Source organism: Lactuca serriola, chromosome 3 (assembly GCF_051521515.1).
Source record: "Lactuca serriola cultivar US96UC23 chromosome 3, Lser_US96UC23_V15, whole genome shotgun sequence".
In the NCBI taxonomy this organism is placed as follows: domain Eukaryota; kingdom Viridiplantae; phylum Streptophyta; class Magnoliopsida; order Asterales; family Asteraceae; genus Lactuca; species Lactuca serriola.
In genome coordinates this window covers 306,705,126-306,777,214 of record NC_136410.1, presented here as the reverse complement: position 1 = coordinate 306,777,214, position 72,089 = coordinate 306,705,126, and the positions used below count along the sequence as shown (strand labels likewise).

The window sequence follows — 72,089 nt, the reverse complement described above, 5'->3', positions numbered from 1 at the left end:
AACCACACATAACCATACACATAACATATCACAATACAGAAAAACCATGCATAACGAGTCTACGGTGTGACTGGTCCGCCCACACCGGGCCTTCAGTCACCTGCTCCACTCTCTGAGTCTAGCCATGTACATCGAGTCTACAATGTGATTGGTCCGCCTGCACTGGGCCTTCAATCCACCTGGTCCACTCTCTGAGTCTACAGTATGACTGGTCCGCCCGCACCGCGCCTTCAGTCGGCCTGGTCCACTCTCCGAGCTTTGGCACGTCTGGACCGCCCTCATGGGGCCTTCAGCCTATCCGGGCCACTCGTTGGGCCTTCGGTCTATCCGGTCCGCCCTGGGTATGTTGGCCTACAGCACAAAGCAGGACCCGCCTCAACCCAACCCCAATCAAACAATCATGTGCACATAAAACAATTAATCTTATAACAATCCTCAGCCAAGCAAACGAGTCTATCATATCATACAACATAACAACATCCTAACCAGAATTTCAACCTAACCGATCACTAACATAACATTACCCTATATACCAGGATACTGACCTTAACCAGGTCACTACCATAATACCATCCTAATTACCAGGATGCAGATCTAGCATATCAATAACATATCAAACAAGTACCCAGATTCCCATCCGATAAAGGGCTGACCTTGGTTCCGTAGACCCTGTTGATATAGTGAGCATAAATCACCTGAAATTGACGAACCGAACCACAAAAACTGAATCCCGAAGCACTGCCTCCAACTCCAACACCAATAATCATCAATGATCCACTGACATAAATATCAAAATTACCATAATACCCCTGAAGGTCAAAGTCAAAGTCCTTAGTCAAAGTCAACCTTGCGATTGACTCTACTCGCCGAGTCACCCCATAACTTGTCGAGTTCAACATTCTTCGAGTCCTAACCTGTCCAACTCACTGAATCACCACTCAACTTACTGCTCTGAGTCTTAACCAAAAGAGGTTGGAGGTTTTGCATCGTGACTCGCCGAGTCAACGACAATCTTCATCAGACTCGCCGAGTTGTTCTTCAACTCATTGAGTCCATGCTCATCATCATATGACTCGCTAAGTCACCCATGCGACTCGCCGAGTCACTGCGCGACTCAAAGCCTGAACCCTAGCCCAACTCGTCGAGTCATCTCCCAGACTCGCCGAGTACATACGTGCATTCCCAATTTCGAGAGATACAAAGCTACTCCTTTGCTCCAAACAATATATTTGGGTCTCTAGAGTCCATTAGCAACATAAAGTTGCTACCTTTACATGCTTTATGTCCCATACTTCCAAAAACCAAGCTAGAAAGGAACTTAACTCATGAGGAATGGCTTTTGCATAACAACTAAAAGGGCTTTCTACATATTTGATACAAATAGAACTCAGATCTGGAGTTTCAACTCCATATCTAACTCATGCACCAAGATCTCATCACAATATCTCTAAACAAACCCTAAAACTCCATGAAAGATGGATCTAGAAAGGACAAGGCCAAGGATAACGATTCATTACCTCTAAAGCGACCTCCCACTGAAGAATAATCCGAATCTCCACAAATCTCCTTGATCCAAGCTTCTTGATCTTCAAAATCTCTTCACGAATCACTTATATAAGCTCCAATTTCCTTCCCAAGGATTCTCACATGAATTTAGGGTTTCTGGATCCCAAAGGGTGCTAAGGGGGCTGGGGGGAGGACATTAAATCCTTTAAATAGGGTGCAAACCCTAAGATTAGGGTTTTCCTCTTCCAGCACTGACTCGTTGAGTCCAGCCGCCGGCTCGGCGAGTCAGGCCACTTAACCACGTGCCCGACACTCGCTTCGACTCGACGAGTCAAGAGACCTACTCGTCGATTCCCTTCCTTAATTTTCACATAACACCCTTCAACTTCTTGCTTGTGAACTTGGGACGTTACATGATCAAACGATAGCATAAAGCATCACAAATTATTAAGCACATAAAAGCATCTTAGATATCTTCCCTAATTAAGCTGGTGCTTATGTCTATTCAGGCGTACTTCCTAAAATATATTAGACACACTCCTCATGATCATCGGTTAGAATTCTAAGTTTAAGTCTAGAAATAAATCCTTATTCCTAGTTCGTTTAAACTAATGCTCTGATGCCAACTGTGACATCCCCATTTTCACGGCCAGAAAAGACCGCTTTTGTTTATGGTTTATAAAAATCAGAGTACCTCTTTTAATAAAAAAAATGTTGAAGAATTTGTTCCCAGTAAAACATGATAAATACGTTATCAAAGCATTTCTGAGAAAAGTATTTTTATTCATTTTAAAACATTTGGGATGTCATCGTCAATACAGAAACTAAAGCATAAACATAACTTACATTCATTATCACTAGTGATTTATATCTCCTTAATCTCTCAGTGTAATATGACTTCATATCAACACCTGTGATATAAATAAACTGAGTGGCTCAGGTTGGGAAACCTGGTGAGTACATAGGGTTTTCAACCCATAATAATATAATTAATATGTTTAATCATCAAACAATTAACCCAATTACCCATCCTCATTATCTTCTTTACTCTTAAGGATCTACCCTAAAAAATCACCTATTCCTTGTTCATTTATTCCTAAGGATTATCCTAAGGAATTGGCACGAAGTCCATCGTCACTGGGTTTAGGCACTAAGTCTGCATAGTCGCCAAGGTTTATACAACACGCACTAAGTCCGCATAGTCGCCAGGGTTTAGGTACTAAGTCTGCATAGTCACCAGGGTTGAGGCATCAAGTGTGCATGATCACCAAGGTTTATGCACTAAGTCTGCATAGTCGCCAAGGTTTAGAGTACACCGGGTGAACACGTCGTTCACCTCACCTATAGGTTGCGATCCTGCTAAGGTTCCACTGGACTATCTAGAATAATTTGTGGTTGTCATCCATACTCTGTTAGATGACGGGTCCATCATTTGGGTAAAAGGCTTCTGTCATTGTTCACCTCTCACCCTTATCTCATGGTCTATATCACCTCTCATCTCATCATCCGACTCATATGTCATCTACCCATGTTTTACCCAACATATTTTGTAGATATAAAATGCATATACAGTTTATTTCATTTGAAGCATGTATAAAATCGTTCATCCAGCTAGACAACAAGTATACAGATAATAGGCACACATATCACGTAATTTATATAAAACACTTCGTATCTATGTGTAAGATGAAAGTAACTATGCACTCACCTGATAAGGTGGTTACATGGTTCTCGGACAACACTTCGTTTACTTTAAAACAATTTCCTTCGACAAAACTTAGTACCATTACCACTAGAGTTTAGTCTAACGTTTTATCGAGACTAATTAACAGTCTAGCTATTATTACTATTATATAAGCGTTAAACAATACGCTTCGCTCACTATGTACAGACAGGGGCCGAACATGAAACACCGGAGGGCATGATCATTTTGGCATATAGCACTTCTGAATCCAGCAACCCAAGCTGCCCTCCAAACCAGATTCCTCGTACCGCGAGTGGTTAAAAAGATATTACAACAACACTTATATAACCCATAATAATAGCCCAAATAATTACCATAAGGTCCTAATAACGTCACTATAATTAATTAAAAGCTATATTAAAAATAGCATAGGCGTAGCTCACTTACAGCGGATTTTCTCGAAAACCGGGTTTCGCTTAGAGAAGTGTTTCTGAACCGAAAGACCATTTTTCTCTGGAATCCAGGAGCCTCGTGGCTTCCTTCGGGTGCTAGGGGTTTACCTAGGCTTAGGGGGGTTAGGGGGCTTAGAGAGAGAAAGTAGAGAGAGAAAGAGAGGGTGAAAGGTGTAAGAAATATGAAGGATTCACCCTTTATTTATAGGGGTTTTATCGTAGAGTAGTGTCTAAGCTTCGTCCGTATCTTCCGCGTACGAGCTCCGTTTTCTACGTTCTTTATATCCAACCGTTGGTATTTATAAGTACTACAACTTTTGTATCGAATTCACTGTGTTTGAAGAGTAGAGACTAAGTTTCGTCCATATCTTTCTCATACGAGCTCTATTCTCGACATTCTTTATATCCACGCGTTGGTATGTAAGAGTACTACAACTTTCATTTAGACCTCGTTGGCCAATTCTTATTCTATCTCATATTTACAAATCTGCATCAGATTCGCCGCGTTTGAAGAGTAAAGACTAAGCTTCGTCCATATCTTTCGCATACGAGCTCCGTTTTTTACTGTATTTTTATCATTAAACTCCTATTAACAATATATTCATTTCTCATTTAGATTATTTTGGCTAAAAATTGAGCGATTCATAATGTCCGTAACGTGTTCGGAAAGCGGTTTTGGGAATATCCTCTTCCCGGACCTTGAGTTGATGGTACCCAGATCGTAGATCTATCTTAGAAAAGTAACTGGCTCCTTGGAGCCGGTCAAATAGATCATCGATTCGTGGGAGTGGATAGTGATTTTTGACAGTGAGCTTGTTTAGCTCACTGTAATCGATGCACATCCTAAAAGATCCGTCCTTCTTTTTAACAAAGAGAACCAGAGCTCCCCATGGCGAGTAGCTGGGTCGGATGAATCCTTTGCCCAGGAGTTCGCTGAGTTGGCTGGACAATTCCTGCATCTCAGCAGGAGCTAGTCGGTAAGGCGATTTAGCGAGGGGAGTTGCTCATGGAACAAGATCAATTCGGAATTCAACTTGTCTCTCTGGGGGTACTCCAGGAAGATCTTCAGGAAATACGTCTGGGAATTCACGTGCTACCGGAATGTCTCGAACGTTAACCTCTTCCTTGGTTTTATCCACTATATGCGCCAGGAACGTCAAATCGTTCTTTCGCAGATGCTTCTGTGCCTGGACGCACGAGATGAGGCGAAGGTTCGTGCTAGGTTTGTCTCCGTAAATAACTAGGGTTTCGTGATCGGGAAGGTGAAGGCAAACGGCCTTCTCGTGACACATAATTTCAGCATGGTGGGGGCTTAACCAGTCAATGCTATCTGCGAGAGGGTGTAGATATGCTAACATTATTCCTAAGACACTACAACTATTGTATATATTGAACGGATGATCTCTTCTTGGTGATAAAGGGGTATGTTTTTAGGTTCCCTAGTCATCACGATTTCCTCGGGACATGTGATAGTTGTACCTTGGAGGAAATGTAGTTGATCAGGCTACATCCACTCCTTGATACGACTAAGAACAGTCCTGGCTTAACCGAGGTACTAGCATTATCTTGTTTGGTTCGGTATTATGTTCTTTTTCCTAATACAAGTAAGGGTGTTTTTATTGTTATGTTTTACTTGTTTTGTCAGAGTTTTGTTAGTCCCTCTTTTTGGTTTATAGTTGCATATCAATGTGTGGTTATATATGCTAGTTCACTATAAACAAAGCTCTGATACCAACCTGTCACACCCCCGAACCGAACGGCGGAAACGTCCAAGGGCTCTTGTGACTTAAATTGAATACCATCACAATGATTATACATGAATCATAACATCATTCATCACCATGCATTGAAATAATACAACTGATATTGTTTACATCTATTACATTGTTTTAGTCATTACAATTTCATAACATAAACCGTTCGATAGGTAATCTAAGCAAAACACCATGACATAACTTGGTACCTATTCTTCGGCTTACTTGTTACCTGAGAATACAAGTTATTTTGTAAAAACGTCAACATATGAAATGCTGGTGAGTTCATAAGTAATGTTATGGAAAAATGATTTTTGTGAAGTTTGAAAAACCCAAAAAATCCGATATTTTCTGAAAAGAGTATTTGTTTATAAAAAGTGTGAAGATCCGTAAATATGCTTGTCGATTTTGAAAACATGTATAATTGTTGAACTTTGTATACATCCCATAGGTGAAAATGTTGAACTTTCCGGGAAAACCCGATGTTTTCCCAATACGTAAATTACATGACTTGTTTATTGTTACACCGATACGACGATTGTTATTGATTACCTAGGTGACATTGGATTAGTTAAGGTTTGTGAGTTGTTACAATCACGCATTAATAAAAATGACTAGTTTATAACTACAGGTTATGAACGATCCTTAAGGCGTCGTCCGTATTACTCACCTAATCCAACCACCCTGACTTCTCTTGATTAACGCCACGGATCTGATTACTCGAATTCTCATAAGCCGGTCAACCAAGGAGAAAGGAGGGTACGAAGCCCTCTCTTGCTTCCATGAGTTATTCCGGGTTATCGGGAATGCGAAAGACACTTGGTCCAGCTCGCATTTGACTTCTCGACCTCACTAGCAGTACTAATGGACCACTAGGGCCCAATAGCACAATAGAGCTATTGAAAGTCCTTTTACATGGAATTGGGTCATAGGAGGCCCATTAACACGTAAGCGCGTTCCCTTCGGGCCCAGAGATCATGTTATTGGGCTAGCAAGGCCCAACAAGCACGATTTGAAACCTTCAAGCCCAAAGTTTGTATGTTGACTCATCATAGTTATCGCGTGTTTAACGAATTACTTGGGTTATTGATTTTTGTTTTATTATTGATTCGAGACCGAATCAATTCGTTTTGTAACGATATTTGTTGTTGAGAGTGTATTTGTTTTTCCGTTTCTTCGGTAGTCGTGGATCATGTATTTTGTCTTAGTGAATTAGTTTGTTTAAAAGTAAGATTTTTACCTTTTCACAACCTTTCTTTTATAAAAATAGCACTTTTAGTCCTTTATATAAAAGAATTTCATTTTAGTCCTTAAAACATTATTTTGACATTTTTGTATCATAAACTTGTTGAAAAGACATTTTTAACCCAAATTTATTTTGTAAACAGCTTTAGCCCTTCCAAAATGATGTTTTCTCGGTTATAACCTCCAGTTTCGCAACTTTTACAGTTTTGGCCCAAAATAGAAATTTTTTACATTTTTGATCCTTTTTGAATTTGAAAAGCATTTTTGACCTTTGAAATAGTTTTAATACACTTCAAATCCCCTGTTTTACAGAAAATTGCATTTTCAGCCCCTCAAACTTATAAATCTCGCATTTTGAGGCTTATTGGGCCGAAAAGCCCAAATCTAGCCCTTTAGGTTCAAAATTTACACTTTAAGTCCCTTAAAAATGTTGTTGTTCAGAAAAACTATTATAGAAACTGTTTGGAACCTTTTGACCCTCCAGAAACTATAAATTTGTCGGTTTGTACCCTAAGCTTTGTATTTTTGACATTTTAAGCCCTAAAATATGTTTTATGTTAGGATATGTTCATCCTAACCTCATAAAGTATTTTTGTTGACTTGATTAGTGTATAATAACTTAAGATATGTTTATTTCCTTTCTCATGCCTTAGATCTCGGTTTTACACACTTTTTGATAACATATTCATCACAAAACACATGATATCACACACATACATGCATCAAATCAAACATAGCATACATGTACACATAGATCTACACATTTACTTGTATTCTCCCCCATAAAAATCATAAAAACCAAAAAGAAGGGGGTATGAAACTCACCTTAGGTGTGGTTTCGGTTTTGGAAGGAAAAGATGAAGAAGAATTCGATCCTAGCAACCTTTCTTGGAGGATCTCGAACTTGGATGCTTCTAAGGTGCAAGATCATGAGTTTGAATGAATTAAGAGATGATTCTTGAATGAAAGGAAATAGCTAGATTATGGATCTAACATCAACTTACCTTGAATGATGTGTTTATGGGTTAAATCTCCTTGAAAGCTTCCTTAATCTCGAAAATATGGAGAGGAGTGGAGAGAGTTTTCTTGAGAGAATTGTGAGTGAAGTGTGTGTGTGTGTGTGTGTTTGTTTGGATTCGGCCGAGAGGGAGAGAGGGAGAAGAAGAGAGAGTGAGCTTGCATGGAAAGATGAGAAGTGCATGGATGTTTGAAGTGTAATGCCTAGTTATCCCCCATACAAAAATGATGTGGCATGCAAGAAGTCAACTCTTCCCTTTCTCTTGGGCTTGGGCCGAGATTTGGAGAGAAAAAGGAAGGAATTAGGCCCTTAAATGCCTAAGTCCAAATCATAGCTAATTTAGATAACTGTTGGCCCAAAATAAATCAAGTAATGATTTTTATGTCCCATTAGGGCTAATTAGGTTAGTTATGGCCCAATGAGATTCATTTATATATTTTGTTTCATTCTAGGCCCAATATGGCCCAAAATATTAAAATAAATGAAAGTGGGTCCAATTAGAGCCCATTCAAGAGTTCTAAGCCCATGATATTCCAGCTGGAAGCTTATTGGTCCATTGGGACCAATAAGGAAGTCCTAGTCCAAAATGGACTTAAACAAGGACTTCTAGGGTTTCCAATTATTTGTTGACTATTTGTAGTGCTTGTATGAAGTGTTTGATTGATATTTTGTTGTCATAGAGTAAGCATCGTGCATGCTTTCATGTTTTTGATTCGTAGTTGACATAAGTGTTGTAGTTACAAGGCACCAAAAATTTCTAGTTGTGACAAAGTCTAGAAAATATTTTATCGTAAATTCACTTTTTACGATTCCCGGTGTCGTGTCGGGTTTGTCGTAAAACTTCAACGGGTCATATCTTCTTCGTTATAATTCAGATTTCGGCGTTCTTTATATGTACGGAACCTTTGAGACATATTATACAACATGGCTAAGATTATTTATTCTAAATAATCTTTTGTCGTAAAGTCATTTTTGACACTTATTGCCTCTAAATTAACTAGCTCGGATCTACGGGCGTTACACACACCCTTGATAAAGACCCCTAGGGCATGGATTTTGGATACACTTGAACCCTAGGAGTCTTGGATCCGATTTTCCCTCTCCCATCTCCCTCTCTTGCTTCATCCAATTGCTTTGGTGTTTGTAAGCCATTAGAGGCACATCATTTGGGATGCTAAGGTTCTCAAAGCTTCAAGATCTATAATCAATAATCAAGGTATTCATCTAACTTGTTTATTTGATATTCAATTAGTTTTTTTGTATGCTAGATTAGGGTTTACAAGCTTTGGATAAATTTTCATGTACAATAGAGAAACCTAGATCCAAAGCTTTAGGGTTTTGCATGTGCACATAGGATGTTCTTTTGCTCAAAACCCATCAGTGGTGTCAGATCCTTGCTTGGTTTCTATTGTATTTGATGCATGGTGTATTTTTTTCATTTCTTAAGATCGAATTTTATGCTATCTGCTTGATAGACTCGTCGAGCCCTATGAGGTACTCGACGAGTAGGATGAACTCGGCGAGTCCTGTAAGGGACTTGGCGAGTCGGGCTGTCAGACAGACGGATTTTCGGGATTTGGGCTTATTTTGACTTGGGATAATTACCAAAATTGTTTTTGATTAATAAAATCCGAATTCTATTGATATGTGATTATCTTAGTCAAAATAAAAAATATTTATCATTTTAATTAGATAATTATTGCCTTATATGATAAATCTTAATTATTTGAATTATTTGATCAATTATATTGCATGTGATTAGACTAAGTCAAAATTAGATAGCCACAAAATAATTGTTTAATTGTTTTATTTGAATTTTGATCTAGATAGTTTTGAAATGTTTCAAAACTTGCCCTCAAGTTTTGTTATTTGAATTTTTTGATTAAAAGTTTAATTTTGAAATAATTAAATTCCAAAACTTATAATAGTCTAGTTCAACTCTTATAACTCTTTTTGAAGTAATAAAGATGAAATATTTGAGTATTATGTGAATGTATTTATGTGCTTATTATTTAATTATAAATGTATAATTAATAAAGAATAAAAATAAGCGTAAAAATTAAAGTGTAAGATAAGCCCAATATCTTTATATAAAGTTGTAGTGGTCGAAACAAGGATTCCGGGGATATAAAGAACGCCGAAATCCGAGTTATAACGAAGAAGTTATGACCTGTTGAAGATTCGCGACGGAACAGGCACGATACCGGGAAGCGTGAATAGTGAATTTACGATAGAGCAAGATTTAGCCTTAGAGATCTAACCGAAAGTCGTAGAATACATTAAACCGAGAGCGTCCATAAAAAGAACGCCCAAATCTGACTTCGTATAAGGAAGTTATGATTTTTCGAAGTTTCGGATTAGCAGTGTACAGCCCGAAATTCGAATGTTAGATCGAGTTGTTTTTAACCGACACGACCTGAACGAGAATCGAAGATCTCGTTACGAGTAGCGTAAGAAGAAAAAGATGGGCGAAAACGGACGTCGGATGAAGAAGTTACGAGAATTTAACGGACCAATCATGTCCCGGCTTGTTAATAATATAAGTTTTAAAATAGAGTCAAAATTAGCCGATGGAGTCTAAACAAAAGTTGTAGAGTATGTTCCCACCTTTGCTTGGATATAAAGAACATCAAAAACAGAGCCCGTACGTGAAAGTTATGAATTTTTAAAGTTGAAGCATGAAATTGCGAAGTCTGTTGCTAAATTGATGACGTGGCATGATCTGGACCGTCGCTTGCTGATCACGGCTTGCTCCGGATTCGCGCCACGTTGTCCTCGCATCTACGCCCCGTGTCCGAGGGCAGGTACGCCCAGCGTACTTTGGTTCTTATCTGTCCGATGGAGTGTGAGCAAGCTGGTGCGAGGCTGGCATGCTTATCCGAGCTACGCCCAACATAGTGCTGCTGGACGCCCAGCGTAGACCGAAGGCTGAGGCCTATAAAAGGGGACCAAAGGCAGCCTCATTTTTCACACATTTTTCACTTCTCTCTACAATCTTTCTCTCTCTAAGTGCCCTAAGCCTCCTAAAACCCTTGGTATATCCCCTTAGCTCCCTAAGGAAGCCCCGAGGCTCCCGGAGTCCCGAGAAAAACTGTCTTTCGGTTTCGAAACGCTGCTCCAAATAAAGCCCGGTTTTCTTTAAAATCCGCTGTAAGTGAGCTACGTTTACGTAATTTTTAATATAGCTTTCAAATAATTATAGTAATGTTATTAGGTCCTTAAAATAATTATTTGGGCTATTATTATGAGTTATATTGAGTGTTATTTAAACGCTTATATAATAATAATAATAATAGCTAGACTATTAATTAGTCGTGGTTGACGTTAGACTAAACCCTAGTGGTATTGGTATTAGGTTTTATCGAAGGAAAATTCTTTTGAGAGTATCGAAGCGCTGTCCGAGTGCTGAGTCACCACCTTTCAAGTGAGTGCATAGTTATTTTCAGGTTATACATAGATATGAAGTATTTTATATAAATTACATGTTATGTGTGCATATTATCTGAATATTTTCTATCTACGTTGGATGAACGTTTTTATACATGTTTTCAATGATTTAAACTGTATATGTATTTTATATCTAAGAAAATGTTGGGGTAAAACATGGGTAGATGTAACAGGTGATAAAATGATGAGAGGCCTCGATGTTGTTGTTGTTGATCCAGTCATCTAGTGGAGTATAGACGACGATCACAGACTATTCTATACAGTCCAGTGGACCGCTGGCAGGCTCGCAACCTGTAGGTGTTATGAACGAGGTGTTCACCGGTGTACTCCATCCCCCCACAAAGTTGCCTTTAGGACATTTATTACTGAGGAATCCCCTTAGCAGTAGTGTCTATCCTGATGATGATCCTTAGGCTAGGTCTCTTATGATAGGTGTTTAGGGACGTAAAGTGAGGATAACGGGAATGGGTAATCGGGTTATTATTGATTGATGAAATTAATAAACTTATTTATTGTGGGTTGAAAACCCTATGTTATCACCAGGCTCCCAAGCCTGACCCACTCAGTTTCTTGTATTACAGGTAGTGGCGCATGAGCATAGATGTGATGTTTGGATGAGGGATTACGGATATAGGCTTGTAGATATGAAATAATGTAGTTAGGCTTATATTGTATTTTTTATGCTTTTGATCTGTATCGAACATGACATCCCAAGTCTTTTAATAAAATACATTTCTTTAGAAATGCTTTTGATAAATCTTTATCATATTTTGTTTTGGGATAAATTCCCCAACACTTTTCTTTAAAATGTTACTCTGATTTTTTAAACAAAATCGGTCTTTTCTGGACGTGATTTTGGGGATGTCACATGTACCCTTGCCTAGACGTTAGTGGAGCATGTGTGGTTAACCGACACATTAATTTGGGTCTAAGAAAAGGTGGCAAAAGGTGACTCGTTGTTTGTCATAGATCAATGGAGCATGTGTGGTTAACCGGCACATTGATTAGGTGATTGTAACATTGAGGGCACCATGTACATTTTCATGGTTATTCACATCATGTTTGTGATCATTGGTATCCCAGAAGCAAACTTGAGGGGATATCGAGATTTAAACATGCCATTGAAAAGTTCAATGAATCTCAAAGAATCTAGGTGTATCAATACATTTAAAACTTAATTGCTTTTGTTTTTCATGGTGGACATTAGTGAATCGTCATTCACTTACCTTCGAATTATTTGTTGTTTAGATTACAACATCCCTCTTCTAAATTGCAAATAATGTTGTTGGGTCCTAGCCCTGATTTCTCACTTGGGTGTTTAATAGGGGATTCTTATCTAATCAAGCTTTGCCTCTTTTCTTTTTTAGATGTCTAACTGTTGGATTAGATGTATAAGCCCATAACTATTATTGATATATATCCGACCCGACTTGGCATGGTCCATTTGGGTTGCATGACATCGGAACAATTGGATAGACAAAATAAGAAAAATGATACTAGTGATTTATATTAATATATTATAAGTTATAATATATTAATATGAAATCATATTATTTAATTAGTATTGATCAAGAATTATTTTAGAATTAATTTAGTGATCAAAAGGGAACTAATTAAATATGGACTCTTATATATATATATATATATATATATATATATATGGTGGACCAAGTTGTGGTGGACCAAGCTCATTTAGGTTGGGCTAAGCTTTTATGGATAGTGTTGGATTAGTGTCTAAGTCCATAACTATTTTGGTATGTACTTGACCCGATGCTGCATGGTCCTTTTGGGTTGCCTTCACCAAAGCAACTTGATAGGATGAATTATGAAGAGAAAGGATTAAATATGATTTATTAATATATTATGGGAATAATATATTTAAGGAGAAATCATATTGTTTAATTAATATTAGTCAATAATTAATTGGTAATTAGTTTTGTGACTAAAAGAGATTAATTAAACTTAAGGGACTGAAATTGTAATTATAAGATAATTGCAATTTGGGCCATGGATTGTCTTAAATCAAGGGGTGGACGAATTCTAATGGTAAACCCATAAGGAAATAGTCCAAGGGTTTGATTAAAGGAGTCTATGGGTTGCTTAGGGCTTAAGTAACCAAATTAGTGTTTCCTTGTTAGATAACCCTAATTGCCTCACTATATATAGATCCCTTAAGGACCAAAAACGTGGCTAAGCTTCTTGCTAGGGTTTTCACACGGTTTCGGCAGCCTCCATCCTCTTTCCTCTTCATCCTCTTGCTTATGGTGTTTGTGAACCATTAGAGGAGTGACACTTGTGACTCTAAGCCTTCCAAAGTCAATTCAAGGAGGATTAGGATTGTTATTGTTGTATAACAATCAAGGTATGTTCTTAAACCTAATTATATGTTAATATTGATTTCCATATGCTAGAATTAGGGTTTATAGTCTTGGATTCAAAGCATGTACAATAGAGAAACCTAGATCCAAGCATTAGGGTTTGTATGAGCACATAGGATGTCTTATGACCAAAACCCATCAGTGGTATTAGAGCCTAGACTGGTTTCTATTGTATTGATGCTTAACATGTTTGAAAATTTCAATTTTTTGGATTCTGGAGGCTGGACTCGCCGAGTCCAAGCCTGACTCGACGAGTCAACTCGTCAGATGGAGGGTATTTCGCGATTTCTTGCTGTTTTTGCTTATGGATTGTTACCTTATCATGTTAGATCAATATTAATCCGATTATATGATATATTTGACTATATTTTTGATCTAATTGAAGATATTTATCAATTAATAAGATAATTGTTTCCTTATAAGATAATTGATTAATTATTTTGACTAAATTGATAAATTGTTTTGCAAGAAATCATTAAATAAATCAAATATGGATAATTATGTGATTAAATGTTAATTTGAATGATTTGTTATTTGATCCTTGTTGTTATGAAAAGTTTCATATTTTTCCCTTTAGGTTTTATAGTTTAAATTTGAACCCAAAAGTTTTATTGTTTTGAAATTTAAATAGTTAAAACCCTAATGTTTTGAAAAAGGTTTCAAAAACTTGCCCTCAAGTTTTGGAATTTAAAATTTTGGATTAATAGTTTAATTTGATGTATATTTAAATTCTAAACCCAAATGTTTTGAAATGTTTCAAAACTTTCCCTCAAGTTTTGGAATTTAAAAGTTGATTAAAAGTTTAATTAGGAATGTTAAATTCTAAAACCCTAGTATTGTTTTGAAAAGATTCAAATCACACCCTTATGGTTTTATTAATTAATTAAGGTGTATAATTAAAAGAAGTTTAATAAATCCATAAAAGTTTAGGTTTACAATTTAATTGAATTAAAGGTATAATTGTTAAATTTAACCACATAGTATTTTAAAAGTGTTAAAATACACCCTATACTATATATAACATTAAAAGTCTAGCATTATATATATGTATGAGTAAAAGTCAGTCTTACCGTTAGTAGGCCTCATTCACGAAGCTAGTCTATAAGGGGTGTTTAAGGAAATTGCCTATAAAATGGCGATTGAATGGGTATCCACTCTTACCCACCGCACTCTTGACTAGTGGAGGGTCGTTAGCCGAATGGGTAGGATAGGACGAAACCTTCCATTATAAGTATAATAAAGTATAAAAGTAACTAAATGTTTTACAAATTCCCAATCTTAGTTACTTAGGCAAAAGTGAATTGATGCAATTCCATGAAATTACACTTTGTGCCCTTGCGAAGACGTTAGTGGAGCGTGTGTGGTTAACCGGCACACTAAATGGTTCTAAGCAAATGTAGTAAAGGGTGACTCAATGCTTGTCATAGATCGGTGGAGCGTGTGTAGTTTACCGGCACATCGAATAGGTGTCTGTAACATGTGGGGGCACCATGTAGTTTGCATGGTCATTCACACCCGCTTTGTGATCCTCGGCATCCCAGTCACAAACAAGAGGGGCATATCGAGATTTAAACATGCCATTGAAAGTTCAATGAATCTCAAAGGATCTAGGAGTCTTCATAGATTTAAAACTTAAATTTTTTTTTCGTTTTTCGTGGTGGAAATTAGTGAATCGTCATTCACTTACCTTCAAATGTTCTGCAATTAGGGTTACGACATCCCTCTCCCGAGTTGTAGAATATTGTGTTGGGTCCTAGCCTTAGTATCTCATTTGGGTGATTTACTAAGGACTTAATCAATCAACTAACTTGAATTCATTTTCTCCCATTTTGTAGATGTCAAAGTTCAACAACTATGGTCTTCCCAAATCCCGTGGAACAAGCCATCCACATGAAGATGATATTCCACGATTCGATCGAGGAACAAGAGATCATGCTTCACTTCCTCCTCCTCCTCAAATTATTCTCCCTAACCCACAAGTTCAAAGGCTTGAAAAGTTCAAAATCACTCAAGCCCTTTTGGCAAGTAAACATAAAGAAGGAAAGACGGTGTGTGCACACATCCTAGGGATGAAGTCACACATTGATAGGTTAAGAATGTTGGGATCCGTTGTCTGTGAGGAGATGGCTGTTGATTGGATTCTTCAGTCACTTCCTAACTCGTATAGTAAGTTCGCAAGAGAGTACTATATGATAAACTGCGACGTGACCCTTATAGATCTCACCTATATGCTTATTGCTGCTGAATCAGCAATGGTTTGGCGCAATAGAAAAGCAAAGTTGATTGGTGAATCTGCCTTCAAGACCTCTATGGAAATAGACAATGGCAACGAAAGACATGCTATGATCGAAAAGTTTGATCATAAGAGAAAGACAATGTCTGAAGTAGTTCCATGTCCTGTTCCAATATAGTCAATTTGCTTTTATTGCCAATAGAAAGGGCATTGGAGACGAAGCTGCCCCATTTACCTAAGAGATCTAAGAGATGGGAGAGTCAAAACGTATGGATTTGCTTTAGGTAAAATCCATTGACTAACTCTTTTAAGCTTCATTCTAGATTCTTAATACATAATGTGATAAGATTACAATTGATGTCTTGTAAGATCGAAGAAAAGAAAGGAAGCTTAAGGGAAGAAGTGAGCAGAATCTAACCGTGAAGGAATGGATTTCGATCGCAATTCTCGAAGATTAGATTCTTGAGCTACTACTTAGAGTTAGAATTAGATTGCTAAGAAAGATGTATTAGCATAGTTTTTCAATGAATTGCATTGTAAGGACAAAATTTTTCCGCAATAAAATAAATTTTGATTTTATATTATTTATTTATCCTTGCAATGGCGTATATGAAAAATTGATGTTTGAATGTTTCTATTATTAGCAATAATGGATTTGGTTCTTATTATGTTATTTATGGAAAGTCGAGAGTCTACCAAATAGGGAGAGTTTCTCATCGCCCAAGTTTCAATTGGACAGAAACTTGGAATCATGCAACTTGGTTGCACAATGAATGAGAAATTTCATATTTGGAAATTAGACTAATTCATTGACAAAGTGTCAAGTGAAGGACTAGGAGATCAAGTACACAAAGTTGCATATTGATCAAGTCCACCATAAGAGTAACCAAGATATTCGTAAATATGATTATACTTATAAGATTAAGTGTAATTCGGAATTGATTAAAAAGGGTTTAAATCAATAGCAAAACGAATAAGAAGAATCAAGTAGGCAGAAAGATAAAAGTTTCTCCATTCTAAGAAGAAGGGAGAGTACCTTTTATGCTTTATGATAGGTCTTAATGATTAAGAACCATATCTCAATTGATCCTCTAAGTGAGTCTTAGTACAATTGTATGTCTAAGAAGAGGAATCGAGAATTGAAGAAATGGTTAAATCAATAAGTCAATCATACTTCGTTCCAAAACAAGTCTTAAAGTTAAGATTGTGACATTGAGTGAAAAAGTATTAAGAAGGTTTATAACATTCATTAAATGTGGTAAGTTGTGATGTCTTGGATAAGACAAAGACCAACTAGGACCAATTTATGAAGTGTTTTGATAAAAGCTACACTAACTCTTGAATATTTGTTTGTCAAGAAATGGTTATTGACAAAAGAATCTTATATGTCAAGGAGTCAGTGGGAGTCTTAATGGTCTTGAACGGTTTCAAGAACAAATCAAATAAACCTTAACAATCATCACTAGCACACGAGTTGAGGTTTACAACCTATCGTGTTGACATTATTTTGATTCCGTGCCAATCCAATCGAGTTAATTATGCATGAGAGTTCTATGACTTCTCATTTTGAACACATAAAAGGCAAAGCACCTTAATCAATGAAAGGTACATTGATAGGAAAGGGTGAGCTGCTTAACTACTCGGAAGACATGGTGGGCAGCTGTACTAACATAAAGGCAAGAAATCAAGATTAAGGAAGTTCGGTCCATATGAGTTTGAATTTGTCGTAAACTTTGGTTTTAACAAATTCACATGGATAGGAAAACATACACCGCTCAAATCTAAGTGTCATAAGATTTCCTCCTTCATGAAAATGATTGTGAGGAAATGCTTTCACTAAGAAAGATTTTAAGAAGATAGTGATTGTAAAATTGCATTCTCGAATTCAATTATGGTTACGGTATCCCTTTCCTTAATTTGAATTGTGAGGTTTGGCAATTAGTCTTAAGTGTTTAGAAACACATATGAACTATCGAAGGCAAAGGTGTATAAGTTCAAAAAGCCTTGATAAAAGATTATCAAAGCACTAAGTATTAGAAACATGGACTTGAGAAATTCAATAGGTATTGTTTTTCTGAAAGTTAAGATGTTTATGAATACATGTCAAAGCTAGTGGGAGCATAAGTGTTATGTTTTATAATAATCATCATGATAGTGGGAGCATAAATGTTATGATTGTATGATTATTAAGGAAAGTATTGCAAGTTGGCAATATTAATTATAGAAAACAAGAGTCATATTTTGCAAAGTTATAAGAGTTGAAAGGTTGTTTTGCTATAATTAAGGGAGAGAATATTATGCTTCATTTCAAATCTAAAGGCTTAGGTTGTGGAATGTTAATAGATTTAGTCAAAGGTATATAGTGTGTTCTTAAAATTTCGATTATGATTACGGCATTCCTCTTCACAATTCGAATTTTGAGAACATAGCAAATAAAACATTATGCGTCGTGTCCCATACGCTTCGGGTATAGGATCAATTGCAAATGTTTTAATGTTTGACCATTCTAAAATTTTCCAAATGTCTAGCGCATTTAGAGGGAAAAGGGACTAGAATTGGTTTTGACTAAAATAATTAAACAACTATCAAAGGACAATCCAAAGTTCGACGAGGATTGGTCGCTTGTGAGTAGTTGGAAGTATAGTATTGGAAGATACGGAAATGTTCTCATATTGGATGGACCATATCGACATCATTACGAACAGATAAGATTCTATTAAGAATGAGTTGTCATATGGAAAATATGGAAGCGTGTCCATATTGGGAATTGAATATTAAAAAAAATCTATGACTAGATTAGAAACTTTTATGCAAAAGGATGTTCAAAGGAATGTACTTTGAGAGAGAGACATCATATCTAAGGAATTGTCTTGTAACAATCTCCGATAGAGGACTTTGTAATATCATTGGCAATAGTCTTTGTGACTTTGGTGCAGTGACATTACGAAAGGTTCGTTGCGTAAAGTGTTAGAATCTAGCATATTCTATAAGTAGCAAGAATTTGATATTCTTACACTTATGAAAAAGGATTTGGAGTTGTAAAATGAGAATGATTGGAAATGTGTTCAATTTGTCTATTTCACAAAAGTAAGAACCATAGGTAAACATTGTGTGCATGCTAGGTGCATGGGACAAGTGTAATAATTCAAGTAAGAAGTTGATTACCCGAAACGACAAATAATGAGTAATCAATATGGTGATAAATAAAAGGCGTTTTATTTATACTCAAAGGTTTGAGGCCATATGGGATTAGTATTATTCTTGTGTTTCACATTTGCATGTTTTGACTTCCAGAATAATTGAGTTTATTAAGAATAATCGAATTATTCGAACGGGCCACAATCATTCATATGTTGGAAGTAGATATGAATGAAGACTATCGTGAATTGGTGTGTGGATTGTCTAGAAGAGTATTAGACATAAGCAAATGTTTGCTGCAACGTTCATGAGTGCTTATGAATATGATTTGAGCATTGGATTAAACCCACGCTCACTTGGATCACTTCATGAATTGTATTACGAGTGATTGGTGAGACGATAACATCTTATATTCTTGAAACCGAGATGTGTGAGTTGTATCTTGCAAATCGGTTGCACATTGATAATATGTAAACGCACCAGTAACTTGGTGTTATAAAACATATTGTTGTGTGTAATTCGGTGGGTGAGTGCAAGCAAGCATTGTATCAAAGTTTATCCGTTCCTTTTATTCAAAGTAGAATAAAAGCGATATCTTTGGGCCCCTCGATGGTTTAATGATGACAAACGTAAATGCTCGGCCGAGCTAGGGCTAATTTGATTTGTTCAATTAGTCAGTCGTCATAAATCGGAAATCGAGATATAGTACAAAGAGAATGATTTGAAATCATATCTCATATGATATCTAGAATGGAGGAATATATGATCCCTTATCCAAGGACACGCGTATCTGATATGATCAAAGTTGACAGCGGCTTTGGAAAGCTACGATTGCAGATCGGGATCCAAAGTCATACGCAGAATAGTTGTTAGACTTATCCAAGTGGGAGACTGTTGGATTAGTGTCTAAGTCCATAACTATTTTGGTATGTACTTGACCCGATGGTGCATGGTCCTTTTGGGTTGCCTTCACCAAAGCAACTTGATAGGATGAATTTTGGAGAGAAAGGATTAAATATGATTTATTAATATATTATGGGAATAATATATTAAAGGAGAAATCATATTGTTTAATTAATATTAGTCAATAATTAATTGGTAATTAGTTTTGTGACTAAAAGAGATTAATTAAACTTAAGGGACTGAAATTGTAATTATAAGATAATTGCAATTTGGGCCATGGATTGTCTTAAATCAAGGGGTGGACGAATTCTAATGGTAAACCCATAAGGAAATAGTCCAAGGGTTTGATTAAAGGAGTCTATGGGTTGCTTAGGGCTTAAGTAAACAAATTAGGGTTTCCTTGTTAGATAACCCTAATTACCTCACTATATATAGATCCCTTAAGGACCAAAAACGTAGCTAAGCTTCTTGCTAGGGTTTTCACACGGTTTTGGCAGCCTCCATCCTATTTCCTCTTCATCCTCTTGCTTATGGTGTTTGTGAACCATTAGAGGAGTGACACTTGTGACTCTAAGCCTTCCAAAGTCAATTCAAGGAGGATTAGGATTGTTATTGCTGTATAACAATCAAGGTATGTTCTTAAACCTAATTATATGTTAATATTGATTTCCATATGCTAGAATTAGGGTTTATAGTCTTGGATTCAAAGCATGTACAATAGAGAAACCTAGATCCAAGCATTAGGGTTTGTATGAGCACATAGGATGTCTTATGACCAAAACCCATCAGATAGTCCATGGAGTGTTTAACCCATGGATACTATGGAAATGAAATGTCATGGGTATTAGGGTTTACATGAATGTAACCCTAATCCTCCACACTATAGAAAGAGGTCTCTAGTTCATGAAATGGCACTAGTGTATATACACAAGAGGGCAAAACTGATTTGGTGAAAGTATCCTTATTCTCTAGTTATTCCAAGGGTTCTTGGTGTTGTGCGAGCCATTTGAGGTGCAACACTTGAGGCACTCGACTCTTAAAGGTTCAAGACTTCAAGCTCCATCAAAAGGTATGTCACTATACTAGATTCTTGTAGTATAGTTGCTTCATAGTATGCTAGTTAGGATGAAACCTTGGAGTATTGAATATTTGCATGTATAATAGAGAAAACATAGATCCAAGGTTTATCTGGTTGCATGTACACCATATGAGTGTTAGAATGCTCAAAACCCATCAGTGGTATCAGAGCCAAGGCTTGTTTTCATTTATACTTGATGCAAATGGCTGAAAATCGAAGTTTGTATGTTGTCTGCATAGCTAACTCGATGAGTCCGGTAAGGGACTCGACGAGTCCATGCCTAAATTCATCCAACTCATTGAGTTGGTTCATGCACTCGACGAGTCGGACCCCCTGACAGCATATCTTCGAGTTTTAAACCTGGAATTGGTCTAGAATCATTACCTTAAACTATTTTGGGCTTATAAAACATGTTTTTGATGTGGTAATGTTTATGGTAAACCAATTTCAAAGTCATTATGCTAGTGAATTCTACGGCTTACCTGCAATCTTATAACACTTCCCTTACTGACTCACTGCTAGGGAATGCTGCGACTATCTCGCAGTACTATATCCTGACTAATCTCGCACCTTGCCGGAAGCTCTCCGACCTGGTTTCCCAAACCAGTCATCAACTAATCGCGAATACACGAACTCAAGGTTGGAAAGTTTCCCCAACTCCCAACTTTCATGTTTCTCAATCCAAGCAGCCACTTGAGCTGCTTTCTTCCTCACCAAGAATGCGAACCCACCCCAGTCTTGCACTCACTTCTGCCCTTGGCCACACGGGTGGCTCTCCCCCACTTCAACTTGACTAACTCCTCACAACTCACAGCTTGGAAGAATTCCCAAACGATACCTTCCCCGAAATTAGCAAGACACTACTGAGTCCCACACACACATGCTACAATTACTGCATCCTGAGTAACCTGCTCTAACGAGAAACATCTTCGAACTACTATTCTCACAATCAAGGTATGCAGATGGCATATAAATTATCATAGGCAGAAGTATATAATATTATGAATACACTTACATCGATGCAGTACTATAGCAATAAAATCATGAACAAAACTGATAGGAAAAGGGAAAGACACACACCTGCCACATCAGGGGCTGATCGCGTCTCCTCTGTAACCAACTGGAATGCTCTGCTCTTCGCTGCAGGCGCATCTGCCCGGCCCTGACGGCCGTCAGTGATCCTCAAAGTCGCAGGGGCAGGAGCTATCTCTTGCCCCGAAGTAACCAAACTCAGACACTGGGCCTTCTTGTGGCCCCACTGACTACAATGGAAATAGATCAGGTCTGATCCCTGAGTGGTGGTAGCTATACAATCCCTACTATAATGACCGATCTGGCTGCACCTGAAACAACCAGAATCGCCACCACTGCCACTCCTACATGCACCCTCGTGCATCCTGCCGTACTTTCCACAGCAGTTGCAGTCCTGATGACCTCTCGATCTAGAATCTGATGTCTTGGGCCTCTTTCCCGATCCCGCTGATATTTGTACCTCGAATGGTTTCCTCTTCCTGTCCGCCTCTAAGTCAATCTCCTTCTCCCTGGCTCGAGCAATAATATCCTCCAGTATCTTTGCAACTGGACCGGCTCACAAACTGCCTGATGTCACTCCTCAGCATCTCGTGGTTCCGAGCCTTCTTCATCTCCTTGTATGCCACATACTGCGGAACAAGAATGGCTCTTTCTCTGAACTTGGTGGTGATCTCCGCCACTGTCTCAGTAGTCTGCTTGAGGCCCTGAAACTCCCGTGCTAACTACTTCACCTTGATCGCTGGTGCAAACTCAACCCTGAACCTGGTCAAGAAATCACTCGATGACATCGCGTCCAATGCAGCATCATCACCAATAGCATGTCCAACCTCCTCCTACCAATCCCGTGCTCTGTCCTTCAGAAGACAGGAAGCAAGTCGGACCTTGTCCCCCTCGGGACACCGACTTGTATGGAAAGCATTGGCAACATCAGCCAACCACCTGCTGCTAGCGATGGGATCCCTAGCCCCATGGTAATCTGGAGCTCCGCAAGCACATAACTCCCTGAATGTCAGCGTACGTGCCCCCATCATGGCCACCATCTCAAAGCGGAAGGCTCCCAACCTCTCATCCAAAATCTCCAGTATACCCTCCTTGACCATACCAAAGATTACAGTAGTCTGAGCTAGGATACTGCGCGTAATCTCAGTTGATATAAACTCTTTCATCTGCTCCTCGAGTTGCTCGGTTCCTGAACCCGAGCCTCATCCCTCGCCTGCACCTGAACCGCTTAATGGTCTCTCATGCAACGTCACCATTCTGCAACATAACATAACCTTCATCAGAATACTCCTCACTACTGAGGAATCTCACACTTACTACAAGTTCCCTGGTTTTATCTCAGCCTTCCTTGACTTGAGTACAAATCCTCTGCTTCCAGTAGTATGGACCCCTACTACCTTTCATATCTATCCATACTTTCCTCGAGGATTGTCTCGACTCCACTTAGTCCCTTTCTACTACTACTGCTCCCAGCACTACTCTCATCCTAGGCTTGCCCTAGGGTAACCTCTAACCTGCACCCAGTCCTCAGCTACTGAAGGTATATTCATAATGCCAATTAGCCACTACCTGGATACCATCACATGTGACGAGGCTCGGATAATCCTTCAAGTAAAGGACTCGTCCCTACAACGGTTAGACTTAAACGAGAGCTACGCAATAGGGCTAAATCCAGAACTTTGAGATTATTCAACCCTGATCACATGTGACTTGACGTATTCACCTAATGGCTAACTCCCATCACTTAGAGTCTCACAAAGCACAAAGCAAGTAGCATTCAGACAGAAAGGTAAGTCTAACCATAACATAAGCAAGCAATCACATTCACATATCAAGAATCTACACTAGCATGCGATATAAGCTCATATAATCAGACATAACCTAATCAGGCTATCCTACCACTGTATAACCCGTACTAGCATGCAGTTCAAATAAAACATATAACAAGCATATAAGGCATCCTTACTTGATCCTTAGCCCTAAACTAGCATGTTGATCACATAATCATATCATATCATAAACTTGTATGGGTATTCTAAGAGAACTTATTTGAGCTCGACTGATTGCAACCACCACACCCTTTTCTCTTTTCAAATTTATTTTCTCTATTCAAAACTCTTTTCTTTTCTCAAAGCTTGTTTTATAAAAAATGATTTTCTTTTGAAAATTTTCTCATACCAATCCCTCAGTTTGAGTCCAGACACACCCGAGAGTGTGCTCGAATCCCTCAAACCAAGGCTCTGATACCAACTTGTAACATTCCAAAAATACAGGCCAAAAATTTCATTTTTAATTTAATATATAAACCATAGTTTCCAAACATTCCATTCATAACGAAAATAGTTATATCAAATCATAGTATCATCTCAAAACATGTTCTTATAATCAGAGTAAACATCTCAGGCTAAACTTCTTGGTGTGTGCCATGCGATCATCCCGAGCTCTTCCCTCCGCTACCGGAAATACCTGAAACCAAAACTGAAACTGTAAGCACGAAGCTTAGTGAGTTCCCCAATCTACCATATACCATACATAAACTTATACTGCCAACATTAGGCCTAGCCCGCTACATCGGGCCCCGCCCGACATCGGACGAATCTGACATCAAGCCTCGCCTGGCATCGAGCCCCGCTTGGTATTCATATCTGTTTCTCTTAGGCCCCGCCTGTCTCTGGGCCCCGTCCGATAAACATACTCAAACATGTACATAACACATAACACATAATCTAAACATATTCTACTGCAATCATGTTCTAAAGCCTCGCCCCTATCCTGCTACTGGTGAGTCATGGAACCCCGCCTACACTCCTGCTGATAGTAAGATACGCCCCTTGCCCACACTCACCTCTCTCCTACCTCGGGCCCCACCCCTGCCTGCTGCTAATGAGACACGGAACCCCGTCCATACTCTGCTAGTGATGAGATACGGGACCTCGCCCACACTCAGCTCCCTACTAGGCACATACAAGTATCACACAGACAACAAGTATAAACTATCATGCAAACATTAATCGGGCTTACCCCGACATCAGACCTTGGTTCAGAATAAGATACACATAACAACCTTCCTCGGGCACCCGCCCAACATCAAACCTTGGTCCGGAATAACATACTAGCACACAGTTGCTAGGGCTAACCCCAGGGTATTCCTATCATACATAAACTAAATGGGTCGACATTGGTGCCTTAGACCCATTCACACAATGAGGAGACTCACCTCGCACGGCTGAAGACTGGCTGAAACACCTCTGGCTGCTATCTGACAATTCCCCGAGCTACTGATCCCCTAGCTCCCCGAGCTACAATACCAACATAACACTTAGACCCAAAATGCCCTCCAAAAGTCGAAATAAGTCAACTCTGTACAAAGTCAAAGTTAACGATCCATGGTCAAAGTCAACACTTCCAGATTGACTTGACTCGCCGAGTTGCTCCATCAACTCATCGAGTCCTAACGCTCAGGATCCTGAAATCACGAACCAACTCGTCGGGTCTTTCTTGAGCTTGTCGAGTTCACCCTCAAACACATCGGGACCCTTATTCAACTGACTCGCCGAGTTCACCTTTGAACCCGTCGAGTCTATCTTCATCATATGAATGTGTCCACTATATGACTCGCCGAGTTATATGAATAACTTGTCGAGTCTGTCTTCATGGGTTGGGAGATTGCCTTGGACTCGCCGAGTCCCAGGTCTTCCAGGTCCATAACTACATCCATTTTGTTGAGTCCCCCATTCTAGACTCTACCAGATTTCTCCGAAACAGAAAAGGTTGGGAACCAATCCTCGACTCGTTGAGTCCCATGAATGACTCACCGAGTCCCCTAAGGTCTATGTCCATAACTTGATTTATGCTGAGCTCATTTCATCCAAAGGGTAGACCTGACCTCTTAGGGTCGGTATAACATGTAAAGTTAAGGACTTTACGCCCATGCATGGCGCTTTTTGCTCAAAAGGCCATAACAACCTCTTATACTTTGCATGGGGAGTTCTAATGGCATAAAGCTTCCACCTTTATGCCTTAACTGCCCACAATACTTTCAGATCTAAAAGGATCTTACTAGGGTACGTCCAAATGCCACACACACTCGTTCATGGACCAAAATCTTCATAAAAGGGACTATGAAGAGATCTAATAAATTAAAAGCGAAGATGAAGACTTGATTACCAAGAAATACAGCCACTGGAGTGTATCTTCTGGATCTATGTAACACCCGATTCCTGGTACACATCTAATTCAAGCATTCTTGTGTTTTTCTCTGGGACTCGACGAGTTGGATGCCCAAATCGTCGAGTGGAGTCGAGATTCGCGGACAGTTTAAGTGACCTACTCGACGAGTCGGGAGACTGACTCGGCGAGCAGGTGTTGTTTGAGTGAAACCCTAAATTTGAGGGTTTGTGTAACACCCCAAAATACGAACCAAAATTTTTTCGTTTTAACAATATTAAAAATCATATACTGAATGTTATTTCATAAAAATCATACGTCAATATCTCAAGCCATAAATAAGTACCATGATAAAAACTGTATCAAACTGTATCAAATCACATTTAAGGAAAAACTGAGTAAACTCCCAGGAATAAAAGCTGAAGTTGTGGTGTGTGCGATGCCATCATCCCGAGCTCTTCCCTTTGCTTGCGGAAGTACCTGAAACCAAAACTGAAATTGTAAGCACGAAGCTTAGTGAGCTCCCCCAAACTACCACATACCATACAAACATATAACAACTACTGGGCCTTGCCCACTGCATCGGACCGAAGTCCGGGACTAACCAAGGCCTTTCCCTCTGCATCAGACTAAAGTCCATAAAGTGCATCGGACCGAATTCCGGAACTAACTGCATCAGACAGAAGTCAGGAACTATCTGGGGCCTTGCCCCCTGCATTGGACCGAGGTCCGGAACTAACTGACTGAACATAGCATAGCATAACATAGCAAATAACATAACACTGATATTGCATACTGCATCGGACCAGGGTCCGAAACACATAACACAAAACATGCTTGAATCACAAACACATCAAGCAATCTAACTACTGCATCGGACCGAGGTCCGGAACTACTGCTAACTAAACGAGCCGACATTGTGGCCGTAGACCCGTTCCTACTGAAAGGAAACTCACCTCGTGATGCGGACTGCTGAACTCCTGAATGAGAAATCCCTGACTGCTGCTTCGACTGCTTCCCAACTATCATGGGAAATAAAATACTAAATCAGAATAGGGATTCTCCTATGGGTAAAATGACCATTTTACCCCCGCTATGGCATGGGTCACAACATGGCCCCAAACCCTCAATTCCTTCTAAGTCCATCCATGGCCCCACTATAGGCCCACTAATGGCCTAATTTGCTATATTGGGCCCAAAAACCTTTATTGGGCCTTACTCAAGCCCAATACTAAATCTGTGGTCCTTAGCAACTGAATTTTGATGGGCCATTAAGGCCCAGGGACCCTAAGCCTAAAACTCAGCCCACACCGAGGCCTAAAACACTCGAAGCCCAAACTGGCAGCATATGCGGGGCGTACACCAAGGTACGCTGAGCGTACTGGCTGTTGGCTTGTACGCGGCGCGTACCTCCTTGTACGCCCAGCGTACATCCCTGTTAAGCCAAAATCTCATTAAGTGCTTAATAATCCGATCCAGAAGCTACAAATCCAGATCCTAAGCTTGTTCCATGTCTTAAGCCATAAAATTGCTTACTTGATGGTTTACAAGTCTCATAAAGTCTCAAACTTCCATAAATAACATTCTACTTCCATGTAGCTAACTAGATCTCATGCATGGTTCCATATAAGCCACAAAGATTGAAACTTTATTGCTAGGAAGATGTTTCTGAGCCTTAAGGATGGCAATCCAAGCTCCAAAACCGACTTACAAGATCAAGACTCAACCTTTGGACCTAAAAAGGTCCAAACTTCCATAAACAAGATCTAGAAGGAAAGAGGAGAAAGTTCAGAACTTTATGATGACCAAGAGGGTGCTAAGTCCAGATCTCTGATCTCAAGCTTCTTCTCCAACTTCTTCCCTTCCTTCTTCACTACTTCCTTTCCTTGAAACACTCACAAAAGCTTCTTCACATACAAAGAGAGGATAAGAATGAATTAGGGTTTTCTTGAGAGTAAGGAGGCTGATGGGGAAATAGGGAAGGAGGCTATAATGGGGTTTATATAGCCTTAAACCCCTAAAATTAGGGTTTTTTCTCTGGCCGCGTATGCTGGGCGTACCATATGGTACGCTGCGCGTACGCTTCTCCTCCCTGCGCTTCATTTAATCATTACACCCAGCATACAACGGGTTACGCCCCGCGTATGGCTTATGGGCAGGCTAGGACTTGGCCCAAAACAGAGAGGCCCACTCCAATATACAATTCTATTATAGCCCAAAATAAAACTTGAGAATTTAAATAAATTTATACCTCAGAAGATGATCGTTACAGTTTGCACCCTATTTAAACACCTTATCTTAGCCTCCATCGTCCCTATAACTCCCACAAAGTTGTATATCGAAACCCTAGTTATTTTTGTGTGTTCTAAGTCCATTTTGGTGCATTTGGTGGATTGTGAGGCTTGAGAAGAAGAAAGAAGCTTGAGAGTTCGAGTTGGGGCTTGGAGATCCAGAGATTTTGGTCCATTTCAAGCTCAATCAAGGTAAAATGCCCCTGTCTTGGTCTTCCATGCGTTTATTCATCCTTAGGGCTTGGATTTTGGGTACCTTTAGGGCTTTCCAAGCCATTTTCGGATTTGTGAAGTGTTATGTGGAGTCTTGACTTCAGATCTGAGTCATTGGAGGGGTATCATGGCATAAAGGTGCCAACTCTATGGCCATGAGAGCCCCATGCATCTTGTAGAACACCTTTTATGGCGTTTTGAGGCAAAGACCCCATGCATGTGCACCAAGTTTGGAACTTTACGTGTAAAATGGACATTATGAGGCCATATCTATGGTTTTGATGTGTTAAGACCCATTTAATTCGACTGTATAGTAATGATCAAGGATGGACTCGACGGGTCGTTGTTGGGACTCGGCGAGTCGGGGTGTATTGACCACCAAATCCTTTATGTGGATGGACTAGTTGTTAGGGTGGAAAGTCCCTTAGTTGTTTAGTCGCGTAAAAGGACCTGGGAATCATGGGACTCGACGAGTGGTTGAACAGACTCGACGAGTCCAAGGCAATCTCCCAATCTTTGAAGATGGACTCGACGAGTTGTTCATACAACTAGGCGAGTCATAGACTGGACACATTCTTATGAGGGAGATGAACTCGACGAGTTCAAGGATGAACTCGACGAGTCAGATGAAGATGTTCCCGATGGTTTGTATGAAGGAGAACTCATCGAGTTCTTGCTAGACTCGATGAGTAGAGTCGGGGTTGGATCGGGTTAGTGGAGTATGGACTCGACGAGCTGGTAGACCAACTCGGCGAGTAAGGTAAACTGGGTGTTGAATTTGACCAATGTTGACTTTGCTTGGTTTTGTGTTGACCCTGGTTAGGGTTGTATGTTCCGTTTGATGACTTGAGGGTTGTCGTGTGAGGATTGAGGAATCGAGGAGAGTCGATCTTCACACCGATGACAGTTCAGACACTACACGACATCGAGGTGAGTTACCTTCCAGTAGAAGTGGGTCTAAGGCACCAAGGCCGACCCACTAGTAGTTAGATACAGTTGAGATGATTGTCTTTGTGATAATTGTCTGGTTTGTTATTACTTGATATGTATTATGTGCTAGTATGCTATGTTCTATATGATCGTGGTATTAGGAGGGGAATAGTCCCCCGATCGGTTGTTAGGACCGAAGGGTAGGTCGAACACCACAGCTATGTTTGACAGTATGATATGATATATATATTGTATGTGATAGTAGTAGGGGGTGAAATAGTCCCCATGACCAGGTGAGATAGACCAGAGGGTAGTCAGCACCTCAGAATGGCTTGACACGGGTAATCAGCACCCCAGAACGGCTCGACACGGGTAGTCTGCACCCCAGAACGGCTCGATACGGGTAATCAGCACTCCATAATGTCTTGACATGGGTAGTTTGGGCACCCTAGAATTGCCCGACAGCATGTATGATTGTATAGTATGTGGTATGATGGGAGAACTCACTAAGATTTGTGCTTACAGTTTTAGTTTTGGTTTCAGGCACCTCTTCATCCAATGGGAAGGAGTCGGCGACATAGCAGCGCATCACACACACATGATTTCCGCAAAGAGTTTTCTGGGATTGTACTCTGATTTATACTATTGATCGATGTAGTGGTTTTTAGACATGTTCATGATGGCTTATGGATTGAAATGATATCGTCAATGTTTTTAGTAAACAATTTTATAAATTACTAATTTGCAAACGAAATTTTTGGTCTCAAAATTTGGAATGTTACAATCTACTTCCTCATTCTTGAACCTCCAACTTCCTTCTTCTCTTTCTTCCTCTTCAAGAGCACAAAAATCACACAAAGGTGGCTCAAACACTCACAAAGTGCACTAGGGTTTCGTGGGTGAGGGTTTGGGGTCTGGGGGCTGGAGATGAGGCTGAGGGAATGAGAATATGATGCTTAAATAGGGCACCAAGTCCCGAAATTAGGGTTTCCCAACCCAGGCCAGACTCGCTGAGTCAGTCCCCCGACTCGCCGAGCCGGCCACTTAATCGACGACATGGAACTCGCTCCCACTCGTCGAGTTCCTCCGTAGACTCGACGGGTAGACCTCTTGACTTAGAGTTTTCTTTTCTTTCTTGACCTTCTGAATTTGGGGTGTTACAGATTTTATTGATAATAAAATCAAAATATAAGGACGTTTATACACATTTCTTTTTAAAAAACGAATAAACTAAAAATATATTTGGATATTTATAGGGGCTTATTTATAGTGACTTTACCGTGTCATAAGTTATTTTTTAATAACTTGAAAGGGTAATGGACTTTCGACTTTGTTCATATTTAGTCACTAATTTTTTTTCATTATCTATTTGCCACTGAACTATTGAAACAAGGTTCTAAAAAGCTCGCCATGGCGTGCCACGGCTCCAAGGCTAGCACCTGCCGCTAAGCTTGCCAAAACGCCGCCTTAACTCATATATGTTTATAAAAATGAATAATAGTTGAAAATACATATAAAAAATATTAATTATATAGAAAATTGACGCCTTAAGTCACGCCTTACAAACGTCATGACTCGCCAAGGCTCGGAAAAGTTTGATGCTTGACATTGCCGCCAAGTCACGCCTTACGTTATTTAGAACCTTGATTGAAACTATTCACATTTTACTCTTATGACCGGTTGTTACCGGTCATAAAGGTAAAATATAAACAATTTCAATAGTTCGGTGACAAATAGATAATGAAAAAAAAAATTCGTGACTAAATGTGAACAAAATCGAAAGTTCGTTTCCCTCTAAAAAAAGTTCAATGACTAAATGTGAACAAAATTTCTTCTTGTAGTATGGTTTAAAAAATTATGTATTTTTGTTAAATTTTAACAACATTTGTTGATGAATAAATCTATGACCCCCCCCCCCCCCCCCCCCAAAAAAAAGTATAAAAAAACGAAAAACGAAACCAATATTATATGTATAAGTTTTATGTTATAAAACTATGCAATATTATATGTATACAAATTATCCTAATATTATATGTATGAATTTTGTGTTATAAAATTATGTAACATATAAATTGACATACATTAAATCATATACGTTGTTTATATAAAAAAATACATACATACATTGATACATTATATATGTTGTTATACTCTATGCATTGACATATGTTATATTAGTATATTTACTAGACAAAACTTCAAAAATGGTCCCTGTGGTTTTCAAAAATATCAAGTTTAGTCCCTAAGTTCAAAAAACCTCACAGATGGTCCCTGTGGTTTCAAAACTTTTAACATTTGGTCCTTCCGGCTAACTCCGTTAGCTTTTGGCCGTTAAGTCAGGGGCATTTTTGGCATTTCACTACACAGGGACCATTTATGAGGTTTTGCAATTACTTTTTTTTAAATAAATAAATAAATAGTATTTAATATGCAAGGGTCTCTCTCTCTCTCTCTCTCTCTCTCTCTCTCTCTGAGACCATTTAAACATCACCACCTCACCTCTTTTTCTCTCCCTCCCGTCAATCTACTGCACAAATCGAAGAAAGAAACAAGGACAACCAAGGACTGCCACCCTCAACCACCCACCGGTGACCCCCACCGGCAGCGGTGAGTTAACGGGGTTAGCAGTGGGGTTCATGAAGGTGGTGGTTGGTGGTGGATTTGGACTGGGTTTTGTAATTGTATCTTGATCATCGAAAGAAGAGGTGAAACTCCACCATTCAATCGAGTGGACTTCTGTGCTTCCCTGAGTTGACCCGGAAAATCCGACAAACATAAACTCATTTACGTATTGATTGAGATTGGTGGTGATCGATAAGAGAGGTGATTTGGGTTTTGTGTTGGAATACGAAATAGAGATGTTGAGTTGCTGAAATGAACTTGAATAATCTATCCACGAATTGACTTCAGTGCCACTTCGTAAATTGACTTCATTGGAGTCCAAATCGGCAACTTGGGAAGAAACCATGGAGTCAAGATCCAAACCCACATGATTCCCATTAACATCTTTGAACTCGACGTCTATTAGAGTATCAAACTTAACAGCAACAGCGCTGGTAGGAATACCCAAATACGCGCCAGCGTCACCGACATCTTCATCGTTCGACGATACGACAAAAGCCAAACCACCTCCAATCGAACCCGGATTCAAATTAACAATCGAGAATGAAAAATACGTTGAGAAACTCGCCGGATTAGGGCTCCCATGTCGCCGGAATCTAACAGGCTTGTTGTACAAAACCCTGCCGGCGCCAGAGTTAGGGACGGGGAGATCTCGGGTGAGTCTGACATTGTTGTTGAACAAGTGAGTGTCGCCGAGGAACTTCAAGCTTGTGAGAGTAAGTGTTTGGAAGTCAAATGTGGTGGTTCCGGTGTCCACATTGCCGGAAAAATAGAAGAAAAACATAGAGTAAAACAGAATGAAAAGGGTGTTTGTGCTGGAAATTGAAGAAGAAGACATTGTTTGTGAGCTAGATCTGAGGAACTTCCATGGAGAATTCTTGAGACTACAGATGAACTCGATCAATCAATCACGAGATTACAACACAGTTGGGGGGGGGGGAGAGAGAGAGAAAAGATGGTGTGTGTGAGAGAGAGAGGGGGTGGGACCCTTTAATATTAAATAATTATATATATATATATATATATATATATATATATATATATATAAATAAGGTAAAACTTCATAAATGGTCCCTGTGGAAGTGAAATGACTGAATTGTCCTTCACTTAACTGCCAAAAGCTAACGGAGTTAGCCGGAAGGACCAAATGTTAAAAGTTTTGAAACCACGGGGACCATCTGTGAGGTTTTTTGAACTTAGGGACTAAACTTGATATTTTTGAAAACCACAGGGACCATTTTTGAAGTTTTGTCTATTTACTATTAAAAATGATATCGAAAATGAAAGTCAAGTTGTTTAGAATTTAGACATTTTTAATTTATCTGGACAATTGATTTATATTTGAGATTGTATTTTCTTAAAAAGTTTGAATAATTATTGAAATTTATGATTATTTAACTAAATATATAGAGTTAAGTAAACTTGTTTAACATGTTTTATAAATTATTGCGTCCAAACCACCCCCATCCATATTACCTTTACAAAAATATATTTTTTTTAGAAAAAAATAACTATAAATTCAATAATTAAAACGACGTTAACTTTTTTCTTTCAAAAAAGTCACTCATAATTTTAAAAGGTTTTAAAAAAACAATTCATATTTAAATAACTATTTAAAAAAAAAAATAAGGTTTTTAATTTTTTCTTCAGAATACAACGTAGTTTCTTACCATGAAACACAATTTCTTAATAACTATGAGTAAGAATGGTTTATTTTTTTGTAAAACCAAAATCAGACTGAAAATTTAGATTTTTTATTTTGGAAATACCAAACAATTGGTTTTTTATTTCGGTATTGGTTTTTCGTTTTTTTAATATATTTTTTGGGTTTTGTATTTTTTTTTATTTCATAGATTTCTTTATCAACAAATGTTGCTAGAATTTAACAAAAATAAATAATTTGCTAAAACACAATACAAAATGAAATTTGTTCACATTTAGTCATTGAACTTTTTTAGAGGAAAACGAACTTTCGATTTTGTTCGCATTCAGTCACTATTTTTTTTTTTCATTATCTATTTGCTACTGAACTATTGAAACTGTTCATTCTATCCTTATGACTAATAACTAAACTTTTTTTTTTTCATTATCTATTTGCTACTAAACTATTAAAACAGTACACATAATACTTTTATGACCGGTATAAGGGTAAAATATGAATAATTTTAATAATTCAGTGACAAATAAGTAATGAAAAAAATTAATGATTAAACGTGAACAAAATCAAAAATCCCTTACTCTTTCGTTATTATTATTTTTTTTATTTTTTATTTTTATTATTATTATTTTTTAAGGGCTTCTAACTAGTATTAAAGATAAAATTACATTAATACCCTCAAAACCTATACCTCGTTCACAGCTCCCGTCGTTCAGATACAGCAGCCTCCACGCTTTTCTTCACGAGCACAACTGCAATTTCTCTCCCGCCTGCACGGCTGCACCACCGACACTTCTCCTATATCCGTCTCCAGACCTCCGCTCGACGGCGCGACCAGCTACGGTCTCTCCTCCGGTCTCCTGGTAAGTCACTTTCTTTTTTCTAGTTCGGTTCAAGTGTATGCTTGTCTGATTAGATGAAGCAGCTGAAATTAGTCGTTCGATTAGTGTATAATCTGTGTGCTTGTTGTTACAGACCATATGTATGATTTCTGTGTTAATATTGTATGATATATATATATATATATATATATATATATATATATATATATATATATATGTGTGTGTGTGTGTGTGTGTGTGTGTGTGTTTTATGTTGCTCATTATGTGCAACCCGAGCTGGCAATCTATCAATGATGTCAACTTCTGCTCCTTCATGTGCTTTCAACATCTATTAGTTTATTGTCAAAAGTAATTTTACATCAAAAAACTGATTCATATTAACTTTAAAAACAACACATTGACACTACCTGTGAACAAGTAATAAAATTCATATACTGGTTTATGAATGTGAAGCGTAGTACATTTGGAATAATTAGAATAATACAAATTCTTTCTGTTCATAGTACCAAGAAGTTCATGTGTGTAGTGTTTTCAATTGGTTTAATGCAGCAACAATTTTTTGAGAAAAATAAACTGGTAAACAACCAAATCTGAATTCTTGCTGGTTGTAAAAATGAAGTAAACATTTGTTACAAATTACAAACAGCCAAGACAGATTGAAAGAAAAAACCGAACATTAACAATAGTACAAATTTATAATTTACAAGAATGACATCATTAACACATCAATAACAATTCGAGTTATGGAGGACAAGAGGATAACAACACTTTTTTTTTTTTTTTATCAAAAAGTGTTTATTTGGTTAAATAAGCAATCCCAAACACCCCCTTAGTGGTTAGTGGTTGAGTTATATATTGGTGCTGTTTTTTTTTTCAGCTCAAATGGAGATGATAGGCGATAGCAACATGATCATGATGACACAAAAGAAGAAGAAGAAAAGTAAAGAGAGAAGTTTGAAGCACGTATGCCCTAGTAGTAATTTGTTTTCAATCTTCGTTAAATATTCTTTTACAAGATCTTTAATGGGTTGCTACTTTGCCTTTTGAAGGGACCTCTAAAGTCAAAGAAAAAGGAAAAACTTAAACCAAGCAACTCCCAGAAGAGAAAGCTGAGGAAACTTGAGGTTTTTGCTCTGGCTTGTGTTTTTGATCCATTTGTCCTGCTTTCTAAACTTGTTTGGTGCACATGTGACTGATTTCTTGTTGTATGCAGGAGGAAAAGGAGAAATCTGCTATGTTATCTAAAAGCTTAGAGACATTAGAGTATGTGAACTTCTGTTTGATGCATGACCCATGTGTATGTTTCTATTTTTTGACTGCATTTTTTTGGTTTTAACTTTTCAGTAAATACAAACTTCAAGAGGATGCTTATTCACTCATGTGGTCTTCAAGCAATTTGGGCCAGGTTTGGGTTTTGTCCATATCTTAAAAACTTTTTTGATTGGAATTGATTGATTTACTAGAAATTAAATGAATAGAACTTGGAAAAAAGGAATGCAGTGATAAACCTGGCATTCTAGAGACCAATACTCTCCCAGAACTTTCGCTAACTGAATTCAATTCTAAGATCCAAACTTGTCTTAACACTAACCTAAACCACTTAACTAGGAGAATGACCAAATTATCCCTGAGATGAGTGAGTGTAATACTTGGTGATTTATGTTTGTTTGTTTTGTAGGTAGAAACTATGCGTGAGAAACGCAGAAGAGAAGTGCAGTTTGCCAAGACAGGTTTGGTGCTGCAACACAGTGATTGGCCTTCAAAAAGAAGATGCAACGAAAGTGATTCAAGTGTAATTCACTCCTCTGACCAAGTTGACAATGAGAATGTGTCTACTCAACCCATGAACACAGATATTGAAATCCCAAATATCAGTCCACCACCTTCTCCAGAAGCTCCATCTACCAAAGGAGCTGCTGAATTAGACCCTAAGAGTGTTGTTGATCATGAGCATACCAACCCATCTATGACAGAAGATCATGAAGCTTCATTGTCAACAACTAGCCATCGTAGAAGCATGGTATGCTTTTTAATTTTTTTTTTTAAAAAAAAAAAATCTTGATTTTTATCATATACATTTTTATGGATATAGTTAGAGGAGGTAGATGCAAAGCCAAAGGGCGTGGCTCCTTCACGACCGAAACATGTAGTGGTTGGTGTAAGTAGGCCGAAGGAGGTTGAAAGGAATAGGATGGATCTTCCCATAGTGATGATGGAGCAGGAGATTATGGAAGCGATATATGAGAATATCAGTGTCATCATATGTGGAGAAACAGGGTGTGGTAAGACTACACAAGTCCCTCAGGTAAGGTGAGCTGGATTTGGTTACATATATATATATATATATATATATATATATATATATACTGTTATTATATATCATAAGCATATATTGAAGGAATTTTATATTTTGATTGCTGTTGCAGTTTTTATATGAAGCTGGATTTGGTTCAAAAAGCAGCGGTATTATTGGCGTTACACAACCGAGGCGTGTGGCTGTGCTTGCAACTGCAAGGCGGGTGGCATTTGAGCTTGGGCTTGGCCTAGGGAAGGAGGTTGGGTTCCAAGTTAGGCATGACAAGAGGATTGGGGACAACTGCTCTATCAAGTTCATGACTGATGGAATATTGCTTAGAGAATTACAGGTTTCCTACCCTTCCTCAACAAAAAAACAAAAAAAAAAAAGCCAAAGCCTCTATTTAATTTGTTTTTATGTTGCAGAATGATTTTTTGTTGAAGCGATACTCAACTATAATATTGGATGAGGCTCATGAGAGGAGTCTGAATACAGACATACTTACTGGGATGCTATCTCGCATCATAGTCGAACGCCTGGTAACTGTTTTCTCTTTCTTTACCTCATTTATTATACTTTGCTTTACTATGTTAAATAATTGCTTATTATGAGTCATGATGTTGTGTTTAATGGCAGAAAATACATGAACAGCAAAAAGCTTATGAGGCTTCGACAGGAAAGACAATTAGCCCTGAAAAGAAGATCTTCCCATTGAGACTGATACTGATGAGTGCCACAATGCGGGTTGAGGAGTTTGTGTCTGGGGGTAAAAGTAAAATCTTTGCTAATCCGCCACCTGTAATCCAGGTTCCAAGTCGACAATATCCAGTGACTACACATTTCTCAAAGAGAACAGATGTTGTGGACTACATTGGGCAAGCATATAAAAAGATTTTGTCAATTCATAAGAGACTCCCATCTGGGGGAATACTTGTATTTGTCACTGGACAGAGGGAAGTAGAATACTTGTGTCGTAAGCTGCGTAAAGCATCACTTCAGATGACCAATAACTCCAACTCCAACTTAAATTTAAATAACAAAGTTGTTGTCTCTCAAGACTTTGACTTGAAGGAGATCGATGAAGCATTTAAGATGGAGGAACAAACGGATAATGATGAAGGCGATGATTGTGATTTGTCAGATGATGATGATGATGAATCTGATGAAGAAAGCGATTTGGATTCTGTTAATGATAACGATGTGTTAGGGGAAAATGAAAATTTTGCTTCACTGAAAGCAGCTTTCGAAGCTTTGTCTGGGAAAAAAACAAGTTGTGAATCTGATCCGAAACAATCAGATTCAGAAAAGGAAAAGGAGAAGGAAAAGGAAAAGAAGGATGATGGGTCCCGTAAGGGCCCGGGTGCATTGACGGTTTTGCCCCTGTATGCGATGCTTCCTGGATCTGCACAGCTTCGTGTGTTTGAGGATATGAAGGAAGGAGAGAGGTTAGTGGTGGTTGCTACTAATGTTGCTGAAACGTCTCTGACAATCCCAGGGATAAAGTATGTGGTGGATACAGGAAGGGAAAAGGTTAAGAATTATAATCCTTCAAATGGGATGGAAACGTATGAGGTGCAGTGGATAAGCAAAGCATCTGCAGCTCAACGTGCTGGAAGAGCTGGAAGAACAGCACCTGGCCATTGTTATCGTCTCTATTCTTCTGCTGTCTTCAACAACATATTCCCTGACTTTTCTACTGCTGAAATCTTAAAAATTCCGGTTGATGGTGTGGTTCTTCTCATGAAATCCATGGGCATTAAAGAGGTATTCTAATTCTAATTCTACTTTTCATTTTCATTTTCTTTTGGTTAAACCATATAAAGACATGCTTGTTACTGACTCATTTGTCCTAAAAATGTAAAACTGGACATTTTGGGCTGTCCCAGAAAGTTTCGGTCCCTGTCTACTTTTTTTTGGCCCATTAGTAATCATAGTAAGTTAAATTTTGGTTCATAAGCTTCCTCACTTGTGTTCTTATTAAGGGGCCATTTAAGACATTTGATTGTTTGTCTTTATATTTAAAGACTAAATTGACAATTTTGGTCCTTGTGCTTAGGTGGTTCTTTTGGAATTCAGATCAGGTTCAAAAAGAATAGAGTAAATTACATGAATGGTCCTTATGTAACTTATTTTTTTAATTCGGAAGGTCCTTACTGTTTGTTTTTATTATGCGCTTGGTCCCTACTGTTTGTTTGTGTTATGCGTTTGGTCCCTGTCTTACCTAAAAAGACTATTACTTAAATAGGGAAAAATGGTGGGATAGGTAAGGTAAGGTGAGGGGGTGGGGTTATTTAAATAAATTGAAAAATCAAGGGCAAAATAGTCTTTTTAGGTAAGACAAGGACCAAGCGCGTAACAAAAACAAATAGTAGGGACCTTCCGAGTTAAAAAAAATAAGTTAGGGACCAAACACGCAAATTACCCTAAACCATAGGGACCATTCGTGTAATTTACTCAAAAGAATATTTTTGTAAATATGGTCCTTGTCATAAAATGACACTTTTACTCTTTATGTTGAGAGGGAGGGTGGCTTGTCAGTGGTAGGCCTTGTAATTTAATAACCATTTAAATAAATGATAGAAAATAATATAATAATAAAAAGTGACCTGAGGGGCAAAGTAGTCATCTTACATGACATGAACCAAAAATGTTGTGGAAACCTTGAATAAGGACCAACTTTGTAAAGCCATTCTTTTTTGGATTTGATCCAAAAAACACTTGAACAAAGGGACCAAAATTGCAATTTAGTGTATATCATATTTTTTGAGACAAAGGGCTGTAAATGTGTCAACCAAACAACACTGTGATTCCTCGTCTTACAAAGGGAAACTGAAGAGAGATAGTATTGTTTTTGGCTATATTATGCTCTGTGTTTTTTGATATATATATATTTTTTTCTAGTTGTCTGAGATTGTATCATATGTAGCATTGAGATTATTTTTTTTATTTAACTTGTTTCAGATAACAAAGTTCCCGTTTCCTACTCCCCCGGAAGCTAAAGCATTGGTTGAAGCAGAGGTTTGTTTAAAGTCTCTTGAAGCATTGGATTGTGATGGGAAGTTAACGCCTCTAGGAAAAGCTATGTCCCATTATCCGATGAGTCCTCGTCATTCACGCATGCTTCTTACAGTCATTCAAATCCTGAACAACAAGGGAAGAGGTTCATCAACAAGACAGAACTTGATTCTAGGTTATGCACTTGCAGCTGCTGCAGCCTTGAGCTTGTCAAATCCTTTCGTAATGCAGTTTGAAGGAGGAGACGAAAACTCCAGTGAAAATGTTATCATCAATAAGGATGAAAAAAAGAAGAAAAAGAAACTTAAAGAAGCATCCAAAACATCCCGTGCAAAATTCTCCAACCCTACAAGTGACGCCTTAACTGTAGCTTACGCCCTTCAGTGCTTCGAACAATCAGAAAACCAGTTACAATTCTGCGAGGAGCATTTGTTACACCTTAAAACCATGGAGGAAATGTCAAAGCTGAGAAAGCAGCTTCTCCATTTAGTGTTTAACCAAAAACCATGTGATACTGATACACAATCACAATCACAATCGGATCTTTTGTGGAATCACAGTAGTATAGAGGATGTAGAACACGCATGGATGGTTTCTACCAATTCCAATAATAAGCATCCACTGATGTTGAACGAAGAGGAGCTTTTGGGGCAAGCGATATGTGCTGGGTGGGCTGATAGAGTTGCGAGACGTGTGAGAGGGATTTCAGGGTTATCAGAGGAAGATAGGAAAGTGAGTGCAACAAGATACGAAGCACACAAAGTAAACGAAACAGTGTTCCTTCACAGATGGTCGTCTGTTTCCAGAACCGCCCCTGAGTTTTTGGTTTTCAGTGAGCTTGTGGAGCGTAAGCGGGCGTATATACATGGAGCCACAAGGGTAAAACCGGAATGGCTTGCGAGATTTTCTACCTATCTTTGTAGTTTCTCTGCTCCACTTACAGAGCCTAAGCCTTATTACAACCCTCAAACCGACCAAGTCTATAATTGGGTGAGTACGAGTTTTGGTGACCACTTATGGCAGCTCCCACTCCACAGTTTGCCTGTGAAAGACGAGAGAGTTGAAGTGAGAGTGAGTGTTTTCTGTTATTCTTTGTTGGAGGGTGTTGTGTTGCCATGTGTGAAACGGGTGCGTGAGTTTATGGCTGCTGCACCTTCGAGCGTGTTGAAGCCGGAGACAGAAGGGCATAAGAGATTTGGGAAAATTATTTATGAGTTGAAAAAAAGGAACATTCATAGTTGTGGCATGCTAAGGAAGGCCTGGGATGAAAATAGAAGAATACTTTATCAGTCACTCTTGGAGTGGTTTCGGGAGGGATTTGAGTTTGATGATTTGTGGGAGGCCATGCAGCGAGAGGTACGTTTGGATCCTCAGGAACGCTTTGCCAAGACAAAAAAAAAAGTATGTTGAAGAGATAAGTTTTGTTGTTTAATTATTAGGTATTGAGTATGACTGATAAAATATGTTTCCCAACAACTACAATCTCATCTTTATCTTTATCACAACTTTTTTCTTTTTCTTAAGATGTGAATGATAAAAGCGACTCTTTAAGATGCCAGTTCATTAAGCAACGAAATTTATTCATACATTGTTTAGATTAAAAGATCAGGAATCCCACCATATATATATATATATATATATATATATATATATATATATATATATATATATATATATATAGGTTCAGGTTCATTTGAGACCATTTTAATTTTGTGAGACCGTGAGACCAAATCTAAAAATAATTTTAAAATGCAAAATAAATGGAAAAATCCAAAAATTCTTTTTTTAAATGTTATTTTCGGAACTTGAATTAACTAAAAAAAATATTAAAAAAATAAAAAAAAAATAAAAAAAAATCCGTTTTTTTTTTTGAAAAATACGTGAAATATTCTAAATAGAATATTTAGAATATTTCACTGACATATTCTAAAAAATAATTTTAAAATGCAAAATAAATGGAAAAATCTAAAAATTCTTTTTTTAAATATTATTTTCGGAACTTGAATTAACTAAAAAAAATAAAAAAAAAAAATAAAAAAAAAAATTCTATTTTTTTTGAAAAATACGTGAAATATTCTAAATAGAATATTACACTGTACATATTCTAAAAATAATTTTAAAATGCAAAATAAATGGAAAAATCAAAAAATTCTTTTTTTAAATATTATTTTCGGAACATGAATTAATTAAAAAAAAATAAAAAAAAATAAAAAAAAATAAACAAATACGTCTCACGGTCTCACAAAATATAAGTGGTCTCAAATGAACCTAACCCTATATATATATATATATATATATATATATATATATATATATATATATATATATATATATATATATATATATATATATATATATATATATATATATATATATGTGTAGTCTGTTTGTTAATTACTTTTAATACAATTTGTACCTTGATGCATGCATGCTATCAAGAAAGAATGCTACTTATCATATAAAGTTTATATCAAATTGGTTTGTAGTTTCCCCTTCCTGGAACCGGAACATAACAATTAAGCAGATTTACCCACATCATATATATATTCTCTTCTTATTCAAAATAATACTTAGACACAGTTTTTGTCTGAATGAATGAAACAGACAAAAGTTAACAACATAGACATAATCACTGGATACATAATCAAGCAATCTGATTCTGACCAATATGTTATTTAGAAATCGTACTTCAAACCAAAAAGTAGCAACTATACTGCTACAGCCTAGAGTATAATAAAAAAAATGTCATGTTTTGTTGTTTGGGATTTTTGGATAAAATTCGTAACCTTGTATTAGGATGCATCGGTGAATATGGATGGATACCCGTAAAATTATTTTACCGATTTATGTCATGCCAAAAAGTCGATAAAAGTACATAATTGATGTAGAATCATTATCAGTTCCAAAGTTTTTTTTTTTTTTTTTTTTTTTTTATTTTTTTATTTTTTTTATAGAAAACAACGCAAGATAAAAATTGAAATGAAAAAAAAATCTATTTCAGCATACTAAAGACTTGTAAAAATGTACGGTTAAACACAAACATAAAACAACTTATGTGACAGATACAAGTAGGGATGTGATAAAAAACCGAAAACGAATAACCGAACTGAACCAAATGATGTTTGGTTTATTTGGTTCGGGTTATTTAGTTTATTTGGTTTGGTTAACCGAATAATAATATCTTATTTGGTTTGGTTTTAGTTAAATTTTCATGATTTTGGATAAACCAAAAAAACTGAAAAAATTATATAACTAATACTATATATTTTTAAAGTTTATATCTATAAATTAATAGTTGTTACTATTATTATTATTATTATTATTATTATTATTATTATTATTAGGTGTGAGACCCATGTATTACATGGGTTAATTAAAAAAATTAAATATCAAAATGTAAACATTAAGTATTTTTTAAAATTAAATTTTAAAATAAGAAAGGAAAAAAAATATTTATTGCAATTTAAGATCATATTTATTACATTTAATATTTTACTTATATAACTATATGTATCATGTGACTTTTTTATTTTAAAAATTAAAAAACCTAGAAATTGATATGTGGATATTATTTATTTCAAAAATACCAAAAAATAGCATGTGTCCAAGTTAATGATAAAGTGACATGTGACAAAATTATTTTCATTTATTAAGGATTATTATTATTATTATTATTATTATTATTATTATTATTATTATTATTATCATTTTGGAATGACAATTGATAGATAGTTACTAAAAAATATTTTCATAACTCATTATTTAATTACTAACCGTTATAAATTTATAATTGTTTATACATTGTATTAAAAAACAACTAATTAGCCAAATATCAGTTAGCCTACATTCGGTTTTTTCCTTTTTATATATGACTAGAACTATACTTTAAGTCATTTCTTTCCTTTTCATATATGACTAAAACTATATTAACCATCATCTACAACTTGTGTTGCTACATCGATACTTCAAGACAATATATCATTAATATAATATATTATGTACTTATGTATTAATGTACTTTTTTAACGTAAAAGTTTAGTAATTTTTTTTTTCTTTTAGTTTAATCTATTATTGTTGGTTATGGTTAATTTTAAGATGCAAAAAAAACCGATAAAACCGAACCGTTTAAACCGAAAACCAAAAAAATTGACGGAATAACACCCCTAGATACAAGAGTTTTAGATGCATTGTAAGTTTGCAATTGTAAGATCTGCTTCAATCACAAGCAAAACAAAAAACAGGGCTGCTTTAATACCAAACTATAATCACATGCAGGGGATGCTTTCAATTTGCACCTTGTGTACCAAGGTAAAAGCAACAGAGAAACAGGAGGTGTAGATGAAGAGGGACGAATAGGGGAAAAAACAACAAAGCAATTTCATATTGCTTTGTGTGCGTGGGTCAAAATTTAAAAGGAAGTGAAACTTCAAATTACTTGCTAACCAAGGTTTATTGCTGGAAAAAACTCAATAAAATTAAGCTAAACATAATCCCTATTTATAATAAAATCCTAAACAAACACAAAAATTGTTAGAAAAACAGGATATAAAATTGCTCGGATCAATGAGAGTTGTGAAACACTTTCAGATTAAAGTATTTCGATGGTACACTCGAAAATCTCTAATCAGATAAAACTCATTGTTCTAGAGAGAGAATGAAAAATATGTTCTGATGAAAAGCGTACCAATCTGATTTAGAAATTTATCATATAATAAGAACCTAACTTCATGTCTTAAAACTGCCATATGATAGTTACATGAATGTAACTTCCTATCCATAACATGTAACTCCCCGTCTTAAAACCAGACCCCTGTCAGTTCAGGGGCTTCGCCCCCAAATATCAATGCTCTTTTAACCAAGACAAACTTAAAAAAATATGCACTCCGCACCACACTAACTTGTTTAAAATTTATCAAGGTAACATGCATCAACAAATTAATCCCATTACACTTAAATAATATTAGTGATACAAAATCACCAACAAAACTGCATAAAAAAAGAAAGTTTCCCAAAACACCCATGGGTACAAAATTTCCTAGATTTTGAATTACTCCAACATTTTCTCTCCTAGTTCAAAATCATGCACCATATTCATGTAACATCTTGATATTGAGGTATTTCTATTTTTAACCCTATGTATGAGAATTAATTGCATTTTGGGCCCTTCGTGGATTTTCATAATTTTTGGAAGTGGGGTGCATACGTTGGGTGTACGTGGCCATGGTGCAAACCTTAATTTTTAGGATTTGGACCCTATTTAAACATCCTTGACCCCTAAGTCTTCTTCCTTTCATCAGCCTCCAGTCCCATTTCGCCCCCCTTGCAAACCCTAATCCATTTGAGAGCATTTGTGAGCCTTTGAGTGTGTTTGGTGATTTTTAAGGAAGGAAAAATAAGAGAAGGTCATCTTGGAGAAGTGAAACTCTTTGGATCCAAAATAACAACATCCTTTGACACCATCTGAAGGTAAAAAGCCCTGAACTTGATGAAGCATTGATTAGATCTTGTTTATCCATGAAATTGTGTTTTTTTTGGTCCCATAAGCTTGGTATTAGGAGACTAGATAACTCTAGTCCATATAAGTTGTCCTTTTAGACATTTTGGAGCATCTAGAAGCATAAAAATGTAAACTTGATTGTTAGTTTCCTTCCATGCATGAGTTACAAGGTCTTAATGGGTTAAGTATTTAAGGTTTTTGTTATTGGGCACTTATTGGCCATGCAAGACCATAAATTGGAAACTTTATGATTAAGGACGTTAGTTTAGGACTAGATCTGGATTATGGGGAAAAGAGCTTAAGGATTAGGCTCTTAATAAGAAGGAAGAACTCAACTGCGTACGCTGGGCGTAACCCAGGTATGCTGGGCGTACTGAGTCAACTCATAACGTCTTGGTCAAGCATCGCTTATCCCATGCATACCAGCTGAGTACGTTGGGCGTACTAAGCTCTGTTGACCAAGTTTGACTTTTTGACTTTGACCAAGATTTGACTTAAGGGTATTTTGGGTATTTTGAGTTGTATTTGATATTGGTCACTATTTGATGAGTAAGTGATAAGTAGAGCTGAGATTCAAAGCAGAGACCTATTCAACTATTTGTTCAGACTGGGAGGCGAGTTTTCCTCACTGTACTAGTGGGTCGAAGGAACCAATGTCGGCCCACTAGGTTATGTATCATGGTTTATAGGATGATGTTATGCTAGTTATATGATAGACTAGTAGATATGTATGATTACCTATATTTGCTGGATATGTGTTTATGTTTATCTTTTGTATATGTCGACATATTGTGGATGGGTTGAGGCGGTCCTGCTTTGTACTGAAGGCCAAGACACATAGGGCGGTCCAGATAGGCTGTAGGCCCTGCGAGGCGGTCCAGTCAGGCCGGAGGCCTGGAGAGTAGTCCAGATAGGCTGTAGGCCCTACGAGGCGGTCCAGTCAGGCTGAAGGCTCATATTTGCATGCTGTTGTTGTTAGGGTGCAAATTCATGCTTGGATGTAGTGTTTTAGCATTTCCTCTTTGTATGTGTAAATGGGTTGAGTCTTTCCTATAAATAGGAAGTGAGTGACTCCCATTATGTAAGAGTCCATTTTGGAGTGTTAGACTAGAGAGAGAAATTGTATACAAACCCATTTGTATAATCTTTCTAGATCTAATAAGAGCTTACAAAGATTTATTTACTCCTTGTGTTCTTGATTTGTATGATGAATCACTAGATCTTTCCTAATTCCGCACATGCCATCATAATTGACACCACTACAGTTGTTTGTTATGTTGTGTGGTGGTACTTTGGGGGAACTCACTAAGCTTTGGCTTATGGTTTCAGTTTATTGTTTCAGGTACTTCAGAGGATCATGAGAAAGCGAAGGCGTGATAGTGCACATCTTCATGTTTTTATGATATTGGATCTTGGGTTACTCTGACTATGATTATACTTTTGAAACAATGGTTTTGTAAACACTTTATGGTTAATGGGTTGTTTTTGAACAATTTAAATTTCTATGATTTTTGGGATGTAACAAGTTGGTATTAAAGCCTTGGTTTAAGAGAATTTGATAAACATTTGTGTGAATCCAGACTCAAACTAAGGGAATGCAAAAGTTTTAAAATGGTTTTCAAAAGTAATCAAGGAAGGATGCGATGTGTACGATCATCAGGAGTAAGAAAGTATACCCCAAGTTACCCACACTGTTATTTGGTATAATGTTTGTGGTAGAACAACATGCTAATGGTAGGCTCGTGATCTTCAGGAATTGCATGGTGTATGTAGCCCGATAGCCTAAGATCGCTTCTTGTATGAAGTTGACATCATTAGTGTAGTTGCTTAATATATTCCTCATAGGTGTACATAACTAAGATTTTATAGCATGAGAATGTTTGGTTTAGCCTTACATGCATGCAAGATGGCAACGCGTGAGTACACCCAACATAATCTGGGGTATGCCCAACATAGTTATGGATAAGTGGTACGCGAGATAGGATACGTATGCCCAACGTACAAGGAGTACGCCCAGTGGTAGCTTCATCCAAGAGTGTTGTGAGCTTTATGGGTGCATTTTAGTGGTTATTGGTGCATTTCAAGAAGTGGAAGCTTGTAACAGCCCGAAATCCAGGTAAGCTTTATGACCCTTATATTTTGAGAGTTGGCAAATTGAGTCCCTTAAGTTGTATGTTGGATTTGTGAGTACGCTGGGCGTAATGAGGTGTACGCCGCGCATACTCACGCACTTATTTTGGAGGCGGACTCGCCCGGGTACGCTGGGCGTACCCAGGGATCACGCTATACGTAGTGATCCCAGATGCAAACCCTAATTTCTGGCTTGTGCACTATAAAAGGAACATGTAGTCCTTTGCCCTAGCCACCATACCCCCTTGAGTGAGTCCTTAGAGTGCAGAAATCCGTGCTTTAGCTTGTGTGTGTGTTTTTGAGCTTGGAGATATCTTTTCAAGGTGAAGAAGGAGAAGAAGGAGCCATTGTAGGAGCTAGAAGTTGAAGAACAAGTATAGATCCGAGTTCTATAGTGGTTGGAGATCCCTTTTGAGGTAAAAAGCTCAAAGCTTTCCTTGTTCTTCATAAGTTTTGCTTTCTGGACCATTTTAGGGTTTTTGGTTCAAAGTTGGAGACTTTGTGTGCAAAGAGTCTCCAAGAGCTTAGATCTAGCCTTTTATAGTGAATATTGTGTTGAGGATTCATAAAAATCCAGTCTTGGTCATGGATCTTGTGTCATGCATGAGTTATAGTCTCATTATGGAAATAGGAAGGGTGTTTTGAGCACAAAGTGACCTTTACAGCCATGCAAAGGCTTAAAGGTTTCAACTTTATGGATTAAGTCGTATTAGAGGAGTCAGATTTGGATTTTGGACGCAAGTCTTAACCGATTAAGACCTGAATGAGAAGGATATGGAAACTGGGTGTTACGCTGGGCGTAATCCCAGTACGTGCGACGTAAGGGGCCGCGTACCCCTATTCTGTGAAGGCTCCGGGTACGCCCAGCGTACATGTTTGGTACGTGCAGCGTAACCCGGAGGGTTGACTTTTGTTGACTTTTAGGGTTTGGTCAACTTTATGGTATTTGAGCCAAGTAAGGGGTAAAAATGGTCTTTTACCCTTCCTGAGAGTGATATGAGAGGGAATGGTCTAGCCTTGGGAAATATGTTGATGACGAATGTTTATTTCATATGATTCGGCGGAGGCTAGGTCCTATTTTACAGAGTTCGAGATTTCCGAGTTACCGAGTTACACGAGGTGAGTCTTCTCACTATACGTTACCTAGAGTGGTATTATGTGTTGACTAGAGGGTTCTATGTGCTATGTATGAGATTATGTGCTATGTGATATATGTATGTTGTATGATTTTATAGACCGGACCGAAGGGTCCAACGATACAGACCGGACCGGAGGGTCCAACGATTCAGACCGAGCCAGAGGGCCCAACGAGCTATGACCGGACCAGAGGGTCCAACGAGCTATGGGACTGGAGGTTCCCGTTGAGACACATCGACCGGAGGGTCGTGCTATAGCCTCGAGTGGCGTATGTGTTGTATGCGGTATTTTGGGGAACCCACTAAGCATTTATGCTTACAGTTGTTGTGTTATGTGTTTCAGGTACTAGCGAGGACCGTGGGAAGGCGCCGGCATGAACCGTACACACAGAGTGGATATTTGTTTATGATTTTGGGAATATGTTTTGAGTAATAACAATGGTGAAATACTCTTTTGAGAATGTTTTTAAATGTAACTTGGTTGTTGAAAAAAGAAAAAAAAATTGTTTTGAAAACTATGTTGTTACAAGTTGGTATCAGAGCCTTGGTTTGAGGGACTTGGATGCACCTTCGGGCGTATCTGAACTCAAACTGAGGATTTGAGAAATTTTCAACAATAATAAAAAAACTAAATTTTCTAAAAAAAGTGAGAGGTTTAGAGACAACCGGAGCGGAGCAGTGTGTACGGCAGCCAGCGCCCGAACGGTGGATCCCCAAAATACCCTTACATTATGTGTTATGAGATATGCTATGTTATGTTATGCATGCTAGAGTAGGCCGGGTATTCATATTAGGACTAGAGGGGCCTGATTTGTGATGTCTTAGCCTAGGAGATTACTGCTACTATGAGATGCCATGAGAGTGAGTAGGCAGCAGTAAGGAGCTCATGAGAGGTCTACCAGAGGGTAGCCAATGTATAGTGAGAGTAGAGTAATTGCGATCCAAAATCCAAGGAGGAGGACTTGGGGTGAATGCTGGTGCGGTGTGTTCGGTAGTATAGGGCCCGTACTACCAAAGGCACCGGATCGGTGAGCAGTCCAAGTAAGAATCCTTAGGATGCTGGAGGACGAGTAGGGTTGCGTTATTGAGTGCGAGCATGCTTAATTGAGTATCTGATGTTTTTAGGTCGTATTTCAGAGACATCATGGTTGGGACACGACACACACCTAAGAGCAGCGGTGTCAGTGACAAGGAGATCCGTCGGTTGATTCATGAGGAGGTGGCAGCGGCCATTCGGGCGGAGATACCGGAGATGTTTGGGTCTATCAAGACCACGTTGATTGAGACTTTTGATGAGCGGTATGCTGCTCTTACCGATGCTGTTGTTGCTGCGGCCACCGCGGCTGTCGCGGCTGCCAGGCCGTAGGGGGGTGATTCGTTGCTGTATCGGGAGTTCAGCAACACGAAGCCACCAGAGTTCGATGGGACACAGGATCCGATTGCTGCTATGAGATGGATTGCAAATGTGGAGGGATGTTTTTACACTTGTTCATGTCCAGAGCACTTGAGAGTGCGGTTCGCGCTGAACCCGCTTCGCATGGGGGGGAAGGACTGGTGGAAGTTTGTGTCAGCAGATTTCACCCCAGCTGAGCTTGCTGCGGTGACCTGGGAGAGGTTCACCACCATGTTTCGTGATGAGTACGTTCCCCCTGTGGAAAGGGAACGACTAGCTCATGAGTTTTTGACCCTCAAGTAGGGTACTGATTAAGTTACTGTGATAAAAAAGAAGTTCCATGAGAGGGCGATGTTTTGCCCTGAGCATGTGTCTACGGAGCAGGCTCGCATGAGCCGGTATTTGAGTGTGCTGAGGGGGGATATTCAGGAGTTCGTGACGAACTCGACATACCGGACATTTGCCAAACTCCAGGCAAATGCCCGGAAGAGGGAGATAGAGCTGGAGACTCAGGCCAGGGAGGAGGCCGAGTCTCAGAGGACGTATCGGCAGCCGACACAGTCTCAGCCGGCAGCCAAGCGGGCAAAGCTCGCTGATTCGAGATCTGAGGGTCCGAAGGGCCGCACTTGTGGAAAGTGTAGCAAGAGCCACGAGGGAGCGTGCAGAGCTGGGGTGTGTTACAAGTGTGGGAAGGAGGGGCATTTCACGAGGGACTGTCCCAAGGGATTTTCGGTTTGCTTTCATTGCAACCAGACCGGCCATCAGAAGGCCGAGTGCCCACAGCTACTGCAGGGATCAGCACAGGGGTCTGCACCTGCTGCTCGAGCTACTGAGACCCAGCCAGTGAAGGCCAAGGCGTCGAGGGCTCACGGGAGAGCGTTCCAGTTGACAGCGGAGGAGGTCCGCGCAATGCCCGATGTCATGGCTGGTATGTATTCCTTTATTGTTTATGCTGAGTATTGAGATATCGTGCTTATTTTATGTTATGCGTAGGTACTTTTCTTGTGAATTCTGTACCTGCTTTGGTGTTGTTTGACTCGGGTGTGAGTCGGTCTTTTGTGTCATTAGCGTTTAGTTAGCACATCAGTATCCAGCGAGAGGCGTTGAGTCGACCTCTACGAGTTTCCATAGCTGACGAGCAAGCGGTATATGCTACAGACGTGGTTCGAGGGTGTGTACTCGAGATCTTCGGTGTTGAGTTTCCGATTGATCTGGTCCCGATTGCAATGGGGGACGTTTGCGTTATAGTGGGGATGGATTGGTTGAGCCGATTTGGGGCAGTTATAGACTGTGAGCGTCAGTTGGTGACGATACGAGAACCCAGTGGGGGAGTGCTTACGGTGTACGATGAGGGTACCCGTTGTGGGTCAGCGTTCTGTTCGGCTGCCAGAGCAAGACAAAGTCTACAACAGGGCTGCAATGGATTTGTAGCTTATATCATGGACACACGAGAGGCCGCTGGGAGGCCAAGTTCGGTGGATGACATTCCAATAGTGCGTGAGTTCCCGAATGTTTTTCCCGAGGAGTTTCCGGGTGTGCCTCCTGAGCGGCAGGTAGAGTTTCGTATTGATTTGGTTCCGGGAGCGGCACCTATCGCCAAGGCGCCCTATCGCCTTGCGCCGCCAGAGATGCAGGAGTTATCCTCGCAGCTACAAGAGCTGCTGGGGAAGGGGTTTATTCGACCAAGTAGCTCACCTTGGGGAGCGTCGATCCTTTTCGTCAAGAAAAAGGATGGTTCACACCGGATGTGTATTGATTACCGGGAGTTGAACAAGTTGATGGTCAAGAACCGTTACCCGTTGCCAAGGATCGACGATTTGTTCGATCAGTTGCAGGGAGCATCTTGGTTCTCCAAGATTGACTTGAGGTCTGGAAATCATCAGATGAGGGTTCGAGATGAGGATATCCTGAAGACAGCATTCAGGACTCATTACGGGCATTACGAGTTCGTGGTGATGCCTTTCGAGCTCACCAATGCACCGGCGACGTTCATGGATCTTATGAACAAAGTGTGCAGGCCGATGTTGGACCGCTCGGTGATCGTGTTCATCGATGATATATTGGTGTATTCGAGAACCAGAGAGCAGCATGAGGAGCATTTGAGGGAGATCCTTGGAGTTTTGAGATCGGAGAGGCTTTATGCCAAATTCTCCAAGTGTGATTTCTGGTTACGAGAGGTCCAATTCCTGGGGCACCTCGTTAACCAGAATGGGATATTGGTTGATCCGGCCAAGATTGAGGCAGTGATGAGTTGGGAGGTGCCGAGATCCCCCACTGAGATCAGGAGTTTCTTAGGATTGGCAAGCTATTACCGGAGATTCATCTGGGATTTCTCCAAGATCGCCGTGCCACTCACCAAGTTGACCCGGAAGGGTGTTGCTTTTTCTTGGGGCCCAGAGCAGCAGGCTTCCTTCGAGACACTTCGCCAGAAACTATACGAAGCCCCGGTGTTAGCCCTTCCGGAGGGAAATGGAGGACTTCGTAGTATATTGCGACGCGTCGATATCGGGGTTGGGAGCGGTGCTTGTGCAGAGAGGGCATGTGATAGCATACGCATCGAGGCAGCTGAAGCCTCATGAAGTGAGGTATCCCAACCACGATCTGGAATTGGGGGCAGTGGTGTCCGCCCTCAAGATCTGGCGTCACTATCTATATGGGGTTCGGTATACCATATACACGGACCACAAGAGTTTGAAGTACCTGATGGATCAGCTCAAACTAAATATGCACCAGAGGAAATGGTTGGATGTGGTAAAGGATTATGACTGCGAGATTCTGTACCACCCAGGCAAGGCTAACGTTGTAGCCGATGCCCTGAATTGTAGGGCGGAGGGCGCCCCAATACGAGATGTTTGTATGAGGCTGACGGTGATGACCCCAGTGTTTGACGCCATTCGAGGGGCCCAGGCTGAGGCTGTAAGACCAGAGAACCGTAAGAGGGAGCGGGTTATTGGGCAGGTATCTGAGTTCGTCACCGATAGCTAAGGGCTTATGACTTTTCAGGGTCAGATTTGGGTGCCGTTTGTGGGCGGAACGCGTACCATCTTGATGGAGGAGGCGCATAGATAGAGGTTTTCGATCCATCCCGGGGCCACTAAGATGTATTTGGACCTGAAGAGAGAGTATTGGTGGCTCTGTATGAAGAGGGATGTTGCATGGTTTGTTGAGAGGTGTTTGACCTGTCGCAGGGTTAAGGCCGAGCACCAGAGACCGTATGGTAAGTTGCAGCCGTTGGAGGTTCCCGAGTGGAAGTAGGAACAGATTACCATGGATTTTATCACCAAATTGCCGAGGACTTCTAGGGGAATCAATGCAATTTGGGTGATTGTGGACAGATTGACGAAGAGCGCTCATTTCCTTGCTATCAGTGAGAGCTCTTCCGCTGAGAGGTTGAAAGAGTTGTACGTGAAAGAGATGGTGTCACGGCACGGAGTGCCGATCTCGATTGTCTCGGATCGAGACGTGCAGTTCACTTCCAGGTTCTGGAAGAAGTTTCATGAGGAGTTGGGCATGAGGCTGCATTTTAGCACATCATACCACCCACAGACCGACCGGCAGAGCGAGCGGACGATTCAGACGCTTAAGGACATGCTTCGGGCATGTGTACTGGACTTCGGAGGGAGTTGGGACACACTTTTGCCTTTGGCTGAGTTTTCCTACAACAACAACCATCATTCGAGCATCGGTATGCCACCCTTTAAGCTGTTGTATGGGAGGAGGTGTCGGACCTCCATTTGCTGGGGTGAGGTAGGGAAACGCGTGATGGGTAGTACGGAGATAGTGCTTTAGACGTCAGAGCAAATACAACAGGTCAGACAGAGGTTGTTGACCGTGCAGAGTCGTCAGAAGTGTTATGCGGATAGGCGACGATCTGAGCTCGAGTTCTAGGTCGGTGATTTCGTGCTCCTGAAGGTATCTCCTTGGAAAGGAGTGATCCGATTCAGGAAGAGGGGCAACCTGGGACCCCGGTATATTGGGCCGTTTAGAGTGATCGCAAGGGTGGGAAATGGAGCTACCTACGGAGTTGGACCAGATTCATGATACCTTCCACGTGTTGCAGCTAAGGAAGTGTATTGCCGATGAATCGACAGTGGTACCATTAGAGGATATCCAGGTGGACTTGAGTTTGAATTATGATGAGAAGACAATCGCAATCTTGGATCGGAGGATCAAGGTTCTAAGAAACAAGGAAGTGCCCTTGGTTCAGGTCCAGTGGCAACATCGGAGAGGGTTCGAGCTGACTTGGGAGTCGGAGTCGGAGATGCGGGAGCAGCATCCGGAGTTGTTCGCAGCATGAGACTTCGAGGGCGAACTATGGTTCTAGTGGGGGAGAATTGTAACAGCCCGAAATCCAAGTAAGCTTTATGACCCTTCTATTGTGAGAGTTGGAAAATTGAGTCCCTTAAGTTGTATGTTGGATTTGTGAGTACGCTGGGCGTAATGAGGTGTACACCGTGCGTACTCACGCGCTTATTTTGGACGCGGACTCACCCGGGTACGCTGGGCGTACCCAGGGATTACGCTGGGCGTAGTGAGCCCAGATGCAAACCCTAATTTCTGGCTTGTGCACTATAAAAGGAACATGTAGTCCTTTGCCCTAGCCACCATACCCCCTTGAGTGAGTCCATAGAGAGCAGAAATCCGTGCTTTAGCTTGTGTGTGTGTTTTTGAGCTTGGAGATATCTTTTCAAGGTGAAGAAGGAGCCATTGTTGGAGCTAGAAGTTGAAGAACAAGTATAGATCCGAGTTCTACAGTGGTTGGAGATCCCTTTTGAGGTAAAAAGCTCAAAGCTTTCCTTGTTCTTCATAAGTTTTGCTTTTTGGACCATTTTAGGGTTTTTGGTTCAAAGTTGGAGACTTTGTGTGCAAAGAGTCTCCAAGAGCTTAGATCTGGCCTTTTCTAGTGAATATTGTGTTGAGGATTCATAAAAATCCAGTCTTGGTCGTGGATCTTGTGTCATGCATGATTTATAGTGTCATTATGGAAAGAGGAAGGGTGTTTTGAGCACAAAGTGACCTTTATAGCCATGCAAAGGCTTAAAGGTTTTAACTTTATGGATTAAGTCGTATTAGAGGAGTCAGATCTGGATTTTGGACGCAAGTCTTAACCGATTGAGACCTAAATGAGAAGGATAAGGAAGCTGGGTGTTACGCTGGGCGTAATCCCAGTACGCGCGGCGTAAGGGGCCACGTACCCCGATTCTGTGAAGGCTTCGGGTATGCCCAACGTACATGTTTGGTATGCGCAGCGTAACCCGGAGGGTTGACTTTTGTTGACTTTTAGGGTTTGGTCAACTTTAGGGTATTTGAGCCAAGTAAGGGGTAAAATGGTCTTTTACCCTTCCTGAGAGTGATATGAGAGGGAATGGTCTAGCCGTGGGAAATATGTTGATGACGAGTGTTTATTTCATATGATTTGGCGGAGGCTAGGTCCTATTTCACAGAGTCCGAGATTTCCGAGTTACCGAGTTACACGAGGTGAGTCTTCTCACTATACGTTACCTAGAGTGGTATTATGTATTGACCAGAGGGTCCTATGTGCTATGTATGAGATTATGTGATATGTGATATATGTATGTTGTATGATTTTATAGACCAGACCGGAGGGTCCAACGATACAGACCGGACCGGAGGGTCCAACGATTCAGACCGGGCCAAAGGGACCAACGAGCTATGACCGAACCAGAGGGTCCAACGAGCTATGGGACTGAATGGTCCCGCTGAGACATCGATCGGAGGGTTGTGCTATAGCCTCGAGTGGCGTATGTGTTGTATGCGGAATTTTGGGGAACTCACTAAGCATTTATGCTTATAGTTGTTGTGTTATGTGTTTTAGGTACTAGCGAGGACCGTGGGAAGGCACCGGCGTGAACCGTACACATAGAGTGGATATTTGTTTATGATCTTGGGAATATGTTTTGAGTAATAACAATGGTGAAATACTCTTTTGAGAATGTTTTTAAATGTAATTTGGTTGTTGAAAAATGACAAAAATTGTTTTGAAAACTACGTTGTTACAAAGCTCATTACAAGGTGCTAGTTTAAGGGAGGACTTGTGGATTTGGACTTCTTGCTACATTTTCAGCTCAAGGAAGATAAAAAGTTCTGAGCTTGATCACTATATGTTGTTATTTATGAATATGTGGGTTTTTTTGTCCTTTTTGGCCTCATGAGCAAGATCTAGTGGTTAGACACCACTCCAAAAGCTTTGGGTTGCCACTCTTAACATTTCAGAGGTTATAAGCCCATAAAATTGCAATATTTGAGGCTAGAAACCATTTATGCATGTTCTAGATGGGTATTATTGGGTTAAATTGGTCATTAAGACCCTTTGAACCATGCAAATGCATAAAGGTGCCAACTTTATGCATTAAGAGCTTCATTTGGTGGTTCTATGAAATTTAGATGCAAAGCTCTTAACTGATTAAGTCACAAAAGTAATTTGGATGTTCTGCAGGTACGCCCCGCATACAGAGTCAACCATCCCATAGATGATCAATGCAAGGTGAGGGTACGCCCTGCGTACGCCTCTGTTTGGGATTTCAAACTTTGGGTTTGGGTTTGTATAATGCCCTGTTCTAGAATATTCATTTATGGATTTCGGAGGCCAAGGTCAGAGGCGTTTTAGTCCTTTATGAAATTTAGAGGTATTCTTCAAGAAGGTTTCGAGCCGGGGCGTGCTGTTAGAAGTGTAGGGATTCTCTCCACCTTTCCGTGGATATAAAGTTCATTAGAAACAGATTTAGAATGAAGGAGTTATGACACTTTGAAGATTTGGCAATAAGGGACCCTATGGAGAAAAGTTTGCATGGAAGGCCATGCATGCATGTTTGGAACACGCGTGGGTACACCCAGCGTAATCTGGGTTACACCCAACGTAATGAGGCAACTTGGTCGCGGATGTTCAAGGTGTACGCCCAACGTACTTGGAGGTACGCCCAACGTACGCTAAAAGTCATGAAACACAAATTTTTGGGTTGAGAACTATATAAAGGACATGTTGGCTTCAACCCTAGCCCCATTTCAGCCTCCCCAACCTCAGAAGAAACCCTAGAACGTTCCTACCCTCATTTTGTGAGATCTTGACCTTGGAGAACCCATTTTTGGTGGTTTAAAGCTTGGAAGAGAAAAGAAGAAGGTTGTCATGGAGGAACCTTGGAAGCTAGAGCTTGTAGATCTAGGTTAGGTGCTTCATTTCGGACCTCTTCAAGGTAAAAAGTTTTGAGATTGATGATTAGTCTCTTAGATCTCCTTTAGTTCAAGTTTATGGAATTTTTGGTCCCAAGATTGGGTCTTTGAGACTCAAGCATGTTTTTAAGACCAGGGTTGCCTCCCTTAGAGTTATATGAGTCCCATAAGCAGTAAAGTTCCAACCTTTATGGTCCTATTAAGGCCATGCATGAGATCTAGTCCCCTTTGTGGAAGTAGAAGATTATTTTGGGAGTTTGAGTTGGTTTGGGCCATATAAAGTCATCAAGTCAGTGACTTTATGGCTTAAGACATGGAATATGGTTTGGATCTATGTTTGTAGCTTCTGAATCGAGGTATTAAGCACTTAATAGAAAGTTGGCTTATCAGGGTATTACGCTGAGCATACGTGCAGGTACGCCCAACATACGCGTTGTCAATCCTGTACGCTAAGCGTACATTGGAGTACGCCCCACGTAATTCTGCCAGATGGGTTTTGAGCATTTGGGCCTCGGTGTGGGCTGTGTTTTAGACTATAGGTCCTTGGGCCTTAGTGGGTCATCAGGAGTCAGTGATTATGGGCCAATAGTGGGCTTGGGAAGCCTACCTAGTGTTGGACCGTTTTATATTATGTTTTGGACCCTAGTTGTGGACGATTATAGGGTAGGGGTAAAATGGTCATTTTTCCCTGAGAGTGACTATGATATTGGGCTAATTGATATTATGATCTTGGTAGCTTGGGGAGCCGAAGAAGTAGAAATCCGGGAAGTTCCAGTTAGCAGTAAAGGGCTATCAGCAAAGTTCAGCAGTGCAGGTGAGTTTTCTCTTTATGTGGATGGGTCTACGGCCACAATGCCGGCCCATGTAGTTATGAGTAGGAAGACCCGGGGGTTAGCCCTAGGCACTGTATGCTAGTATGATAATCAGGACCAAGGTCCAATGTTAGCGGGCAGGTGTTCAAGGAACGGTTTACATGATAGTTATACTTGTTGTCTGTGTGAAACATGTATGTACTTGGTATGGAGGTGAGCGTGGGCGAGGTCCCGTATCTCACCAATAGCAGAGTGTGGACGGTGTTCCATATCTCATTAGCAGTAGAGCAGGGGCGAGGCCCAAAGTAGGAAGGGGGTGAGTGTGGGCTGGGCCCGTATCTCACTATCAGTAAGAGCATGGGCGGGGTTCTATGACTCATTAGTAACCGGACAAGGGCGGGGCCCATGATAGGCGAGGCCTTAGAACAGGAATCCAGTAGTATATGTCCAATTTATGCATTATGATATGATTCTATGTTAGTATATGTTAGCTGGCGGGGCCCAGAGATAGGCGGGGCCTAAGAGAAACATATCTGTACACCGAGCGGGGTTAGAAGCCAGGCGGGGCGTGTTATAGCGGGCGTGGCCCAATGCTTGCAGTATGTGATTATGTATGGTATGTGGTAGGTTGGGGAACTCACTAAGCTTCGTGCTTACAATTTTCAGTTTTGGTTTCAGGTACTTCCAGTAGCGGAGGGAAGAGCTCGGGGTGATCGCATAACACACACCATTGATTAGTCATCCTGGGATGTTTTACTCTGATAATAAGAATATGTTTCGAATTAACACTCCGATTTTATGTTATGAATTATGTTATGGATTGGCGAATGTGGTTTAAGTAACATTTTAAAAACAAAATTTTTAGTAATGATTTTTGGGTCGTTACAAGTAGGTATCAGAGCCTTGGTTTGAGGGATTTGGGCACACTTTCAGGTGTGTCTGAACTCAAAATAAGGAATTGGTTTTGAAATTTTCAAAAGGAAAAATCAATTTTCGTAAAAATGGATTTTTGAGAAGAGAAAAGAGTTTTAGAAAACGCAAAGAGAACTTTGAGAAAGAAAAGACTTTTGAAAAGAGAAAAAGGTATGGTGTATGCAATCAACCGAGCTCAAGTAAGTACCCCAAAATATCCATACAAGTTTATGTTATGATTATCAGTTAGTAGAACAGCATGCTAGATTAGGACTGATGATCTAGGAAGGATGCCTTATGTGTCTGATATGTGTGTATGAGCTTTATGAATTGCATGCTAGTGTTGATCCTTGTTATGTGGATAGAATTGTTTGATTATGTTGTGGTTAGATTTTCGTTTTGTCTGAATGCTACTTGCTTTGTGCTTTGTGGGACTATAAGTGATGGAAGTTAGCCATTAGGTGAATACTTTAAGTCACATGTGATCAAGGTTGAATAATCTTAGAGTGCTGGATTTGGCCCTATTGCGCAGCTCTCGTTTGAGTCTAACCGTTGTAGGGACGAGTCCTTTACTCGAAGGATTATCTGAGCCTCTTCACATGTGATGGTATTCAGGTAGTGGCTAATTGGCATTATGAAGATACCTTCCGTAGCTGAGGACTGGGTGCGGGTTGGAGGTTACCCTAGGGCAAGCCTACGATGAGATTAGTGCTGGGAGCAGTAGTAGTAGAGAAAGGGACTTGGTGGAGTCTAGGCAATTCTCGAGGAAAGTACGGATATATGTGGAAGGTAGTATGGGCCTGCACTACTGAAGGCAGATGATCCGTACTCGATTCAAGAAGGGCCGAGATGAGACCTGGAAACTTGTAGTGTGTGTATAATTCCTCAGCAGTGAGGTGTATTTTGATATTTATTGTAATGTGTTTTCAGCATGGTGACATTGCGTGAGAGACCAGTAGGCGGATCAGGCGCCGGAGAGGGATCAGGCTCGGGTTCAGGGACCGAGCAACTTGAGGAGCGGATGAGAGAGTTTGTATCAGCTGAGATCACGCGCACTATCTTAGACCAGACTCCTGTGATCTTTGGCATGATCAAGGAGGGTATACTAGAGATTTTGGATGAGAGGCTTGGAGCCTTTCACGCAGAGATGATGGCTTTGGTAGGAGCACGTACCTTGACATTCCGAGAGTTTAGAGCTTGCGGAGCACCAGATTATCATGGGGCTAGGGACCCCATTGCTAGCAGCAGGTGGTTGGCCGATGTCGCAAACGCTTTCTGCAAATGCCGGTGTCTTGAGGGGGACAAGGTCATACTTGCCTCCTGTCTTCTGAAGGGCAGAGCGCGGGATTAGTGGGAGATTGGTCATGCCTTGGGGGATGATGCTGCTTTGGACGCGATGACATGGAGTGATTTTTTGGCCAGGTTCAGGGCTGAGTTTGCACCAGTTATTGAGGTGCAACAGTTGACACGAGAGTTTCAGGACCCTCAGCAGACTACGAAGACAGTGGCGGAAATCACCGCCAAGTTCAGGGAGAGGGCTCTTCTTGTTCCGTAGTATGTGGCGGACGAGGAGATGAAGAAAGCCCGATATCACGAGATGCTGAGGAGTGACATCAGGCAGTTTGTGAGCAGGTCCAGCTGCAAAACGCTGGAGGATATGATTGCACGGGCTAGAGAGAGAGAGAGAGAGATTAACCTAGAGCAGATCAGGAAGAGGAAGCCGGAGGAGATTCAGGTAGACACGGGTTTGGGCAAGAGAACCAAGGGGTCAGATTCGAGATCGAGGGATCATTGGAGCCGCAGCTGATGTGTGAAGTGTGGCAAGACGCACGAGGGTGCGTGTAGGAGTGGTAGTGGTGGTGATTCTGGCTGTTTCAAGTGCGGCCGGATTGGTCATTTTAGTAGAGATTGTACTACTACAACCACTCAGGGATCAGACTTGATATGTTTTCATTGCAGTCAGAGCGGCCAAGAGAAGGCCTAGTGTCCGAGTTTGGTTTCGACAGGACAGGTGATGGAACCTGCCCCTGCGATCTTGAGGATCACGGACGGCCGTCAGGGCCGAGCAGAGGCACATGCGGTAGGGAGCAGGGCTTTCCAGTTGTTTACAGTGGAGGCGCGAGCAGCATCGGGCGTTGCAGGTGAGTATCTTCTAATTCCATGACAGTTTTATTCTTGATTATATTGTCATAGTGCTGCAATTATGTTATGTATGTGATGATTTTCCTGTTGTGTTCGGATTATATGCCATCTGCATACCATGGGTTTCTGTCGGTAGTTCATAGTAGTACCCTCTTATCTAGCCGATTCTTCAGATGCAGTCGCAGTATCAGGTGTGAGTAGGGGTTCGGGAAGTGCCTTATTAGTTTTCAAGAATGGTGCAGTTTGGTGTTCGTTGTTGCTAGCCGTGGTAAGTGTTGGATGTCAGCAGACTAACCTCTTTTGATAAAAGAAAAGGATTGGGAATCCTTCTTAAGTTGGGTAATGTAGGTATCTAGTCGAATCAAAGTGGGGGAGACCTACTCCAGAAGTTAGGAGCAGAAGTAAGTGCAATTTGGGATGCCTTCGGATTAGTAGTCGGTGGTTGAGATAGAATGGTGAGCATAGTAGGACTGCGGGATAGCCGCAACATTCCCCAACAGCGAGTTAGTGAAGGAAGTGATGTAAGACTGCGGGTAAGCCGTAGCATTCATTAGAAGTCTAGTAAGCGGAGTGTGGGCGGGGGCCCGTATCTCCTAGTTAGCAAGGTAGGGATCAGGAAAGTGTAGTTCGTTGAGATTAGTATGGAGTTGGCTTTCATAGTCCTGGAGAGGTGAGACCTTGGGAGAGGCCGCTCCAGAATACAGTTGGGTGAGACCTGTGGGCGAGGCCCGTATATTAGTAGTAGTATAGGTGAGACCTAGGAGTAGGAATACTCAGTAGTATGGTTCGGGTGAGATCCGTGGGAGAGGCCCGTGCGATAGTAGCTAGGAAAGTGAGACTAGAGGGATAAGCCGCTCTAGGATATAGTTGGGTGAGACACGTGGGCGAGGCCCATGAGATTATAGCAGCGCAGGTGGGACCTGGTAAGGACCTTAGGGTCAAGATCAGGGATCAAGGGTCCAAGGACTGGTAGCGCCTGGGTGGCAGAGGTAGATAGAGAAACTTAGATAGCCGAAGTTTCTTCGAAAGTTGCTGGGAGCAACTAAGAGATTGTGCTGGGTGTAGTAACCGGTGGGAGTTCGATAACCCAGATATTGACAGACTAGTTAGGACCAGGGTGGTCTCAGTTCATCCGGAAGGCGGTTAAGGGACAGTAGAATTTTCAGTTAGTCTTGGTAATGATAAGAGAAGTATGGTATGAGGCAGCTGGTTGATTGAGGAGTGCTACGCCTCTCACAGCAAGGTTGAATAATCTCAGAGGGAAGGATTTTACCCTATTGCGCAGCTCTCGTATGAGTCTAACCATTGCAGGGGTGAATCTTTTACTCGAAGGATTATCTGATCCATTCGCTGGGATGGGTGCCTGACACTAAGTTATAGTAGTATGAAGTATTCAGTGAGTACCGGCAGTAGTGACTAGCACTGGGAGTGGCTGGAGTAATGGATACCGTGAGGGGTATGTCCTTCACGACAATAGAGGAGGTGGTTGGTTATAGAAAGTTGCCTTGGGAAGGCCAGTGAACGCGCAAGGAAAAGGGGGTGAACCCCTAGGATGTCCAACATGGGTACCTGGGGAGTATCGAAGGGATTATCGGTTGGGTAAGAGCCGTGTTCTCAGGATTGTTGGTGATCAGAGTGCTCACGAGGTTATTATCTATAAGGACTAGTTTTAGCCGGAATGAACAAACAGGAGGCCATTGGAGGCAGTCCTCCGTCGGATTCAGCAAGAGATGTGTGCATCTGGAAGGCATGTAGTGAGCAGAGTACAAAATAGTTGACCGTAGTAGACTTCGAGGACGAAGTCTAGTTTAAGTGGGGGAGAGTTGTAACGCCCTGTTCTAGAATATTCATTTATGGATTTCGGAGGCCAAGGTCAGAGGCGTGTTAGTCCTTTATGAAATTTAGAGGTATTCTTCGAGAAGTTTTCGAGCCGGGGTGCATAGTTATAAGCGTAGGGATTCTCTCCACCTTTCTATGGATATAAAGTTCATCAGAAACGGATTTAGAATGAAGGAGTTATGACACTTTGAAGATTTGGCAATAATGGCCCTTATGGAGAAAAGTTCGCATGGAAGGCCATGCATGCATGTTTAGAACACGCGTGGGTACGCCCAGCGTAATATGGGTTACGCCCAGCGTAATGAGGCAACTTGGTCGCGAATGTTCAAGTCGTACGCCCATCGTACGTGGAGGTACGCCCAGCATACGCTAAAAGTCATGAAACCCTAATTTTTGGGTTGAGAACTATATAAAGGACATGTTGGCTTCAACCCTAGCCCCATTTCAGCCTCCCCAACCTCAGAAGAAACCCTAGAACTTCCCTACCCTCATTTTGTGAGAGCTTGACCTTGGAGAACCCATTTTTGGTGGTTTAAAGCTTGGAAGAGAAAAGAAGAAGGTTGGCAAGGAGGAACCTTGGAAGCTAGAGTTTGTAGATCTGGGTTAAGTGCTTCATTTCGGACCTCTTCAAGGTAAAAAGTTTTGAGCTTGATGATTAATCTCTTAGATCTCCTTTAGTTCAAGTTTATGGACTTTTTGGTCCCAAGATTGGGTCTTTGAGACTTAAGCATGTTTCTAAGACCAGGGTTGCCTCCCTTAGAGTTATATGAGTCCCATAAGCAGTAAAGTTCCAACCTTTATGATCCTATTAAGTCCATGCATGAGATCTAGTCCCCTTTATGGAAGTAGAAGATTATTTTAGGAGTTTGAGTTGGTTTGGGCCATATAAATTCACCAAGTCAGTGACTTTATGGCTTAAGACATGGAATAAGGTTTAGATCTGAGTTTGTAGCTTCTGAATCGAGGTATTAAGCACTTAATAGAAAGTTGGCTTATTAGGGTATTACGCTGAGCATACGTGCAGGTACGCCCAACGTACGTGATAACTTGATTTTTTGTATATATTTTAGCAATCATTTTCTTTTACTTTTAGCATTTTTAATATTCTTTTTGCATTAAATCGTTAGATTTATTGTTTTGAATATTTTTACTCGTTTAATTTATTTTTGTGCAGATTTGTACGAGCAAGATGGTATTTCGGAGCATCGTTGAAGCCATATCGAATGCCTTGCAACCAAGATTGAAATCACGTAGCAAAATACGGAAGCGAAAAGAAAAACAAAGCGATATAAATTAATTTTTCGGATTTTGACAGCTTTGCACGGCTTTCTTCAAGCGATTAGACGGAGGGGCAATCGATGTCCGATTGAGCTGAAAATTTACAGGAGTCTTCATAACTCATCAATCTTCGATCTCACCAAAAAGAAATGGATTCGGACACGCTTTCATATTATTTTAGGACTCGTGAACAGCTGGGTAGAAAGCTGTCAGCATCAAACTTTGGCAGCCCAAGAGAGCATAATTTATCAGCCCAAATCCGAATTTCCAGGAGCCCATTATCTTTATTAATTCAGCAGCACAGAAACGAATTGCAGCCTATTTTGAGAAGTATGAAGCCCATTTTAAACTCGTGCTTGGAATTGAACGCCTGCAATCAAAAAAAGAGGAATAGGGCATCTCCATTTTTCATCCACCGGCAGTGAGGATATACGACGCAAGAGGGAGAGTTTACTCTCTCTTCTGTGTTAACTCCTCCTTTATTTTTCTTATTTTTGGAACATTGTAATTATGATTTACAATCATAATTTGCTAATGAGTCATTTATCTTTGTAATTAGATTAGGTTAATTTTTGTATTAATACTTGGATTATGGATGGAGTTTTTGGAGCAACAAGAAGTGACGATTTCAAGAAGCTTTGTCATCTTGGTTTCGTAATCGGTATTGGTATAATTTCTATCTTTTTTATTGTTATTATTATTTTGTGTAGTTAGTTTTTATTTCCAATATTGGGTGAATCTATGGAATAATTAATTGATTAGGAATAGTTTTGTGTTGTTTTGATGGTATGCTATGAGAATATTTTCTAGTAAAACATCTATTTATGTTCATATATCTTTAATCATGAGTTTAGATATGTGAATGTTTAATTAGTTGGTTAATTTCTTGATTACGTAATAGATCTTCAAATTAACAAGCAACAAATGGTTTTTGTGATTGTTTTTCTTTCACACAATCATGAAAATATTTTCTCCAACATGGTAGTGAAAGCATTTTGACTCCTCTTGGATTTGGTGACTTTTAAATCTTAATGCTAGTTAATTTTCATTAATTACATGCTTCATGGAAATTATGACTTTAACTAAGAAAATGTGTTATGAGCTTCTCTAACCATTGTATTAACTAAGAAAAGTCTAGGTGATCTCAAGCTTCTTAGATTGCTCTAGCCAAATTAGTATCCATTAAACTCATTGCACCACAAAATTATGATGATTAGTCAACTAATTCAACTTGTGATTTATCCCGATATTGGAATGTTTTATTTTATAGGTTTTGTGTTTTTCCATTTTTGTTATTTTTGTGAAATAGTTTTTATCGCATTTAGCGTTTTGAAAACCCCCATATCATTTTATATTTTTTTTTATTTCGTAGAAACTGAATGCATAGATTTGATTCGAACCAATCCCTGTGGATTCGATCCCTATTACCGCTACTACAATTTAATTTTGTATGTTGTCGTATTAAGGTTTTTTTTTATTTGGTGGTCTCGACGCCCACCAGTACGCGTCGTCAAGCCTGTATGCTAAGCGTACATTGGAGGAAACCCCGCGTAATTCTGCCAGATGGGTTTTGAGCATTTGGGCCTCGGTGTGGGCTGTGTTTTGGACTATAGGTCCTTAGGTCTTAGTGGGCCATCAGGAGTCATTGATTATGGGCCAATAGTGGGATTGGGAAGCCTACCTAGCGTTGGACCTTTTTATATTATGTTTTAGGCCCTAGTTGTGGACCATTATGGGGTAGGGGTAAAATGGTTATTTTACCCTGAGAGTGACTATGATATTGGGCTAATTGATATTATGATCTTGGTAGCTCGGGGAGCCGAAGAAACAGAAATCGGGGAAGTTCTAGTTAGCAACAGAGGGCTATTAGCAAAGTTCAGTAGTGCAGGTGAGTTTCCTCTTTGTGTGGATGGGTCTATGGCCACAATGGCGGCCCATGTAGTTATGAGTAGGAAGACCCGGGGGTTAGCCCTATGCACTGTATGCTAGTATGATAATCAGGACCAAGGTCCAATGTTAGCGGGCGGGTGTTCAAGGAACAGTTTACATGATAGTTATACTTGTTGTCTGTGTGAAACATGTATGTACTTGGTATGGAGGTGAGCGTGGGCGAGGTCCTGTATCTCACCAATAGCAGAGTGTGGACGATGTTCCATATCTCATTAGCAGTAGAGCAGGGGCGAGGCCCAAAGTAGGAAGGGAGTGAGTGTGGGCTGGGCCCGTATCTCACTATCAGTAAGAGCGTGGGCGGGGTTCTATGACTCATCAGTAACCGGACATGGGCGGGGCCGAAGATAGGCGAGGCCTTAGAACAGGAATCCATTAGTATATGTCCAATTTATGCGTTATGATATGATTGTATGTTAGTATATGTTAGCGGGCGAGACCCAGAGACAGGCGGGGCCTAAGAGAAACATATATGTACACTGAGCGGAGCTCGAAGCCAGGTGGGGCCTGTTGTAGCGGGCGTGGCCCAATGCTTGTAGTATGTGATTATGTATGGTATGTGGTAGGTTGGGGAACTCACTAAGCTTCGTGCTTACAATTTTCAGTTTTGGTTTCAGGTACTTCCAGTAACGGAGGGAAGAGCTCGGGGTGATCGCATGGCACACACCATTGATTAGTCAGCCTGGGATTTTTTACTCTGATAATAAGAATATGTTTTGAATTAACACTCCAACTTTATGTTATGAATTATGTTATGGATTGGCGAATGTGGTTTAAGTAACGTTTTAAAAACGAAATTTTTAGTAATGATTTTAGGCTCGTTACAGTTTGGGCCATATGTTTGGGCCTAGATCCTTGGACCCTAATGGACTATCAGATTAGTTGTGTTCTGGGCTAATTGAAGGATTGGACCTTAAGATATGGCCCAATAAGGAGTTTGGGCCCAATTTGGAAAAATTGGGCCATTAATGGGCTTGTAAGTACATGGATTTCGTTGGGCTAGCTATGGACATGTATAATGATTCAGAAAGAGTAAATGGGCTTTAGGAAAGGCCCATGTAAGGGATTCGGCCCAATTTGGAAAATTGGGCCATTAGTGAGCCTTTATGGATTTTAGTGTTTTGGACTTGATTAGTTTTGGACTTAGGCCTTAGTTAAGTATCTTGTGGGTCAAGGGTAAAATGGTCATTTTACCTCAAGTATGGATTATGGATCATGGTATAGAACCCAATTGCTAATTGGGTGATATTTTGGTATTGATAGCCCGAGGAGTTGCCAGGACAATAACCAAAGATTTCTTGCAATGGAGTTCAGAAACATGAGGTGAGTAACCTTCCAGTAGAAGTGGGTCTAAGACACCAACGTCGGCCCACTAGTCGGTGATTATAGTTAAGATGATTGTCTTCTTGATAATTTTCTGGTATGCTACTATCTGTTATGGTTTATGTGATAGTATGCTACGTTATTATGCAGTAGTGGTAGGGGTGATATAGTCACCGGTTAACGGTTGAAAGAGACCGAAGGGGTAGTCTAGCACCCAGATATGCTTGGCAGCATGTGATTTATGTGTATATGCTAGGATATTATGTGGTAGTGGTAGGGGTGAAATAGTCCCCGGTTACCAATTGAAAGAGACTAAATGGGTAGGCCAACACCCAGATATGCTAGGCGGTTGTCGGTTGAAAGAGACTGAATGGGTAGGCCAACACCCAGATATGCTAGGTGGTTACCGGTTGAAAGAGACTGAAGGGGTAGGCCAACACCCAGATATGCTAGGTGGTTACCGGTTGAAAGGGAGCGAAGGGGTAGGCCAGCACCCATATATGCTAGGCAGTTACCGGTTGAAAGAGACCAAAGGGGTAGGTTTGGCACCCATATATGCCTGACAATATATTATTTGTATGGTGTATGGTATGATGGGGGAATTCACTAAGCTTCGTGCTTACGGTTTTCAGTTTTGATTTCAGGTACTTCTTTTTTAAAAGGAAAGGAGCCGGAAGGATCACAACTATCACACTATGATTCCTGCATTACAAGATCATTGGGAATTGTACTATGATAATACTTTTCTATGACATGTCATAGTTAATTGAAATACTGGTTTGGGTTAACACTATGGATGTTTCAGACTACTGGTTTTATACTTACTTAATTAAAAATGAAATTTTTGGCTATGAATTTTGGGATGTTACAAGCTGGTATCAGAGCATTGGTTTGAGGGATTCAGACACACATTCGGGGGTGTCTAGACTCAAATCGAGGATTTGAAAGTTTTTACAAAAATAATTTTTCTAAAAATTAAAATTAAGGGTTTTGAGAAAGAAAAAGGAGCGTGATGCGTTCAATCGACCGAACTCAAGTAAGTTATCCCCAAGATGCCTATACATGTTATGTTATGATATGATACGATTATGAGAACTGCATGCTAGATTAGGGCTGAGGATCTAAGAAGGATGCCTTATATGCCAACTGTATGTGTAGAAGAACTGCATGCTAGATTAGGGCTAAGGATATAGGAAGAAACCATATGTGCCTGCTATATGTGCTTGTTGAATTACATGCGAGTACTGATTAGTCAGTGATATGATGGCCTGATTAGGATATGCTTGATTATGGTTACTCTATGCTCGAATGCTGCTTGCTTTGTGCTTTTAGGAGTTCTAGCTATCTTTAACTAACTAGTAAACGAATATGTTAAGTTACATATACGAGGACTAAATAATTTCAGAAGGTTAGGGTTAGCCCTATTTCGTAGCTCTCGTCTGAGTTTAATTGTTGTAGGGTAGGACCTCTCATTCGAAGAATTATCTGGTCTTAGTGATATGTACTGGTATTCACGATCTAGTTAGGGAGAGATAGCAGGGAATTCTTACGCAGCTGATGGTAGAGAGTGGGTCGTGTTGGATTAGATGTCTAAGCCCATAACTATTATTGGTATGTAATCAACCCGAGAGTAGCATGGTCTATTTAGGTTACATATCATCAGGACAATCTGTTAGGATGGACTCTTGAGAGTAAGGTTATATATGATTTATGAATATATTATAAGTTATAATATATTAATATGAAATCATATGTTTTATTAGTATTGATCAAGAATTAATTTGGAATAATTTAGTGATCAAAAGAGACTAATTAAATCTATAGGGACTAATTATGATAATTAATTATATTTATATGTGTTGGGCTTATGATCCATGTTGGACCAAATTTATGTATGGATACATAAAGAGTTAGGCCACACGAACCATGGATCATAAACCCATGGGTATGGATTTGGGTTATACCCAGGACCCTTGAAATCCAACATATAAATACATGCTCTTAACCTAAAAAACGCCTACATGCTTGTTCTTGGAGTTCATGGGTGTTTTTGGGTGCATGGAATTCTCTATCAAGTTCCACATTTGTCCATGATGTGTTGTGACTTCATTTGAGGCTTCTACACTATTGGGGCTAAGCTCTTTAAGGCCAAATTCATCAAGTTCTACAAGCTACACAAAGAGGTAAACTTCTAGCTAGTATTTTATGTAGTTTATATCATTTATAGGCTAGTTGTAGGCTTAAAGCTTTGGAAACCATTTGCATGTATAATTAGTGAAAACATAGATCCAAATCTTATAGGGTTGTATGTGCACCATAGGATGTTGTAGTATACAAAACCCAACAGTGGTATCAGAGCCATGAGTTGTTTTCTGTTATATTGATGCAAATGTTTGATTTTCAAAGTTGAAAAAAAAGAAAAAAAAACATGAAGTTTGTCAAATTTTAAGATAATTACTTGTTTTGTGAAAAACTAATTATTTGTAAAATTTGAATCATTTGATATATGAGTTGAATTAGGTCAAATTTAGTAAAAGATAAAATGATATGAATATTTTATTAGTTTTAAAAGTTTGATCTAAAGAGTTTTTTTTGAAACATCCATAAGTCATGGATATGAAAGTTTTTAAAAAAAATTGATTCAAATTTTTTTATGGAGTTACAAAACTTGATGTTAATGTTTTAAAGAATTCCATAACTTGTTCTTAAGTTATTGAACATGAAAAGTTTCATCATAAAACAAGCATTTAACTCCATAAATTATGGAATCCAAAAGTTTTCAAGAGTTACAAAAGTTGCCCTCAAGTTTTGGAACTTGAAAAAAGTTTTTTATGAAAAAAAAATTGAGTTCTAAAACTCTTGGGGTTCATAACTTAAACAATTAATTAAATGGTTTTAATTTTGAATTTAATAATTGGAATTATGATATTTTGTTGAATAGTTCAAATTAACTCTTATGGACTTTATTAATAGTTAATTAAAGTGTTTAATTAAAAGAGTATTATTAAATCCATAAATATATGGTTTGAGTTTAATTAAATTAAAAGTCTATTTTAATTAATAGATTAAACCACCAAGTATTTTAAATGTCTAAAATACACCCTTATACTATTATAATATTAAAAGTTTAATATATTATATGTATAAGTAAAAAGTCGGTCTTACCGTTAGTATGCCTCATTCACGAAGCCGGTCTATAAAAGGGGGGGGGGGGGTATAAGGTTACTGCCTATAAAATGGCAGTTTAATGGGTGTCCACTCTCACCAACCGCTTCCTTGACTGGTGGAGGGTCGTTAGCCGAACGGGTAGGACAACACATTAATTCTCCCTTCATTAAAAGTATAATGATAAATACTAAGTAATTAAACTTTATTAAATTATCAATCTTAGTTACTTTAGGAAGATGTGAATTTGGTGCTAACCCATGAAATTATACATTGTACCCTGTTATATCGTTAGTGGAGCGTGTGTGGTTAACCGACACACTAATCTGGGACTGACAGTGCGTGACAAAGGGTAGCTTGATGTTAATCATAGATAAATGGAGCGTGTGTGGTTAACCGGAACATTGATTAGGTGGTTGTAACATTAAGTGTACCAAGTTAATTTGCATGGTTATTCACTCCTTGTTTGTGATCATCGGCATCCCAGTCACAAACCTGAAGGGCACAATCGAGATTTAAACATGCCATTGAATAGTTCAATGAATCTCAAAAGATCTAGGAGTTTCAATTCATTTAAAACCTAATGTTAAATTTTGTTTTTCATGGTGGAAATTGGTAAATCGTCATTTACATACCTTCAAATATTTTGTAGCTTGGATTACGACATCCCTCTTCCAAGTTATAAAATATTGTGTTGGGTCCTAGCCTTAATATTTCATATTGGGTGTTATATTAAGGACCTAAATCAACTAAACTTGAATTTCGCCCTCATAGATGTCTAGTTATGACAACTATGGTCTTCCATATCCTTTTGGATAAAGCTATTCTAATGAAGATGATATCCCAAATGGCGATCAAGGTGAAAGATTAATCCCTTTGTTGTGCATTAATGGGACTGGAAATCATACTTCACTTCCTCCACCTCCTCCAATTATTCTCCCTAACCCACAAGTTCAAACACTTGAAAAGTTCAAGGTCACTCAATCCCTATTGGCAAGATGGAAAGTTTATGTGTGCTCACATCTTGGAGATGAAGTCACATATTGACAAGCCGAGAGAGTTATGTGTCAAAGTCTTGAGGCAGTTGGTTGTTGACTAGGTTCTTCAATCACTTCCTAAGTCACATAGTGAGTTCTTTAAGGACTACTATGTGACAGACCATGACATGACCCTTAATGATCTTACCTATTTTCTTGATGCTGCTGAATCAACAATGATTTGGAGCACTGATAAAGCAAATATGATTGGAAGATATACTTCCCAAACTTACATGGACATTTCCAATGGTAACACTGGAAGTCCAGAAAAGCTTTCTCTTCCCAATGGAAAAGGATCGACAATAGTCAACCCGGTTGACCAAATGGTAAAGACAAAGGCTAAGTCTGAGATAGTCCCATGTACCATTACTAATGAGTTCATATGTTTC

At 39.5% G+C, this 72,089-nt stretch overlaps 1 protein-coding gene and 1 pseudogene across 1 annotated transcript; one reads left to right on the top strand and one right to left on the bottom strand.

Annotated features, from left to right (window-relative positions):
* Nucleotides 1–31,993: 31,993 nt before the first annotated feature.
* Nucleotides 31,994–32,929, bottom strand: LOC145096329 (L-type lectin-domain containing receptor kinase VIII.1 pseudogene; annotated as a pseudogene).
* Nucleotides 32,930–34,444: 1,515 nt separating this feature from the next.
* Nucleotides 34,445–41,424, top strand: FAS4 (RNA helicase family protein). The gene is made up of 11 exons (XM_079032437.1): nt 34,445–34,611; nt 35,468–35,553; nt 35,640–35,714; nt 35,804–35,853; nt 35,935–35,995; nt 36,269–36,610; nt 36,683–36,895; nt 37,017–37,235; nt 37,312–37,425; nt 37,523–38,650; nt 39,848–41,424. The coding sequence occupies exons 2-11, from the start codon at nt 35,473–35,475 to the stop codon at nt 41,309–41,311; spliced, it is 3,747 nt and encodes a 1,248-aa protein (XP_078888563.1). The 5' UTR covers nt 34,445–34,611; nt 35,468–35,472; the 3' UTR covers nt 41,312–41,424.
* The last annotated feature ends 30,665 nt before the right edge of the window (nt 41,425–72,089 follow it).

Coding starts and splice junctions, on each gene's coding strand:
- FAS4 (XM_079032437.1), top strand. CDS start 35,473: ATGGAGATGATAGGCGATAGCAACATGATCATGATGACACAAAAGAAG. Junction 35,554..35,639: donor AAGAGAGAAGTTTGAAGCAC/GTATGCCCTAGT, acceptor TGCCTTTTGAAG/GGACCTCTAAAGTCAAAGAA. Junction 36,611..36,682: donor CTAGCCATCGTAGAAGCATG/GTATGCTTTTTA, acceptor TTATGGATATAG/TTAGAGGAGGTAGATGCAAA.